The 71523-nt window shown below is 42.8% G+C and overlaps 3 protein-coding genes, 2 long non-coding RNA genes and 1 gene segment (V, D, J or C); 3 read left to right on the forward strand and 3 right to left on the reverse strand.

Annotated features, from left to right (window-relative positions):
- Window positions 1–15049: 15049 nt before the first annotated feature.
- Window positions 15050–17087, reverse strand: LOC133136179 (uncharacterized). Its single transcript, XR_009709476.1, has 3 exons — window positions 16956–17087; window positions 16450–16588; window positions 15050–15497 (listed from the first exon to the last, which is right to left on the reverse strand). It is a non-coding gene; the product is annotated as an uncharacterized LOC133136179 (long non-coding RNA).
- A 9442-nt stretch (window positions 17088–26529) lies between these two features.
- Window positions 26530–30247, reverse strand: LOC133137725 (Ig kappa chain V-V region T1-like). The segment is given in 4 exon segments: window positions 26530–26596; window positions 28521–28668; window positions 29448–29798; window positions 30131–30247. Coding segments are annotated over 4 exon segments (606 nt in total).
- Window positions 30248–30297: 50 nt separating this feature from the next.
- LOC133136140 (uncharacterized) lies at window positions 30298–37056 on the forward strand. 5 transcript variants are annotated; one of them, XR_009709469.1, is made up of 6 exons: window positions 30298–30614; window positions 32817–33161; window positions 33900–34187; window positions 34995–35027; window positions 36094–36350; window positions 36767–37056. XR_009709469.1 is itself a non-coding variant. In XM_061253392.1 (6 exons), exons 1-6 carry the CDS (start codon window positions 30586–30588, stop codon window positions 36180–36182), a joined length of 831 nt encoding a protein of 276 aa, XP_061109376.1. In that variant the 5' UTR covers window positions 30300–30585; the 3' UTR covers window positions 36183–37056. The 5 variants fall into 5 exon arrangements, 4 of the variants coding, with proteins under 4 accessions (XP_061109374.1, XP_061109376.1, XP_061109378.1 ...); XM_061253392.1 differs by adding an exon at window positions 32074–32120 and having other exon boundaries at window positions 30300–30614; window positions 36094–37056; XM_061253393.1 differs by lacking the exon at window positions 30298–30614 and adding exons at window positions 31111–31214; window positions 32074–32120 and having other exon boundaries at window positions 36094–37056.
- An 8670-nt stretch (window positions 37057–45726) lies between these two features.
- On the reverse strand, window positions 45727–48297 carry LOC133136300 (uncharacterized). The gene is made up of 3 exons (XR_009709503.1): window positions 48204–48297; window positions 47407–47447; window positions 45727–46139 (listed from the first exon to the last, which is right to left on the reverse strand). It is a non-coding gene; the product is annotated as an uncharacterized LOC133136300 (long non-coding RNA).
- A 4360-nt stretch (window positions 48298–52657) lies between these two features.
- On the forward strand, window positions 52658–57461 carry LOC133136141 (uncharacterized). The gene is made up of 6 exons (XM_061253395.1): window positions 52658–52822; window positions 53823–53869; window positions 54610–54951; window positions 55112–55399; window positions 56209–56244; window positions 57160–57461. Exons 1-6 carry the CDS (start codon window positions 52794–52796, stop codon window positions 57255–57257), a joined length of 840 nt encoding a protein of 279 aa, XP_061109379.1. The 5' UTR covers window positions 52658–52793; the 3' UTR covers window positions 57258–57461.
- Window positions 57462–70006: 12545 nt separating this feature from the next.
- The window catches only part of LOC133137992 (uncharacterized), a 3982-nt gene continuing 2465 nt past the window's right edge, over window positions 70007–71523 (forward strand). The window contains exons 1-3 of the mRNA XM_061256436.1: window positions 70007–70043; window positions 71047–71093; window positions 71519–71523. The exon at window positions 71519–71523 is cut by the window's right edge and continues 340 nt beyond it. Coding sequence (XP_061112420.1) covers window positions 70015–70043; window positions 71047–71093; window positions 71519–71523 — 81 coding nt within the window. The 5' untranslated portion in view covers window positions 70007–70014. The remainder of the gene's footprint in view (window positions 70044–71046; window positions 71094–71518) is intronic.

A 71523-nucleotide genomic window follows, 5' to 3' on the forward strand; every position in this document is an offset into this window, starting at 1 on the left:
AATATGAACACAGCAGAGAAAGGAGTTTGGCAGGTGTTGAAGGACGCAGAGGCTGAGAAGGCTAAACTCAAAGACAAGTGTTTCCAGATCTCTTCCCAGCTTCAAAAGCACGCTCTGAAATTAGATTCTACTCACAATGACAGCCCGATGAAAATACCGAAGAAGAACAAAGAAACAGAAGGTGGAAGAGCTGTGGGAGATGCTGGAGAAGAACAAAGAAACAGAGAAGGTGGAAGAACTGTGAGAGATGCTGGAGAAGAACAAAGAAACAGAGAAGGTGGAAGAGCTGCAGAATATAATGGTGAACAAAGAAACAGAGAAGGTGGCAGAGCTGCAGAATATGATGGAGAAGAACAAAGAAACAGAGAAGGTGGAAGAGCTGCAGGAGATGATGGAGAAGAACAAAGAAACAGAGAAGGTGGCAGAGCTGTGGGGGATGCTGGAGAAGAACAAAGAAACAGAGAAGGTGGAAGAGCTGCAGAATATGATGGAGAACAAAGAAACAGAGAAGGTGGAAGAGCTGCAGGAGATGTTGGAGAAAAAAGAAACAGAGAAGGGTCCAGAGCTGTGGGAGACGATGGAGAAGAACAAAGAAACAGAGAAGGTGGCAGAGCTGCAGGAGATGTTGGAGAACAAAGAAACAGAGAAGGTGGCAGGGCTGCAGGAGATGATGGAGAACAAAGAAACAGAGAAGGTGGCAGAGCTGTGGGAGATGCTGGAGCAGAACAAAGAAACAGAGGAGGTGGAAGAGCTGCAGAATATGATGGAGAACAAAGAAACAGAGAAGGTGGAAGAGCTGTGGAATATGCTGGAGAAGAACAAAGAAAGAGAGAAGGTGGAAGAGCTGCAGAATTTGATGGAGAACAAAGAAACAGAGAAGGTGGAAGAGCTGCAGGAGATGTTGGAGAAAAAAGAAACAGAGAAGGTGGCAGAGCTGTGGGAGATGATGGAGAAGAACAAAGAAACAGAGAAGGTGGCAGAGCTGCAGGAGATGATGGAGAAGAACAAAGAAACAGAGAAGGTGGAAGAGCTGCAGGAGATGATGGAGAAGAACAAAGAAACAGAGAAGGTGGCAGAGCTGTGGGAGATGCTGGAGAAGGACAAAGAAACAGAGAAGGTGGAAGAGCTGTGGTAGATGCTGGAGAAGAACAAAGAAACAGAGAAGGTGGAAGAGCTGCAGAATTTGATGGAGAACAAAGAAACAGAGAAGGTGGAAGAGCTGCAGGAGATGTTGGAGAAAAAAGAAACAGAGAAGGTGGCAGAGCTGTGGGAGATGATGGAGAAGAACAAAGAAACAGAGAAGGTGGCAGAGCTGCAGGAGATGATGGAGAAGAACAAAGAAACAGAGAAGATGGAAGAGCTGCAGGAGATGATGGAGAAGAACAAAGAAACAGAGAAGGTGGCAGAGCTGTGGGAGATGCTGGAGAAGGACAAAGAAACAGAGATGGTGGAAGAGCTGTGGTAGATGCTGGAGAAGAACAAAGAAACAGAGAAGGTGGAAGAGCTGCAGAATTTGATGGAGAACAAAGAAACAGAGAAGGTGGCAGAGCTGCAGGAGATGAGGGAGAAGAACAAAGAAACCGAGAAGGTGGAAGACCTGTGGGAGATGCTGGAGAAGTACAAAGAAACAGAGTAGGTGGAAGAGCTGCAGAATATGATGTAGAACAAAGAAACAGAGAAGGTGGCAGAGCTGCAGGAGGTGATGGAGAACAAAGAAACAGAGAAGATGGCAGAGCTGCAGGAGATGATGGAGAAGAACAAAGAAACAGAGAAGGTGGAAGACCTGTGGGAGATGCTGGAGAAGTACAAAGAAACAGAGAAGGTGGAAGAGCTGCAGGAGATGATGGAGAAGAACAAAGAAACAGAGAAGGTGGCAGAGCTGTGGGAGATGCTGGAGAAGTACAAAGAAACAGAGTAGGTGGAAGAGCTGCAGAATATGATGTAGAACAAAGAAACAGAGAAGGTGGCAGAGCTGCAGGAGGTGATGGAGAACAAAGAAACAGAGAAGATGGCAGAGCTGCAGGAGATGATGGAGAAGAACAAAGAAACAGAGAAGGTGGAAGACCTGTGGGAGATGCTGGAGAAGTACAAAGAAACAGAGAAGGTGGAAGAGCTGCAGGAGATGATGGAGAAGAACAAAGAAACAGAGAAGGTGGAAGAGCTGCAGGAGATGATGGAGAAGAACAAAGAAACAGAGAAGGTGGCAGAGCTGTGGGAGATGCTGGAGAAGGACAAAGAAACAGAGATGGTGGAAGAGCTGTGGTAGATGCTGGAGAAGAACAAAGAAACAGAGAAGGTGGAAGAGCTGCAGAATTTGATGGAGAACAAAGAAACAGAGAAGGTGGCAGAGCTGCAGGAGATGAGGGAGAAGAACAAAGAAACCGAGAAGGTGGAAGACCTGTGGGAGATGCTGGAGAAGTACAAAGAAACAGAGTAGGTGGAAGAGCTGCAGAATATGATGTAGAACAAAGAAACAGAGAAGGTGGCAGAGCTGCAGGAGGTGATGGAGAACAAAGAAACAGAGAAGATGGCAGAGCTGCAGGAGATGATGGAGAAGAACAAAGAAACAGAGAAGGTGGAAGACCTGTGGGAGATGCTGGAGAAGTACAAAGAAACAGAGAAGGTGGAAGAGCTGCAGGAGATGATGGAGAAGAACAAAGAAACAGAGAAGGTGGCAGAGCTGTGGGAGATGCTGGAGAAGTACAAAGAAACAGAGTAGGTGGAAGAGCTGCAGAATATGATGTAGAACAAAGAAACAGAGAAGGTGGCAGAGCTGCAGGAGGTGATGGAGAACAAAGAAACAGAGAAGATGGCAGAGCTGCAGGAGATGATGGAGAAGAACAAAGAAACAGAGAAGGTGGAAGACCTGTGGGAGATGCTGGAGAAGAACAAAGAAACAGAGAAGGTGGAAGAGCTGCAGGAGATGATGGAGAAGAACAAAGAAACAGAGAAGGTGGCAGAGCTGTGGGAGATGCTGGAGAAGAACAAAGAAACAGAGAAGGTGGAAGAGCTGTGGGAGATGCTGGAGAAGAACAAAGAAACAGAGAAGGTGGAAGAGCTGCAGAATATGATGTAGAACAAAGAAACAGAGAAGGTGGCAGAGCTGCAGGAGGTGATGGAGAACAAAGAAACAGAGAAGATGGCAGAGCTGCAGGAGATGATGGAGAAGAACAAAGAAACAGAGAAGGTGGAAGACCTGTGGGAGATGCTGGAGAAGTACAAAGAAACAGAGAAGGTGGAAGAGCTGCAGGAGATGATGGAGAAGAACAAAGAAACAGAGAAGGTGGCAGAGCTGTGGGAGATGCTGGAGAAGAACAAAGAAACAGAGAAGGTGGAAGAGCTGTGGGAGATGCTGGAGAAGAACAAAGAAACAGAGAAGGTGGAAGAGCTGCAGAATATGATGGAGAACAAAGAAACAGAGAAGGTGGCAGAGCTGCAGGAGATGATGGAGAAGAACAAAGAAACAGAGAAGGTGGCAGAGCTGTTGGAGACGATGGAGAACAAAGAAACAGAGAAGGTGGCAGGGCTGCAGAAGGTGATGGAGAAGAACAAAGAAAGAGAGAAGGTGGCAGAGCTGTGGGAGACGATGGAGAAGAACAAAGAAAGAGAGAAGGTGGCAGAGCTGCCGGAGATGTTGGAGAACAAAGAAACAGAGAAGGTGGCAGAGCTGCAGGAGGTGATGGAGAAGAACAAAGAAATAGAGAAGGTGGCAGAGCTGGTGTACCTTCCCCAATGGATGTGGAGAAGCGCGAGGCACTTGAGGTGCAAAAGAAAACTGTGAAAGAGCTCATAGAGCTCATGGAGAAAGGTTGTGACCGTGTATCAACCATGAAATTCAGTACTGAAAAGATTGGACGTTTCTGCAACTTGTGTCAGAAACTCTGCCCCTTTCCTCAGTTGGATTCTGGGAGTCTGAGACAGTTATCAAACAATACTTGTTCATCTTGTCAATGCAACGTGATGGATCACAAAGAAAATATTAAAATCATCATCCTAGAAAAAGAAGAAATTGAAACTGCTATAACTCACATCAAATTCAAAGCTGAAAGCATTATAGCCAGAGTTGGGCAGGAGTTGGAGGCTGCAAAGGCTAAGAAGGCTAAGCTCATAGATAAGTGTTTCCAGAGCATTCCCCAGCTTCAAAAGCACGCTCTGAAATTTGATTCTACTCACGTTGACAGCCTGATGAAAATACTGGAGAAGACCAAAGAAGCAGAGAAGGTGGCAGAGCTGCAGGAGATGATGGAGAAGAACAAAGAAACAGAGATGGTGGCAGAGCTCTAGGAGATTCTGGAGAACAAAGAAACAGAGAAGGTGGCAGAGCTGCAGGAGATGATGGAGAACAAAAAAGCAGAGAAGGTGGCAGAGCTGTGGGAGGTGATAGAGAAGAACAAAGAAACAGAGAAGGTGGCAGAGCTGCAGGAGATGATGGAGAAGAACAAAGAAACAGAGAGGGTGGCAGAGCTGTGGGAGACGATGGAGAAGAACAAAGAAAGAGAGAAGGTGGCAGAGCTGCAGGAGATGTTGGAGAAGAACAAAGAAAGAGAGAAGGTGGCAGAGCTGCAGGAGATGTTGGAGAAGAACAAAGAAACAGAGAACGTGGCACAGCTGTGGGAGATGATGGAGAAGAACAAAGAAACAGAGAAGGTGGCAGAGCTGCAGGAGATGATGGAGAAGAACAAAGAAACAGAGAGGGTGGAAGAGCTGCAGGAGATGTTGGAGAACAAAGAAACAAAGAAGGTGGCAGAGCTGTGGGAGATGTTGGAGAAGAACAAAGAAACAGAGAAGGTGGCAGAGCTGCAGGAGAAGTTGGAGAAGTCTGTGTGAAGAGATGAATAAATGTGGGGAAGACACACATTTAGTCACTCATCTGCTTTTCATGTACATGTTGGTCAATACATGATGTTTGAATGAGTTTATTTACCAAGTTGCTACTGTGAAACAGACCAACAGAGAACACCTGCCAAATTAAATCCCCAAATGGGGAATTCAGACAGGATGGTAAATGGTAAATGGAAGGCATTTATATAACACCTTTATCCAAAGCACTGTACAATTGATGCTTCTCCATTCACCCTTTCATACACACACTCACACACTGACACACTGACGGTGATTGGCTGCCATGCAAGGCCCCGACCAGCTCGTCGGGAGCATTTGGGGTTTGGTGTCTTGCTCAGGGACACTTCAACACAGCCCAGGTGGGGAATCGAACCGGCAATCCTCCGAGTGCCAGACGACTGCTCTTACTGCCTGAGCCATGTCATCCCCTAGATTGTAATCCAGAAAGCAACTGTATGCCAAGAGGAGAACAGTCACAGTATGCTTGACTGGTAAAGTGCTCTCAGTTTTATGGTTTTATATTTGATTCGACCAGAACATGAATCCCCACCTGTTACAACTTACAACCACAACCATTTCTCACTGCAATGATTAATATAGGCTATATCAACACTAGGAGGCAACTTTGGTGGAGAATTACTGTATGACATTAAGTTTATATTAATTGCATTTATTCAGCAAACTGCAATTAAGTCAATAAAGGAGCTACACTTTACACATTATTAAACATAATTTATTAATTTACTTATAAATGTTTTCATGTATACGTGTTTCAGTAAAAAATTTTGTACATGAAGGAGAAAAAAGAAAATCATTACAGAGGCTGCATCCTTGTAGTATTCAGCTTTTTTGAAAGTATGATAATGACCAACTGAAGCAAACAGTTTGGTTTCTAGTTCAATGCTAACCTTGCATCACCATGATCCTGACCATTCTACATTGTTCTTGCAATGCCTTGCTGTTCTGAGACCCATAGATTTGTACAGATACTATTCATGTGCGTTTGCTTTATTGGACTGTGTGCTGATGTGTGCTTTATCCTAATGTCATTGTTTCATTGTTTCCCTCACTGATGATCATGCCATACTGATCTATGTCCAACCTGCTTCCTCAAATATAATAAAAATGAGTTGTTTATCCTCACCAGCATATCACTGATCTTTTTTTCTGTTTCTATTTGGGAGGGGAGAACTGTACATCAGCCAAACCCCACACATCCTGAGAGCACACTCCTCCTGCATGGTCCTTACGAAGAGAATAAAAATGTAGAAATATAACACAAATATAACAAAGTACATTACAATTTATCATGAGTTCCAAGCCAGAACTGTTGATTCAGCAATATACGAGTACAGTTTTTTATAAATAAGAACGAAGAAAGAAAATTTAGATATTAAATGTAATATTATTAAATGTAACTTAACATAAAAGAGAAAACTTGGCAATTTATTTTACAATGCCGAAAGGCTTCAAGTCGTCTATGCACTGGATATCATCGAGCTCATGAACTGTTTCACAGATGGAAATGTCTCCTCAGGTTTGAGTAAAAAACTCAAGACATTCATTTGCAAACAGTATAGAAATCTAGCCGTCTAAGTAAAGTCTTACGTGTGTGATGTAAGGCAAAGTGTAAAATACCGAACACAGAATTCAGTAGGGGCCGTTTCCTGTTTTTGTTCCACAACAAAAGTGGAGTGTATATCTTGCCATTTCCTTCTGTGGTTCACGTAATTTAATACATATACAGTATCTATCTTTCAATATCTAGTCTTGCAAATAGGCTTTTGATCACCTTTGGAGTCTGTTATTGACCTTTGTCAACATGAGCTGGCCCTGGAGGTACCCTACGTACCCTCACCCCGAGTTATGGTTCTGACCCGCCTGGACTACTGCAACTCTCTCCCGGCTGGCTTTTAAGCAGGATTACTGCATTAGCTGGACAACGGCACAGAGTAAAATCCTCCCATATTTGGAACATAAACTTACATTTTACATTTACATTTTTTGTCATTTGGCAGACGCTTTTAATCCAAAGCGACTTACAAGTGCATAGGTTCTTCCACAAGTCAAAGCATCACATCCATAACTAGGAAAATACACATGGAACTCAAGGCAAAAAGTAATTGTTTTGGATTTTACTTTGTGTAGTTATCCATCAAACTCAGTCATCCTACTTTGTGCAGTTATCCAGCAAACTCAGTCGTCCTGCTTTGTGGAACAGGCCCCAGAACTCAAAAACACTCATATAGTGAAGGAACTCATTAATACCGAATACAAACAGAAACAGGGCGACTGGCGCCCTCTAGTGATGGAAGAAAGGAACCACAGAACCCTGCAGGTACCTTCCAGGGCCTGGTATCATGGGAGCTCCAGTCCAGCAGGGCTGGTGTGTGTGCAGATTTCTGTTTCCACCAGTTTCCCTGGCCAAACAAGCTATTTGGCTGGAGACACCAACATCAGTTCACTGTTAGATTACAGTAAAACAGTCTTTGACTGTCATTCATGCATTTATCAAGAAATAGCTAAGTAGTGAAGTAGCTAAGACTTCAGATGCTGTAAATGTTCGGGCCAATTACATATCTAAAGGTAAGAATTTGGCATGAAAACCAGGAGCGGATGTGGCCCTCGTTGCCCACCTCTGCCCTGTATGACGATGCAGGATTGCCGAGCTAGCTGAATAACCGCAAGTAAAACCTGGACAACCCCCCAAATCTAAAATAAGGACTGAAGTAAAATTTAAAAAGAGCTGCTCGGGGTTTTTACTTGGTGCAGTTATCCAGCTAGCTCAGCGAAGCCCTCCAGGCCTGGAGTTTGAGATCCCCAGTGGGGGGGTCCCCTGGTGTGAGGAGTGCGATGGTGCTTCATCTCACCCGTGAGGACCTCCACATCCGCCACCGCCCGGTCATTATAACAGCCTATGTTTTGTTATGAGTGTTTAAAGTGGGTTAAAAGTGCATCATAAGGCACTATAAATGCTTCTATAAGACATTATGTTTTTCTTAATAGAAAGAATGTTACTACTGTGGCGGTATTTTATTTTTTCTGCTGTTCCAGTGCATGGGCTGTGTGGCCTGGGTTCAAATCCGGGCTGTGCCGTTCTGCAGGGTGTTGCCATAGTTGGCTCAGACGTCGCCCAGGCACAGAGGATTTCAGACAGTCTGTCATCACTCACCCGCTGGTCATGTCCTAGTAGTGCATCCGGTCTCATTCTAATGCACTCAAGTGCACTGAAATAAATGTGTTTATAAAGCGCACAGCTAAGCCATTCAGGCCAGCAGTGTGAGTATGAAAGCGGGATGTGATGCGTCAGTGCCACAGTGAGCTGAGGGAAAAACCACAATCTCACATGAGGCTGAGGAAGATGACTGACTCGATCTCACATGAGGCTGAGGAAGATGACTGACTCGGTGAGAAATGGTTCAGTCTCACTGCCTCGTGGGGTGGAAGGCTGACCAGGGCCGACACTGATTAGCAAACACCCGAATCGCACTGGTAACTGAAAGCCATGGAGTTCTTGAACACTGACTTTGCAATTTCCTAAGAAATAAATTAATTGAAATGCCAAAAACCCACTCAAAGGCTTAAAGCTCGGGCCAGCCACCCAAGCACTGCCCCTGAGCTCCTGCCTCCCGACTCCAGGGGCCCGGCTTTGTTTATGTCCTTTACAATGCAGGTCAATGTATAAATTACCACTGCTTTTCTCCCAGAGGAGTGAGATTGCTTCTGTTTTTCTGTACAGTTGTCTTCAAGTCTTTTCCTGTGCAAATTTCCCCAAACCTGAATAGATGGGAAATGGACACAGGATATAATTCAATCCAAGATGCTGCTGTCATTGTCAGAGTTGGATGCACTATGTACTAAGTACTCAGCCTGGGGTGCCAATAATTATGAAAACTTGATTTTGGTGAAATCTATTTTTTATTTTATTTGTGTTGGTCCCATTGAAACATTTATAAAGTACTGTATTTTTCATGTTGGCATTTTGAGTTAATGTCAACAATAACAGTACTGTGCAAAAGATTTAGGCAGGTGTGAAAAAATAGAAATGTTAATAGTTTATTTTTATCAATAAGCAAAATGCATGAACAGAAGAAGAATATGAACAGAAGATCTAATCTAAATCATTTGGTGTGACCACCCTTTGCTTTCAAAACAGCATCAATTCTTCTAGGTATACATACACACAGTTTTTGAAGGAACTCGGCAGGTAGGTTGTTCCAAACATGTTGGTGAACTAGCTGCACTTCTTCTGTGGATTTAGGCAGCCTCAAATGCTTCTGTCTCTTTGTGTAAATCCCAGACAGACTCGATGATGTTGAGATCAGGGCTCTGTGGGGGCCATACCATCACTTCCAGGACTCCTTGCCCTTCTTTACGCTGAAGATAGTTCTTAATGACATTGGCTGTATGTTTGGGGTCTTGTCCTGCTGCAGAATACATTTGGGGCCAATCAGATGCCTCCCTGATGGTATTGCATGATGGATAAGTATCTGCCTGTTCTTCTCAGCATTGAGGAGACCATTAATTCTGACCAAATCCCCAACTCCATTTGAAGAAATGCAGCCCCAAACTGGCAAGGAACCTCCACCACGCTTCACTGTTTTCTGCAGACACCCTTTCTTGTACTGCTCTACAGCCCTTCGGCGAACAACCTGCCTTCTGCTACAGCCAAATATTTCACATTTTGCATCAGTCCAGAGAACCTGCTGCCATTTTTCTGCACCACAGTTCCTGTGTTTTCATGCATAGTTGAGTCACTTGTTGAGGCCTTGCTTCCACATCGGAGGTATGGCTTTTTGGCCACAATTCTTCCATGAAGACCACTTCTCACCAGACTTCTCCGCACAGTAGATGGGTGTACCTGGGTCCCACTGATTTCTGCCAATTCTGACTTTGTGCAAGTGTACCTAGAAGAATTGATGCTGGTTTGAAGGCAAAGGGTGGTCACACCAAATATTGATTTGATTTAGAATTTTCTTCTGTTCACTCACTTTGCATTTTGTTAAATGATAAAAATAAACTATTACCATTTCTATTTTTGAAAGCATTCTTACTTTACAGCATTTGTTTACACCTGCCTAAAACCTTTGAAAGTTCTGTATATTGTGAATTGTTTGTGCACTGCTATTCAGAGGTGCCAATACTCCTGGTGTCTGTACCCGTATATATGCTATTCAGAGACTCTCCAAAAGGGGGCAGCATAGAAAAGCACAAAGTACATCTGGCAGAAAACTAAACTATAAACACCGACTGACATAAAGTAATGCGAGTGTGATACACCCTTGTTAGCTCAACTGCAGCGACTTTATCAGGCTATAATTTTTGGGGTTAATTACAAATGCCCTCGAGATCAGGGGCCTGCATCACAAAGCAGGATTACTGAGTTCATTTTTACATTTTACATTTTAATCATTTGGCAGACGCTTTTAATCCAAAGTGACTTACAAGTGCATAGGTTCTTCCACAAGTTAAAGTAACACATCCATAACTAGTAAAATACACATGAAGTGCTGTTCTAAACATACTCATCCATCCATCCATCCATCCATCCATTATCTGAACCCGCTTATCCTGAACAGGGTCGCAGGGGGGCTGGAGCCTATCCCAGCATACTTTGGCAAGACTACACCCTGGACAGGTCGCCAGTCCATCGCAGGGCACACACACCATTCACTCACACACTCATACCTATGGGCAATTTAGACTCTCCAATCAGCCTAACCTGCATGTCTTTGGACTGTGGGAGGAAACCAGAGACCCAGAGGAAACCCACGCAGACACGGGGAGAACATGCAAACTCCTAAACATTGTTGTCATAAGTGCAATTCTATTTTTTATTTAGATTTTTTTGGGTCATACAAGAGGGATAGGGATATCGGATCATAAGGCACTGTGATATAACATAGCCCAATTGGTAGACATTTTAGTTTGTTTTATATATTACTTACACATCTTTCATTGTTGTTTATTTATTGCCTACTGCTATTTTCATTTTTCTGGTATGCCCAGCTCAGCACGCTACCGTTTGATGGAATAGCCTATTCCCCTTTATTCCCCAAAGGGAGGCAATAGGCGTCTAGGAGGGCTACAGTAGCATTTTGCAATAGCTATCTGAAACCTCACCTCCTTTGTCCCGCCCAAGACAGTAACCCCAAGACTGAAAATGAACACTTTCATTGTTTTCTGCTTTTGGTATTCTGGTCACCAGATTTCCCACTGCAATACAGATTGAGAAATCACCTGGTTTTTTTTTTGGTTTTTTTTTCATAAGCATAACCGAAACAAATGAACAACCCTGGGCGCCCGCTGGTGGGCCCTTGAGAGCAGCACGACAATAAGATCAATAATGCGCCTGTCACAAAGGGAAAAAACTGTTCCTCCAGGAGAAATCACACTGAAACATGGAATTCATTTCTGATTTATTCATTTAAATTTTATATGTATTGCGCTTTTTACAAAATACATGACAAAGACACTTTACACTGCATAAGAGAGGGGTAAAAACCAGGCCTGAGCCCCCCAATAAACAAGCAATATTCATGTTGCCAATATTATTGTCCTTATTGGCAAATGCAAATACATTGATTACAATGAAATTACTCTGTTATTCCAAACAAATGTACAGCTTTTGCAAGATTTTTACTTGACATTATTTGTTGTTTTTACCATAGTGGAGTACAGGGGTTCATGTAATTCAGAAATCCAAAGTTAACACAACACACAAAATGTTGTGTCTAGAAAACAACAGAATTCTAAGTCCAATCTCTAATTTGTCAAAAAACAACTTCACGAGGGAAAAGATACCACAGCAGCAAGCTCTTCAGGAAAATCAGACTTTATTAGCACAAGTGCACAAAGCCGGATCAATTCTGCAGAACTGAACCTCGATTGTTAGTTTCATACACATTTTATACACTTCTTTCAATGTAACTCCTCCCAAAACATTCCTAAAAACACCAGGTGGTCTCTGTGGCGCCTCAATGCGCAGGCGCACATTTTTGCTTTGTAAGCTGTTTTTAAAAATAAATGTTCTTATCACATCTTGTTCCGTAAACTCTCCTTGAAAATGACAATCTTCAAAGCAAGACGTCCCGCCCTGCAAGCCGGTCAGGTCACCCTGCCACGAAAAACTATTTTGGCAAAGACAGCCTGCAAAGCAAGACTCCTTATCCTGCAAGCTGTTCAAGACGTCCCCGTCCCACAAACTATTTTGGCAAAGACGATAATAACAAAGCGTCCTTATCACATCTTGTTCCATAAACTATCCTTGAAAATTACAGTTTTCAAAGCAAGGCATCCCGCCCCGCAAGCCGTTCAAGTCGCCCCCGTCCCACAAACTGCTTTTTAACAGAGAGGAATCATAAAAGATGAATTCATGCTGCAATTCTGTACTTTCCAATTTTCCAATTCAGCATATGCATTATTGTATTCAACTCAGGTTACATATGGGTCACTGTGTACTTCTAGCACAAATTAGCAGTTTATCAGTTTGAAAATATACATCCATCCATCCATCCATCCATTATCTGAACCAGCTTATCCTGATCAGGGTCACAGGGGGGGCTGGAGCCTATCCCAGCATACATTGGGCGAAAGGCAGGAATACAACCTGGACAGGTCGCCAGTCCATCACAGGGCACACACACACACACCATTCACTCACACTCATACCTATGGGCAATTTAGACTCTCCAATCAGCCTAACCTGCCTGTCTTTGGACTGTGGGAGGAAACCGGAGTACCCGGAGGAAACCCACACAGACACGGGGAGAACATGCAAACTCTGCACAGAGAGGCCCCGGCCGACGGGGATTGGAACCCAGGACCTCCTTGCTGTGAGGCGGCAGTGCTACCCGCTGCACCATCCGTGCCTGAAAATATACAGGCATACTTAATCATAATTTAATATTTGATTAATGTTTTCTTCTTAGTGAGTGTGGTTTTTCAGCCAGATGCATTCTTTTGCTTTTTCTTCTACAGTTGACACTGTGGTTTCTTGCGTTTCCATAAGCTCATCCGTAATTAATGATATAGGTTCATTGGATTACATATTGATTACATGAGTAATAGGCAGCATACATATTGATTACATGAGTAATAGGCAGCATACATATTGATTACATGAGTAATAGGCAGCATCCATATTGATTACATGAGTAATAGGCAGAATACATATTGATTACATGAGTAATAGGCAGCATACATATTGATTACATGAGTAATAGGCTGCATCCATATTGATTACATGAGTAATAGGCAGCATACATATTGGTATACTTTTGACATGACACACACAGAGTTTTGGAGGAACCAGCTTGCTCAACTCTGACAGTTTGACGGTTTAATCTGATTTTGACTTGTGATTGATTTGTCATAAAATGGAGATAGAACACCTTGTTCTGTGAATTTTTCCGACAAAAATACAAACTTCTATTCATGGACTAGATAGTCGCTTAAATGACAAAACATACCAGTTAGGAAATAAAGACTTATCAAACATAAAACAATAAAAAAGGTTGAGTATTTCACCAGCGATGCATACTGTCATTGTTTCCAGATTACATTACATTACATTACATTACATTATAGGCATTTGACAGACGCTCAAGGGCCCAACGGCTGTGTGGATCTTATTTTTGCTACACCAGGATTAGAACCACCGACATTGCATGTCCCAGTCATTTACCTTAACCACTACACTACAGGCCGCCCCAGATGTCAAATAGTTGCGTTCTGGTTTCCATTGGGATGTCTTCTCTGAACACCTCAGCTGCTCTGTTGAGCCTGAGAGTGACTCCTCAGTCGTTCATATGGAGACGACAGGTTCCACCACTAGAGGCAGACATAAGAAAAACTGGTACACTGAATACACTGAATACACTGAATACACATTTGGTGATTTATTTTTGTAGATTTTCTCTGTTGAGAATTTTTTGTAGATTGTTATGTTCCTGTTATCTGTTATCTGCTTGGTTGTCTGTTAGTTTATCATTGTTTATAATTGTTATTCTTGTAGGGGCAACAGGGGGATTCATTGGTAAATAAACTCTATTGTTCAGGTTTGTTCAAACACAAAAACAGTTTGAACAACATGTACATGACAAGCAGATGAGTGACTAAATGCGCATCTTCCCCACATCTGTTCATCTCCTCACACAGACTTCTCCAGCATCTCCTGCAGCTCTGCAACCTTCTCTGTTTCTTCTTTGTTCTCCAACATCTCCTGCAGCTCTGCCACCTTCTCTGTTTCTTTGTTCTTCAGCATTTCGATCAGCTTGAGAATGTTCTGGTGAGTAGGATCTGAATCAAACTTCAGAGCAAACTCTCTAAGCGTGAGAATGCACTGGTAAGACAGCTCCATGAGTTTGGCATTCTCAGCCTCTGTGTCCTTCAAGTCTTGTTCAAGTTTGGAAATCCTTCCCTCTGCTGCAGATATTTTATCCTCAGCCTTTGTTTTCTCTGCCTCCATTTGTGGCTGATATATTTTGTTTTCTTTTATGTGGACCTCAAAGCTGCATTTTTTAGGACAGACTGTACATTTGCCGTCCTTCATTACAGAACACCTGCTTGGGTTATTTGCCCACCAGCACCCCGGATAGTGGCAGTTCACCTCACATACAGTGCAGCAAGTTGCTTTGCTATCAATCTCGACTCTCTCTTTTTTCATGTCCTCTCTTAGCTTTTCCAGACTTTTCCGTTCCTGGCCAAGTTCCTTGGACATCTCCTCCACATGCTCCGTGATGCTCTCCAATCTCTGGATAGAATCTTCCAGGCTCTGACGTTGCTTCAGGACTTTTCTTATTACCCTCAAGCTTTGAGTTTCCATCAGGTCCAAAGCTTTGAAAAACTCCTTGAAGCTCTTTGTTCCTTTATCCCAGGCTGTTTTATATGTTTGTTCATATTTCTTAGCAGGCTTCTCAACAGGAAGGTTGTTGAATTCAAAGTAAACATGTTCATCATTATCGTCTTTGGGTACAGGTACACCAGACTTAATAACTGCCTTAAGAGCTGAAGGTGGTATCCAGTGTGAGAAGGTGAAGAGAGTCACAATGTTTTTCTCCATGTTCTTCCCAAGGAGGGACAGGACAGTATCAAAGATGTATTTCTGGCTGGACGTTAAGACATTTTCAGATGCGTTCACCACAACGCAAGCTGCATCTATTTGATCCTTATTGTTTAAAATTTTTAAAAACGTGTACAGATTCTGAGTGGTGATTTTATCTTTCTTGTGACCCGTTGAGTCGTGAAATCCTGGTGTATCAATGACTGTGAGGGAAAAAGGAACTTCCTCCAGTCCAAAAATCTCATAAGCAGTAATTTCAATGGTTTTCGATTCAGTTTCGTCTATTTTGTCTACATCTGGAATGATTTCAAACCTGATGTTGTCTTCCCACTTTACACCCAGCATGTAGTTGAGCATCCTATTGATCAGTGTAGACTTCCCTGTTCCTGTTTCTCCCACTATCAGGATTGTTCTGTTCCTTTTTTTAGGGTCCTTTCTCCCAAAGGTGTATCTCCTGACTTGTCCATCTTCATCCAGAACTTGCTTGACTGTGCTCACTAGGTATTTTTCTATGGGTTCTGTTGCTTTATGTTCACTGGCATTAATTATATCTAACCAGTTAGATGAATATTCTTTTTTTGTCGTAGAGTACCTAAGGGTTCAAAGACATTTAAAAATAATAATTTTGTTATTCATAGTATACACACAAAACACACACACACACACACACACACACACACACGTGTGAGCCATGTGGGGCGACATGGCTCAGGTAGAAAGAGTAATTGTCTGGCAGTCGGAGGGTTGCCGGTACCGATCCCCCGCCTGGGCTGTGTCGAAGTGTCCCTGAGCAAGACACCTAACCCCCAAATGCTCCTGACGAGCTGGTCGGGGCCTTGAATGGCAGCCAATCGCTGTCGGTGTGTGAGTGTGTGTATGAATGGGTGAATGGAGAAGCATCAATTGTACAGTGCTGTGGATAAAGGCGCTATATAAATGTCTGCCATTTACACACACACACACACACAGCAGCTTCAATTAATATTCTTTGTGAATCCAAAATTGACAGGTATTCTATGTACATAATATATAATACTATAAAAAAAACTGTATGATTTATTTTAGCCTATGCATAGGCTATATTCATGACTTTTGTGTGAATCATCCAGTGACGACAATTTTTCCTGAAAAGGCATTGATTGGTAGTTTTGCACGACACAATTTGATGCGTCTCCAGTTCATAACAAATGAGAATGTGAAATTGATTAGAGTAAAAATTCAATAGCCTAGTTTTATTGTAAATGTACGTAATGATGTAGCGCAAATGAATGTAAACAAAGATTGGTAGAACAGGGATCTAACTGTAGTCTATATGCTATTTTAAAGTTTCCTTTCAATGAATGGGCTACAGCAATTAGGAATGTGTTATACGGACTGTAATAACTATATTTTAATGTGTGCGGGCCCAGTCGCGTGTTGATGGTTGTTTTTTGTGCACATGATAACAGGTCGGGTGGGTGTGGATTGGCTCTTATAATGGGTTGGGCGGGTGCACGTACAAAGAAAACCTGACCCTCACATCACTAGCAGGTAGATTTATTTACCTTGCGTGAGATTCTGTAGAGTCTGCCATTTTTGAGTTCCCAGGTACCAGTCCTCTTGTAAACACAGAAATAAAACAATCACAGAATGTTTCCCAACCAGGAAACACGCATGCATGTGAATGAGAAGATCCGTCTGCATCTGAATAAAAGAAAGATCAAGAAATATTCACTCATGTTGCAAAGAAAATGAATGTCTTTGAAATGCCTTTGAAATTGAAATGTCTCTTGAATACATGTGTGCTAAACATAGGCTCAGTCCTTAAGCAGGCACGTGCAGAGGGGGTAGCTCTGGGGCACCTGCCCCTCTTGCCCCAAGTGTCCAATGTGCCCCTTTGTTCTCATAAAAAGATACATATTTGCAGTGTTTACTATGAAAGTTAAATTCACTGACACTGCAAAGTTACCAAATAGATCTGGTAAAGTATAATTACATATGAGGACTCACCAGCATAATAATACAGATTGTTTCCAGAATAAAGAGATATATTACAAAGCCACATTCTCACCTGTTTGTCAGAGGATCTGCAGTCCAAAATGGTGCTTCTTCCTGTGCCTCTTTACTTTTATAGTCAGAGACGGACGTCTTTCTGCCCTGGTGTTATGAGTGTTCTAATTGGTCAAAAGCACACACGCTGTCTTCCATTTTAAAGAATAATAAATAAAAAAAATTCTCTCACGCCCAGTGGATAACAGTTGCTAAGAGGAAGAACATATTAAATTAAAAACACTTTTAGAGTCAGAAGAAAAACAACTATGAAAAGATAGGTCAGAAGCGGGTGTGGAGAGTGCCCAGCAGTGCAAAGGCAGCATAGAGACAGAGTATGAGGATCAGATAAGGGTGCCACACGTCTCATCATGATGCAAAACCCACAGTACCAGCTTCAAAAGAACACACAAGTTTTGTTTGTGTTTTTGTCAACCAGGTCGCTAGGAGCCTGGCCTTGGTTTTTAACCTCTAAAACCCCATGATATACTTACACTGACAAATGTATTACATTGTGCTAGTTGAGAAATGTACCATTAAAATTAATAGCTCTCAAAAGTCCACTCGCTTACCATGGTTAAATAATGAAATTCAGTCACTCATGAAAAAACGGGATATCTCCCTTTAAAACAGCTTTATCAAGTAAAATACCCAATGACTTCCATATTCATAAAGGTTTGAGAAATAATGTAACAATGGAAATACGTGAAGCAAATGCCTCTTATTACAACCAGCTCATAGACGAGCCTACAATCTTTATCACCTTCAAATGATTACAATTAATTAGTATTGTTTGATTATACAGTGGGCTCCAGAATTATTGGCACCCCTGACTGGAAATGCACAAAAAATACTTACAAAATTCATTACTGAGATAAACTAGAAATGCTGAACATGTATTTATTTTAATTCGTAATATTCCTTTAATAAGAAATATATTTCACGAAAAGTTCCATAAATAGTTCACCACAAAATATAGCAAAAGACTTGTGGCTGTCATTTTTTCCAGGGGTGTTTGCACAAAGTATTAAACCATAGGTGCCAATAATTGTGGAACCTGCTTTTGGAGAAATGCGTATTTTTTTTTAAATGTAAGACTTTGGTTGATTCCATTTAATCATTAATAAAACACACTGCTTTCCACACTTTGGAAGTTAAGTTAATGTCAATAATGGTATTATTTCTTAGTTTGCAGCATTTCTTTATGCATATTTATCAAGGGTGCCAATAATTCTGTAGCCGACTGTGTATAGATAATGCTAGCTAGCTAGGTAGCGAGTGAGAGACTTTTTTGTTTGTGTCCATTCATCCATTATCTAAACCGCATACTCCTGGTTATGGTCGTGGGAGGGCAGGAGCCTTTCCCAGCATGCTTTGGGCAAGGAATGCACCCAGGACAGGTCGCCAATTCATCACAGGCCCACATACCGTTTTATCACCCATTCATACCTAGGGGCAATTTAGACTCTTCAAATTCGCCTAACCTGCGTGTCTTTGGACTGTGGGAAGAAAACAGAGTATTAGAGTATTATCATTCTGCTGCCATCATGTTATTGAAATCCATTAAATGTAAGCTTAATGGAAAGCTAAAATGAAACTAACAGTACCTTGGGCTGAAGGACATTTTTTTAAACATTATATGGTTCAAAATTTCTTGTGATTTCTCTTGTCACGTTTTATGCTTGTCATGTTTCATGTTTAGTCATTGTCTTAGTTGGTTGTCTATGTTATTGTCAGGTCACGTGTAAGAGAAAACACAGTTTGAGACGCCTCCCCCCCAGCTGGCTGGCTAACTGTGTAATCCTAGCACAATTTAACAGTTAATCAGTTTGAAACTATACAGGGTACATATCATACTTTAATTCAGATATATTGATAAACGTTTAGCATACATCATCGAGCGCTCTAAACATTTCATTAATTGTTCTCTTCTAAGGGAGTAAATGTACGTTTCATTCTTTGCATTCTTTGCTCTCATTTCAACAGCTTTCACTGTGGTTTCTTGCGTTTTCATAAGCTCAGCTATAATTAATGTTTTAGGTCAGATACATTTCTGGCATAAAACATCGAGAGTCCCGGAGAACTCAGCTGTAAAGTCATATCTCGCTCTGTGTCCTTGGATACACAGACCCAGCTGGCTGGCTCACTGTGTAATCCTAGCACAATTTAGCCGTTAATCAGTTTGAAACTATACAGGGTACATATCATACTTTAATATGGATATATTGATACACTTTTAGCATACATCGTCGAGCGCTTTGGAGGAACCAGCCTGCTCACTCAGGTGGAGTCTGATTTTGACTAGTGATTGGTTATCATGCTTTTAGGAGGGAGATCTTTTGTTCTGTGAATTTTCTCCTACACACGTATTATGTTTTCTAGTCTCGCCACGTTTTTATGTTTTATGTCATGTTACGTTTCATGTTTAGTTAGTATTTTCTCGTCTTATCATGTCACGTTATTTAGTTTATTCATTTTCACTGTTTTACAAACTTGTTATGTCACGATTTATGTTCTGTTCATGTTATGTTCTGTTCATTGATTAGCATACACTTTTTCGTGTCTTTCTGCAAACCTTGTGTAGGGAAAAATTAACGGAACAAGAGATCTCCCTCCTTATTATGATTAATTACTTTACAAGTCAAAATCAGACTCTACCGTAATGAGCAAGCTGGTTCCTCCAAAACTCTCGATGATTTATGCTAAACGTTTATCTATATATATATATATATACACTGCCTGTAATCAATATATCACATGTATGCTGCTTGTTATCAAATCAAATGAGCCTAGAACATTTAATTACAGCTGAGCTTATGAAAACGCAAGAAACCACAGTGTACACTGTCGAAATGAGAGCAACGACTGCAGAAAATGCATCAGGCTAAAGAAGTACATTTAATCACTTAGAAGAGAGTATTAATCAAATGTTTAGTGTATCGTATATTTTCAATGATTCATTGTTGTTTAGTATATCGTGTATTTTCAATGATTCACTTCTGTTTGGTATGTCTGTATATTTTCTATGATTTACTGCTGATAAAATTTCTGTTAGAAGTGCATAAGTGACCCATGTGTAATCTGAAGTTGTGTAAAATGATTAATATGGTGTGGAAAGTACCAAAAATGATTAATATGGTGTGGAATGTACCAAAAATGATCTATAGGCTGTAGAAAGTTCCGGAAAGCACCATATATTTAATAACACCGTGTTTCACATGATTCCTATGTTAATGATTCCTTTTTGTTAAAAAAAACAGCTTACAAAGCAAGATTTATGTAATAAAAGCATTTATTTTTTAGAAAGTAAATGTGTTGAGATAAGAGCAGTGCATAAATTGGGTGTGAGTCTGATATTCAAGGCTGAAGTCTGCGGATTTGGACCGGCTTTTGTGCACGTGCCAATACAGTCTGATTTTCTGCCGTGGAATCTCTTCCTTCCTGAAGTTATTTTTCAACAAACTGAAGATTGGACCTTGAAGTCTGCCGTTTCCTAGCAACGACACTTGCATTCATGCTTTTTCACCCTTTCTGTCACTCACGCTGACAAGAGGGTCCGTTAATCCCAACTTTGGTGATGCCTCCTATGCCAGGTCCTATGCCAGCCCCGATGGCAGAAATTAGAGCACCAGTGGGCCCTCAGGAGAGACTTCTATCCCAATCCCCGACCCCTACTCCCCTCACTCCCCTGAACCGCCCGAGTCAGACACTGATTACACACCCACAGTGCCCTTGGCTCCTCCCCCGAACCCCGACCCCTACTCCCCTCACTCCCCTGAAGCACTCGAGTCGGATATGGACTACACACCTACAGTACCCCTGACTCCTCCCCCAATCTCTCCCCCCTACCTCTCCCCATTCCCCTGAGTCTGCACCAGAGGCTGCCTACTCACCTACAAGGCCCACGAGCCTGGCCATTACCATGGCCCCTACAACATATGATCATGGTAGCCTGATAGTGCCAGGGCCTGGGCTGAGGAGCTCATTCAGACTGCGGCCTAAGGAGTCACTCGGGGCCATGAGTTTTGACCCCGAAAGGGGGGGAAATGTGAAACCGTGATTCACATGATTCCTATGTTAATGATTCCTTTTTGTTAAAAAAAAACAGCTTACAAAGCAAGATGTATGTAATAAAAGCATTTGTTTTTCAGAAAGTCAATGGGGCGATTCGCCACCATGGTTTCAGGACCGAGAGGTTCTAATCAGTTGAAGCACAGCCAAGTCAGCTGATGTTTTTTGGAGAAATTAAAGGAGGAGTTGAGATAAGAGCAGTGCATAAATTGGGTGTGAGTCTGATATTCAAGGCTGAAGTCCGCTGAAGCGGACAATAAAGTCTGATTTTCTGCTGTGGAATCTCTTCCTTCCTGAAGTTATTTCTCAACAAACTGAAGATTGGACCTTGAAGTCTGCCGTTTCCTAGCAACGACACTTGCATTCATGCTTTTTCTCCCTTTCTGTCACTCACAATACTAACATTCTAACCATGTGTTCATGTTACCTTACGTTTCTTGTGCATGTCATTTACTAATTTACTAACGCTAGGGCAGGATAGGTTTATTACTAACGTTGACTAATTATCTTATTAACTTGTCAATCCTCCACACCTGCTTTCCATTCTCATGCTGCTCTCAAGCTAATTGTCTGCACCTGTCTACACCTGCATATAAGCTCAGTTCCATGTCATGTCTTTGCAAAATTGTTGCCTCCTGTTGGTCAGTGCACGGTTAAGCGGTTTGTCAAACAATTGTCTTCCCGTTACGAGCCAAGCCTGTTCATTGACCAAAGATTATTGACTTCTGTTTTGTTGACCATTGTCTGCCTGTACCATGACTTTGCCTGCTGTCTTTGTGCTTTTGCCCCATGGAGCGGACTTCGGTCTTGACTCTTGAGCCGTCATCGACCACGAGCCTGCCTACAGTCCATCTGTACTATTGCCCTGCTGACCGCTTTCCTACTTACTGGACTTTTTGCATGGTTTACCAATTTCGGGACTGCCTTCTCCCTCGGTACCTTACTTTGGTTTTGGCTGGATTTCACGTGTATGAACTTTGCTTGTTTTTCTACCACACTCACTGGACATTCCCTGAATACAACTGTCTTAAGTATGGATACTTTTTTTACTTTACTTTCTTAAAAATTTAGCCTTATTTGATGTCAATCTCACCATGCTTAAGATGTTTGCTGGTTTGGTAATGCAACAGAAGCACAGAAAAAAAACCCTGAGGAAAACTGTAACCAGTGCCGGCAAATTGCTGGGCTTTAAACTGACCAGCTTAGAAGAGAGTTACAGAACCAGGTCTCAAGAAAGCAGAGAAAATCATCTCTGACCCCAAGCACCATTTACATTTTACATTTTAGTCATTTGGCAGACGCTTTTAATCCAAAGCGACTTACAAGTGCATAGGTTCTACCACAAGTCAAAGCATCACATCCAGAACTAGAAAAATACACCTGGACTGCTGTTCTAAACATATAGTCGTCATCATAAGTGCAATTTATTTTTTTTATTTTTTTTTTTTTTGGGGGGGGGGGGGGGTTAGACAGGGATAGGGGTATCAGAAGGGGGGGGCGGGGTAAATCAGGAGGGGGGACTAAGGTAGAGTTTGAACAGGTGTGTTTTGAGTCTGCGTCGAAATAGGGGGAGGGATTCTGCTGTCCTGACAGTGGTAGGCAAGTCATTCCACCACTGAGGAACCAGAACGGAAAACAGGCGTGGACGTGCAGCTCGACCGCCAGGTGCCCGTAGAGAGGGAATCGTAAGGCGACCAGAGCTGGCAGACCGGAGTGGTCTAGCTGGGGAGTAGGGAGTGATCAGGGATTGTATGTAATGTGGGGCAGTCCCCGTAATGTGGGGCAGTGTACAGCCTCTGTGTACAGCCTTCGACCGGTTACCTTCTGGGCGTAGGTTCCGGCAGCCAGCCTTTTCAAAAAACGGGTCCAAACATTCATTCATACCACAGGTGATTAAATCCCTGAATGGTAAGGTCTAACCCAAATATTTTATATATATTTTTTATATTTATATTTTATTCACTTAGTTTAACTCTGTCTAGCGGGTCCAGCCAGAGCACTGTTCTTATTTTGTTATATATGTCGTACTACCAGCAGCTGCTATAGTGCACCGTGTTTTTTTAATTTTTATTAATTTTGGACTGATCTTCAGATCTGATCTGTTGATGTTATATGTCTGTCTCTATGTGCTGTGCCTGTCTTTATGTAACGCCGCCAACAATGATTTTCTACCGAAAACTAATTTCCCCACAGGGACAATAAAGTACCTACTACATATTGGTGTTTTAGCGGTCCATCAAATTATTAAACTATTCATTTAAGTCACTTCAATTTGGTCATACTAACATAGTGTACATACAAATCAAAGTCTTTGCACATTTTACACATTGTTAATGTTAATGCTACATTTGTTTAAGGACAATATTATGACCATTATAAATAATATATAATAGGATGTATAAATATGAATTGATATTTATATATTTTATATATTTCATATTCCAGTTTGTGGCGGCACGGATGGTGCAGTGGGTAGCACTGCCGCCTCACAGCAAGGAGGTCCTGGGTTCGAATCCCCGTTGGCCGGGGCCTCTCTGTGCGGAGTTTGCATGTTCTCCCCGTGTCTGCGTGGGTTTCCTCCGGGTACTCCGGTTTCCTCCCACAGTCCAAAGACATGCACGTTAGGCTGATTGGAGAGTCTAAATTGCCCGTAGGTATGAGTGTGTGAGTGAATGGTGTGTGTGCCCTGTGATAGACTGGCGACCTGTCCAGGGTGTATTCCTGCCTTTCGCCCAATGTATGCTGGGATAGGCTCCAGCCCCCCTGCGACCCTGATCAGGATAAGCGGGTTCAGATAATGGATGGATGGATGGATATTCCAGTTTGATTCATCCTGTAGGAAGTTTGTTTTTCCTTTTTATTCTATTGTAGCAGTGCCCTCAGGAAACCAGCAGAGTGCGCCATCTGTCCTTTCCTAGCGTTTTGGGTTTCCTTAAATTCTCATTGGACTGGTTTAATGGTTTTTGGTTTCTGCTTGTATGTCTCATTTGCATCGTTCTGTTCACCTATTTGTCTCACGTATTTAAGCCTCTTGCACTTGTGTCTAGGAGCTTTGTGTTTTACCTTGCCTTCTTGTGGTGGTTGTCTGTGTACATGCAGATTGCTGTGCCAAGCCTGTAGTTTCGGTTGTTTATCATTGTTGAGTCCTCAGTAAAATACCCTTTATTCCTGGCCTGTGTTTTACTCTGCACTTGGGTCTGGCCTGGTATTACCCAGTGACACTTGCGCTATCTAGAATTAAACATTTCCAGACCATACACGAATAAGGTTCTAACTGACATTTGACTAATTGGTTTGTTTATGTTCATTTATGTTTGTTTGACAAATCGAAAGGGTTTTGGTATTGTAAATTCAGAGTACTTGTCGGGTGTCTGTCATTTGGATTTCTGAAGAATTGCCCTGCATTTCAATGATGCTGTGTGAGCTTTGGAGCTCGATCTCATATCTCAGTCTCAAAACTACTCGCAGATACAACCTTATAATTCCAAGGTCACAATTTGATACTCTAAAAACCCTCCCCACTGGCCGAAAACACATGGCCATTACTTTATTACGTGAATGGCATTTAGCAGACGCACTTATCCAGAGTGACATACAGTTGATTAGACTGCGTGTTCCAGTCATGCACCTCAAGCACTACGCTACAGGCAACGAAAATGAACCGTTCAAAGGGAGGAGTTGGTAGCCTGGTTCTTAGCAGAGGAGGTTTGTGATGACACTCCACACATTGATGGGGCAGCCTGTAGCCTAGTGATTAAGGTATATGACTAGGACCCAGAAGGTTGGTGGTTCAAGCCCCAGTGTTACCAGCTGTTGGGCCCTTGAGCAAGGCCCTTAACTGCCCCAGAGGGTAATGTCCCTAACAGTCTAATCAACTGTGAGTCACTTTGTGTAAAAACATTAGGTGCTGGCTTCCCCAACAAAATTGCAGTACTGCTCACAAACATACTTTCCACAAATACAATGCATCCATATTCAGCCTATGAAAAATGATGCTTCTCATTCACCCATACATACATACACACCAACAGCAACTGGCTGTTATGCAAGGCACCATTCTGCTTGTCAGGAGCATTTGGGGGTTAGGTGTCTCGCTCAGCGACACATCCAGGGTGGGAATCGAACCGGCAACCCTGAGCCAATGTCGCCCATCTAAAATCTAACATTTAACAAAGTCATCTCTAGTCATCTTGTTACCTCCTAGACTCAACAATTGAGAAATGGGATAGGCATAGCCATGACACAAACCCAATACTAACCATGTAGAAGAACACGCTTCCTGAGGGACTAGTAATGAACCAATGAGTTGGATGAGGTTAGGGTTTTTGAAAGGCAAAAATAGAAAAGCAAAACTGAAACGGAGGAATTATAGGTACCCAACTCTCAGGATTATTATGTAGAGGTATAATTATACATGTATTAGAGGATTGGTTTGGACTGGTTTATCATACAGTATGAATTGGAAAACACTGAGTACTACATTTCACAGAGACAAGTAATGAACTGACAAGGAGTCCTAACTCCAAATAAAGCTTCTAAGATCCATGTGCATTGGCTTTATTTGACTGACATGTTTATCATTTTAATGCTGAGTTTTAGATATAGTCCATTGTCAGATTTATCAAATAGACCCTAGTCTGTATCTTTCTTGTAGCCTTAGCACTTGAAACTGTACTTCCCTCTAGGGTCTTTCAGCGCACTTGTCCCTGGTTATGGGTATGCACTTTCTTGTACGTCGTTCTGGAGCATCTGCCAAATGCCAATAATGTAATGTAATGTGGGCTTTATCCTGAAGCCATTGTTTAATTGTCGCCCTCACTGATAGTCATGCCATACTGATCTAGTGCCTTAAATATTCAACCAGCTTCCTCAAATATACTACAATTTATTTGTTCTCATCAGCATATCTCTGATCTTTGTTTTTTTCTGTTTATATTTGGGAGCGGAGAACTGTACATCAGCACACTCCTGCACAGTCATTGTGAAATGTAGAAAAAACATCAAATATACAACAAAGTAAATTATCATTTATTATGATTTCCAAGCCAAAATATTGATTCAGGAGCAAAAGAGCAGTTTGTATGAATAAGAACAAAGATATAAAAGATAACTGTTTTTTATTTTACAATGCCAAAAAGCTTCAAGCTATTGCAGTCCACGTACTGGATAACATCGAGCTTATAACCGGTTTCACAGAAGAAAATGGCTCCTTAAATTTGAGTAAAAAATTCAAGAAAATTAATTTGCAAACAATATAGAAATCTAGCCATGTAATTAAATCATAAGTGTATTGCATAGGAAAGTGTAAAATATACCTGCACACCCACACCACACATGCACACATACACACCCACACACAAGCACACATACAAACAGACACAAGTTCAGTAAAAATACAGATTGAGTAGGAACGGAAGGACAGTAGTAGAATCAGCCTGACATCATCTGGACGCCTCAGGGGTTCTGATTGGTTGGAGGCTGGAGAGCTACTGAAGCATAGATGATGTCACTAGGAAGGGGCGGGGTCACTCTTTGCTTTGAGTGACGGGGTTTTTTGGGAAGGTGAAGACTGGCATAGTGCAAATTCCCTTCCTGAAAAACAAAAAACAGAGTTTACTGAAGCAGCATATCACAAAAAATAAACAGTCACAACGAGTGGAGATCTCTTGCAAGTTTTATTAAATTAAAAAGTATACACATATACGTACTGTATAGTATAAGCACACAGTGCAGTCCATGAGTATTTGAACAGTGGTACAATGTCTGTTCTTTTGGCAGCACATTGGATTTGAAATGAAACCGTGATTATGAGGTTAAACTGCAGACTGTCACCTTTATTTTGTGGGTATTTGCATCAATATTGGGTGATCCGTGCAGGAATTACATCCCAAAGTTTGATAGTCCCCCCATTTTAGGGGACCAAAAGTCATTTGTTCAGTTGGCTTCTCGGCTGTTTCAGATTAGTCAGGTGGATTAGCTTCCTTATCGCAGGCAATGCTTTCAGTGTCTAGTCTTGGTTCTGGGCCTTTGGTTGCCTTTGAAGTCTGTTATTGGTGTTTGTCAACAGGAGGACCAACGTTGTATCAGTGGCTTAGATACAGGTCAAACCACATGGGCTTACCAAAATAACCTATTTGGAACACGGTCGTCAATTGCACAGTTTTGACATTCGACTGCAATATCTGACCCTACTGATATCTTTCTGACCCTACTGATATCCTTCCCATGGATATACATACATGGAGATGTCCCTGTTCCACTGCAACACTAGCCAGTTGAGCGGTATTCGTGACTGAAGCTTCTGCTATCCGACCCCCTATAATGAACCCTCTTTCAAAGTAGTTTTTTCCTCTTGCCACCTTGATCCAAAATGGAGGTCAACTGGGCCTGCTCTCAGAACTGTGTCACACATGCCTCAGGGAAGCATCCGTGTTCATTGTGTTTCTCCACTTGTTTATTCAGCTTTCTCCACTCGTTTATTCAGCTTTCTCCCTGCTCACTCACCTCCTTAGACATTCTGAAGGTTGCAATTCATTCAATTAACTCATGAATGTAAATAATTATATGAGTATATTCAACTGATTGTCACAATAATAATAATCATCATCATCATAATGTATGTATTACAATTAAAATGCGATCATGATTATGGTTAATATTATTTGTATTGGCAATAATCATCTTCAATAATTGAAAGAATGATTAATGTACAACAAATTACGTAATATATTTATTGATGATATTGCTATTATTATTTGTAGTCATAATCATTTATTGACTTATTGAATATTATTGTGTGTCATTCATATCATTTAATTGTTATTCTTTTTGAATAATCACCGGTTCCTTACCTTCATGCTGTCATCGTGTCTCACACAGTTTCTGCAGGTGGCTGGAATGGTATGGTAAAAAAAAAAGGTAAAAAAAAACAAATAGTAACAAACACTGTTCTTGTCCACATCGTGCTAGACTTGCGTCTCTCAGATGGAAAGGTCCTGACTAACTAAAGATCCAGTGACACTCTTTTCAAAGGTTCGGGGATTCCCTGATGCCCTGGCTAAATTCCCAACCTTGGCTCTTTCAGCCTGCCACCTAACCATCTGATCGGCCCTTTTTGTGCCCCCCTGAGCTAAAGTAATGACTCATTTGATCCAATGACTGATGGTTCATGAGTGGTTCTGGGATTAAATGGTGTAGCTGCAGTTATTTTTATTTTGCTTTTTGCAATGGTGTGACCCAAACAGTGGCAAGTGCCAGACACTTGCAAGTTTCAATTTCCTTGGCCGACACAGTGTCTCATTACAAGGAAATGAGACTCTCTGTCGGACGAAGCTGCACGTCATTTTTTCCATTCAGTTTCGGTTCATCATGAGGAACAGAGAGAGGACTCGGGTGCAGGATCGCCCCTGCATTGCAGCCTGGAGTGCGTGTTGGACAAAGGCATCAAAATAGAGTAGTTTGATCAAGTCGAGGGGCTGATTTTTTGGAAACACTGGGACCCCCTGCTCTAACCCACCTTCTCTGAATATGCTTCATGATGGCCGCCTCACCTCTCCAGTAGCAGAGCCCCCAGACACAGAGCACGGTCACCACGGTTACCACGGCAACCACCAGCGGGATAAACACCAGGGGAGTCCAGCAGACTGGAGACGGTCTCCCTGAGTCTGAATAGAAAAATGATTAAGCAAATTCAGCGACCAATCTGCCTGCCTGGATTATTAAAGTCTGGCAATTGTACTTCGTCCCTGAGTCTATGCATGTTTCCTCTGCCCTGCCCTTATCTTTAAGAAAAAAAACGCAAAACTAGGGCGAGGCCCACCGATGCATTCTCTTTGGTTTGTGACCACACGCTCTCCCACCATGCTGCGTTACTCAGACAAAGGCAGATGTATACCCCGCTTCCTGTGTCATCACTAATTTCCACTGGTTTGCAACTTTTCATGGGTATGTACTATTTATGCATTTCTCTCAGAACCCACAACCGGTGCAACAAAGTAGATCAGCATCACCTCATCTTTGCCTCATTGTGGAACTGTGTGTGTGTGTGTGTGTGTGGAAGCTACAACCCAGTTCCCATCAATTGTCTCATTTTATGTCTGCCCATCTGACAGTATTATTGTGTTACATATTGCATATGTATCCTGTAGGACACCTTTGATGTCATTCTCACTTTGAGGAAGTGTTGGGTGTTATTGTAAAAAAAACAAAAAAAACAACAACAAAAAACATGCCAAATATCATATGACAATAATAATTTAAGTTTTAGCTGTGGGCTACTATGCAGGTGGTATGCTATCAGGGTCAATGTTGGGTGCTGTATGAGGGACTTTTCACCCTGATTTTATCTATTTATTTGATTTTAATAAACGCTGGATTCTGGAGTATTTTTTAATATTACTCAAAGACACACGATAAGCAGCTGAGGCTGTGATGGAACACTGACCTGGTAGAATCAGCCGAGCTCCTTTTCCGAAACGGACTTCATCCCCTTCAAAGTCCATACAGTAGTACAGACCATGGTCCGACTCTGTCACTCCGGAAATTTCCAGGCTGAAAGATTTCCTGCGCTTGTCCTCCTGTGTGCTGAAGTGACCACAGTCACCACTGTGGCATTTGGTTTCTGTTTTATTGTGAATTTGTTTTTTTGTTGTTGTTGTCAGAGCGATCATTTGTTCCGAGTGCTGACGGAACCACACCGTTTTGCGGTTGAATGGTTCACTGCAGGGCAGGGTGACATTCTCTCCAAGCCGAACCAAGATCGACTCGGATGGTGGAGAGAGCTCATCCGCACCACCTGAACAGGTAAAACAAAAGAATTCACCTTTACATTCACTTACCATAACATAATATACTGGCGAGAACAGGCCATTCAGCCTACCACTAAAGTGTACCTACTGCTAAGTTTCCCTAAAACCTAAATAATATCAAGCACCATATCAAGCCTAGTCTTGAAAACCCCCAGTGTTTCTGCCTCCACTACATGACCTGGCAAGCTATTCCACACTATGCTATTCCATGCTCATTCTCATTCTGTACTTCTACATTCTCTCATTCTGTTCAGTCTCCTTTTAATAAGCTTTTAGCTTTTAGCTTTTAATAAAAATTGATCATTTGAAGGCTACTCACACCACGTTAGCAGCGCGAACGTGAAAAACACGTCCCTCATGTTCAGCGCTTCGGAGGGTATTAGAAATGGGGAGGGGGGTTCTGAGGTATATTGTTGTCTGGGATGGGAAGGGTCGAATAGACCGCCGGTCATTTGCAATGAAAGCGGAAATTGTTTGATTACTGGGGGTTGTCGCTTTCGAAGCAATGGACAGCCATTGACACATGCTGCACTCGCCGTGGATGCTGAACCACACGACGATTTATGTTGACGTCAGAAACAGGACTTGCTGATGTTAACGATCGGTTTATCAGTAAGCTATTAAACCGCATTGCCTGGAACTTAACGGAAAAGAAACTTCCATGTTAGATTTCGTTTTCGTTAAGTTTCGTTTCCATGGAATTCGCTTGGTATCCTCAGCTGTTTCACGCGTAGAAAGTCAGTCACTGCAGACACAGACAGATGCCCGGACACAATGCTGCGTCCGCTCAGCGTATGGAGCTGGTAAGTAGGCTACCCTAACTAAAGACTTCGCTTAGGCTAGCCGCATGTCCCAACTTCCTTGCGCATTGCACAGACAAGTAAACGGTTGGGACATTTATTTGATGGGAGAGTAGCCCTATGCATGATTACATGGCTAATAATAACCTAAAATTATTTAAATTATTTTATTTTATTTAATAAATACATTTATAAAAAATAAAAAAATGTAATAATAAAAAATATTATTTATAAATCCACGTCTTAAATATATTATCTTGCTAGCACTATTCTAATGACCTAAATTAATTACCCTTAACAGACCATCGCAAATGCGATACTGGCTTCAGTTCATTTCTGCGAACTGGAGTGTCCCTCTTAGGAAACGAAACTTAACTCATGGGCGGGGGGGGGGGGGGGGGGCGTGGCACATTTCTCAGAGGTTTTACGTTTGGGAACCAATAACGTGACTGTCAGCAACCTGAGCATTGCGTTAATTTAACAGACGCTCTTTATGCAGAGTGTTGGAGATCGTAAGTGCATTCACTCGTACGCGCAACGGGGTCAGTAACACACCAGGCTAACAGAGCAGCGTGTATGTACAACATCATTTAACCACTAAGTGTAAGTTAACTGATGCCATACTTGAATCATAGCGCAAAATTGTAAACCGATAACATCAATGTGTTAGGCTGTATCTCAATGTTGTGAAAAGTAATGCCAACTGCTAAATTTCTTGATGAATGCATTAATGACAGTCAGGCTGTCCTTGTGTCCCTGTTTACTGTGATCTAGAATAGAATAGAACAGCTTTATTGTCATTGCACAGTACAGAGCAACGAAATTACAGTTGACAGTTTCATCCCGTCCAAGAAACATACAGCGGCCATTTCGTGGCCAACATGGGGAGGGAGACAGGAGCAGGAGAACTGTCATTAGATAAGAAAGAAACAATGGGGGGAGATGAGGGAAAAAAATACAACTCCCCAAACTGAGCTCCTTTAGGGGGGCCCAGTGTGGGATTAGGAAAAAAAACCTCGGCACATAAGCAAACAATTAAACATCACAACAAGAAACTGGAGACATGCACATTTTGGTATTGGGAAAGGTCTCAGGGAGGGGAGGTGTCACAGCTCAGACACTAGGGGGAGCGCGCAGCCCCTGGCACAACGCTCAACTCCCCAGCAGACTGCTCTATGACAGGGAAAGACTCGAGGGGGCCGACCAAGGCGTTGAAGCCAAGGGTGTGTGTGCGTGTGTCTTTGTGTATGTGTATGTGTGAGCCTCTGTACTTCGTCAACGCCCAGGCCAATCTAATCTGAGTGATGTAGTGTTTGTGTATAAGGCCAATTAGCTCATTCAGCCAGAGTATCTGGTGGAAACAAAAACCTGCATACTCACCGGCCCCCCAGGACTGGAACCCCCCCCCCCCCCGATCTGAAGCATATTAGGTCTCCCTAATATCTGATACCTGTTGTCCTAGGGCCTCTGTGCAATGCCTGCTCCTCCAATCGCTTATTAACCTTTCAGGTGAGTTGATCTCTATAAATTACTGTCCCAGTAAGGCTAGTTGGAAAGCAGTTTTGTGCTCTTTTTTATACGGGAGTGATAACCACATTCATAGAATGTATTCAAATGATCTGTTACCATGTTTTCATAAAATGTAATGTGTGTTTGACTATGTACTGTCTGTTCCATAATATTTTCAATGACATGTTTTTGCCACAACAGTATCCATTTTGTAAGGCTTAAATCTGAATGCTGACCTGACACCCCAAGCCAATAGCCTCAATGAATGGGACCTATATCACAAAGCAGGATTACTGAGTCTGCTGGATAACTGCGTCAGTGACTGTGTGAGTGACTGACTGACTGACTGTGTTCTGACTGACTGAGTGACTGTGTGTGTGAGAGAGAGTGAGTGAGTGAGTGAGTGAGTGTGAATCTTCCAGTTTACCTGAAACTAAATAATATCTCATTTCCATGGGTAATTTGCCACTTTCTGCCCCCGGCCACATGGTGCACCATGGGAAAAAGACCTGTTCTGGGCTTTACTGCAGCATAGTTATCCAGCTAACTCAGTAATCCTGCCTGGTGAAAACCCCCCCCTGATCTTAGCGCTGCGACAGATCCAGCTAACTCAGTAATCCTGCCTGGTGAAACCCCCCCCCGATTTTAGCCCTGGGACAGGAGACTAAACTCATGTTCTGTCCTGCCCTCTCTCAGCCTCCGACCCCTCCAACATCGACGTGTTCTCCCAGGTGGGGCAGGAGGTCATGCTCCCCTGCCACTGCAGGTCCACCATAGATCCAGCCAAGGCCTCCAAACACCCCTACTTGTGGTGGGAGACCCCCATGGAGAGTGTCTTTGAGCTGGAGGGGCCCCTCCGTTTCGAGGCGCCCAAATACAGGGGGCGGGTAGACGTGAGGCTGCAGGGTTTCGAGGAGGAGGGCAACTGCTCCCTGCTCCTGCAGGCCGTACGCTTCTCAGATGCGGGGCTGTACGAGAGCTTCGTACAGGCAGGAGGCAGGAGGAGGAGGTTCGTCAGGAGCGTGGAGCTCAACGTCAGGGGTAAGGCGAGAGGGGCACACACATGGGAAAGTGGCCGGGCTGGGCGCTGAGAGTTCGTGCTAAGGCGCTGACGCTTTTGCACGGGCCCGGGGTTCCAGGCATGCATTCCTTTTGGATTCAAATGCTCTTCTGTTTCTGTTCTCCGTTGATGCACCTTGCCTGGTGCATTTAAGCATGCCAGTTAGTCAAATGCAGAAAAGTATTTGAATCCAAGACGAATACTATTTGAACCCAGGTGTGCTTTAGCATTCCCAGGGCAGTAACAACCTCAAGGGGGTCAGGCAGTGGCGGTTGGTGCGGAGGCGGTTTTATTTTATTTTGGGCCAGTTCTCTCAGACACGGATTAAGCCTAGTGTGGGAAAATTTTAATTGGCTCACAAAATATTGCTCATATGGCATTAACTGTGTAATTTGTGCAAAGCATTAATATGTGCCCACTTCTACTAATGAAGCTGTCTACCAGCGGAAATGTCCACTGAACTGTAGCAATGTGAGCAAATATGTGTCATAGGGCATGAATACCAGTAACAAAGTATAAGGCATTGTTCTCCGCTTTGGAAGCGCTGGACCCGATGTGCATATTGTATAAAGCTGTTAAACACTTTTTCCACCTAACACCGGTTATTGGCTCTAATAAGACATTTCTGTGTTAAAATTGTCCCTCGAGGGATTACAAGTAAAAGATTTGACACCGCCTCCGCGTTTTTGAATACAGACTCTTTTCTCTGTGCCTCCTAGATCACAAGGACAGCAAAACTCTGGCAGAAGGAGAACGCCTTCATCTGAAGCTCCACACCACCCAGGATGTGACCGTGGTGTTCCGGGGGAAGGACGGCAAGGCGGGCGAAATTTGGCGGAGGTGGGGCGAGGGTGAGGGCAAGGCCGTCGGCGGCAGGCAGGGACGTCTGGTGGAAAGGGAGGGGGCGCTGATCCTTTCGGAGGTGAAGCTGGAAGATTCGGGGACCTACAGGGTGCTGGACCCTCAGGGGCTGGCCGTTAGCACTCTTCTCCTCACCGTGGAGCCAGGTGAGAAAGACACACATCCTGGAGAAAACTTTAACCACCCAAATGAGATGTTAACTTCATTACCTTTAAACTTTAACTTTTGCTGGGGGGTATTTTTGCACAGGCTTGGTTTCGCCGTGTAGATAGTACAGCGGGGTGACAAAGCATCAATTGTACAGCGCTTTGGATGAAGGCGCTATATAAATGCCAACCATTTACCTTTTACGGCACTTTTCACTTATTTTTTTTAAGTCTTACTGTTACACGTTTTATTGTCTTATTGTTTCTGTGGATTGATTGTATTTATTGGTTGTTTTATTATTATTTTATGGATTGTTTTTACTGTTTGTTGACGGTTTTATAAACAGTAGTTCATTTCTTCACTGCTCTCTGTCCTGTTACTGTCTTCACCATTCTCTTATGTCCTAAAAAACGTTTTCCTTTAAAGTGCCTGTACGGTATTCAGGTGGTCCAGTTCTTAAATGTATTAAAGGCATACTCTGCAGGATTTCTACCTTGAGAATATTCTAAAATGACCATGCTTAGGAATATTTATGATGCAGTATGTCCACTCCTTTACCTGTATTTATTATCCTAAATTTGTGTTTGGGACATTTCTGGGCGTGGCACTGTTTTCTGTGCGGGGGAGGGGTGGGGGTGGCTCAGAGTCTGTTACTGGGATCCGGTCTCAGTGGAGTATTCGTAGCGACTGCACTGGCGGAGGTGAAGAAGCGAAAGCTTCACAAGCACTAACGCTGAAGCAGGCAGCAATAGGAGCCTTCCATCTTAATGAGATCTCAAACATCTTGAAATTCATTGTCTTTTCAGAAGCTGAGCCCATGCAGCCGGCTGAGAGAGAAGGTGAGTGCAATTTTGTGAGGGGAAACACTTCTTTGAAAATACTCATTTCAAGTAAACTAACATATCAATGGTTAATTAAAGCCCTGGAAAGTATTCATGGAAATATATAACCAATGTATATCCATACCCAATTTTCATTGGTTGTTTCCCAGAAAACATTCGATGATTTATTTTTCACTAGGTTATTACTGCCCATAATGCATCTGATCTGCATTTTTTTAAACCATTAAGTATGCCATTCTGATGGCATATTAACATAAGAGCATAAACCAGAGTATAATTCATGGCAAGTTATAAATAAATAATTTGTTATTTAGCTGACACTTTTATGCAAAGTGACTTACAGTTGGTTAGACTAAGCAGGGTACAATCATCCCTGGAGCAACATGGAGTTAAGGTCCATGCACAAGGACTCAACAGCTGTCCAGATCTGATCATGGCTACACCGGGGCTTGAACCACCGACCTTTCGGGTCCCAGTCATGCACCTTAGACACTAAGCTACAAGCTGCTCTGTAAGTTAATGTCAACTTGCCATTACATATACTCTGGTTTCTGCACAAATGAAATAAAATAAATACGACTGCCCATATCTTGCATTTATACACAAGCCCTGGAAGGCCTATCTGCCTAGAATGTGCTTGGGTATTGGGCCAATCACAGCCCTTTGATTTGTAACACATTGGCAGTTTAATTCAGGCTCCTAGAGGTAAGATTTGTGTGAAGGAGCAGTTGTAGTGGGAAGTGCTGATGTGGGAAGTTCTGATGTGGTGTTGTAGTGGGAAGTGCTGATGTGGTGTTGTAGTGGGAAGTGCTGATGTGGTGTTGTAGTGGGAAGTGCTGATGTGGTGTTGTAGTGGGAAGTGCTGAGGTGGTGTTGTAGTGGGAAGTGCTGATGTGGTGTTGTAGTGGGAAGTGCTGATGTGGTGTTGTAGTGGGAAGTGCTGATGTGGTGTTGTAGTGGGAAGTGCTGATGTGGTGTTGTGGCTCTTTGTTAGGCTGCAGCGCAACCACCAGCTTCAGCTTGTGAATTTTCTCTCTTTTTTTTTTTCCTTTAGATGCCAGAGATGCTCATTCAAGTGCGGGCAGAGCAAGCAGCACATCGCCCATCATAAGCGCCCTCATGCTCTTCAGCTACTTCTGTCTGAAACTCTGAAACAAAAAATGACTTATTTTTACTATATTCCACTAAAACATTTCAATTTTCTGGGGTGATTTTGGGGTAATCTTGTCCTTCTCTACTGGAGGTGCCTCTTTCATCTGGATGCAAACGCACGTGAGACTGGGTGATCATCGATTTGTTTTAATGTGGCCAAGGCATGGGGTAAGTTTTGTGGAATTTGATACTGATTTCATATGCCTGTCCTCAGAATTATATTAGTGGATGTTCAGTTAATGTTCTTTGTGATTTACTTTGTGTATCGGTATTTTTAGTCGGCTAGGTAAGCAGTGTTTGGATAGTTAAGTTTGGTCACTTTTGCTTTGTTGTTTGTTTGTTTGTTTGTTTATTTGCTCGTAAAAAAAAAGAAATTCAAATAGGCCCTCGTCCTTGGTCCTGGTCTCTGTTGTACAGGTAGCAGTTGAAATTGTACTTCCCTCTAGGTTCTTTCAGCGCACTTATCCCTGGTTATGGATATGCACTTTGCACTTTGTTGTACGTCGCTCTGGATAAGAGCGTCTGCGAAATGCCATTAATGTCATGTAATGTTATGTAAGACTAAGGCTGGGTATTTTTCACAGATAATATTGACTGAAGTTGCAAGTAGTCATGGGAGAACAATGGAAAAAATCACAGCACAAAAACAAAAAAATCCCGACATATTCAGCAAACAATATGAATATGCTGGGACTGGTCCGGGCCCCCGTAAGCACCAGACAAGGGACACCTTCCACCTCACTCTCCAGCACAGATTATACACTGCACCTATTCAGCAGGCAAAATGCAAGTGTATGCAAGTGTTTTTCAGCGTATTTCTTGTTTGTGAATGTATAAATGTATATATAATAAATAAAAAAAATGTGATGATTAACTGAACTTTATTTTGTGTGAAGCAGTACAGGCAGAGGACACACAGGTATAGTACAGGTAGAGGACACACTTTCAGAAGTATCTGGAGTAGGTGGAGTATCTACAGGCCCAGCAATGGGACCTCTCCCCTGGGAGCACGCTTTCGTGGGAGTACAGCTTGCACCATAGCACCTGCACTCAAAGTACAGCGCTGAAACCAGAACACCAACATCAGCACAGAAATCAAAACATCAAGAACATAAGCCGTATTAACAGCCTGTGATATACAGTATGTACACTCGTTGGAAAAGACACTTTTTTTCATAAAGGAATGCCGTTTTAATTAAGTATTACATCAGAAATTCCATCCAATCAACTCATTCCCCTCACCCTTGGGGGGTGAAGAGGGGGGGGAATAAATAAAAAATGTATGCTCGAACGATCAGGTTTCGAAATAACGGCGTGATGGATTTGTGGATTTTATATCCACACCAATATTTGCACCGACACAGACCGTATGTATGGAGTGTCTTTTACTTCTCCCCTAAATCAACATGATATTTGTACACTGACACCTGTGACCCTCATTCTGATTATAGTGTCCATAATCACAATCAAATTTCAGAGAGGGAAAGACTAGAGAGCTAGAGAGGAAAGGAAATGAGAGCTGGAGGGAGGGAGGGGGGGGTAGAAAAGATGGGGAGAAGAACAGAGATGGAGGGAGAAAAGGACCTCCCAGACCCCTTTCCCTCCCCCTATCTCCCAGACCACACCATTTACCCCTCCCAGACCACACCCCTAACTCCTCCCCCTCTCTCCCAGACCACACCTCTTGCTCCTCCCCCTCTCTTCCAGACCACAACTCTTGGCCCCTCCCCTGGCCCCCAGGCCACGCCCCCTCCTCAGAAGTTGGGCTTGTGCTTCTTGACCTCGACCATGAGGTGGTGCAGGTTGATGAGCTCGGAGCGTACTGCCAGGCTGCGGAAGGCAGGCTGAGAGAGCACCTTGTGGAAGCCATGGTAGTACTGGATCAGCTGCGTCAGCGCCCCCTGGGGACAGGGCATGGGAGTGCGGGCGTGGCAGAAGCATCGGTGGTGAAAGGCTTACGTACTTACGGTCAACATATAGAATGAATCACTATTCTATGTGACTGATACAGTGGCTTCAGGAAGTATTCAGGAAGTCGACGTTCTTGCCCCTCAATCTACACTCATTAAGCCAGAATTAAAATCTCTGATGTAATTATTCTGACGCTTAATTCAGTAAGGACAAAGACCACAGTCTACGTCAGGTGACAATCGAACCTTCACAAAATCTCTGCATTTTCAGTCGAATTAACAAACTGCCTGGCAGGCCACAGTCATTACACTGAATAAATAAACTAATTTATGTGACAGATTATATACATACGCACAGCTGCACGAGATGATGCAGAATTAAGCGGAATGAAATTATAAGAGGAGAGAGAAAGTGAGAGGAGAGAGAGGGAGGGAGAGAACGAGGGAGCGAGAGGAAGAGAGGAGAGAGGGAGAGAGGAGAGGAAGAGAGAGAGGAAGAGGGAGTGAGAGAGGGAGAGAGGAAGAGGGAGTGAGAGAGGAAGAGAGAGGGAGAGAGAGGGAGTGAGAGAAAGGGTTAGAGAGAGAGAGAGGGAGCGATACGATGAAAGAGTGTACCTGTATGATGCCGGTGCCATTTTTGAAGTTGGTGAAGGACCTCATGACATCTTGACTGAGAGCCTCAACAGACTGCTTCCACGAGCTGGAGAAACCCTGAACCAGCTGGGTAATCCGAGCTGAGAGAGGGAGGGAGAGGGACAGAGAGAGAGAGAGAGAGAGAGAGAGAGATGGAGAGAGAGAGCAAGAGAGAGATGGAGAGAGAGCAAGAGAAAGAGAGATGAGAGAGAGAGGGAGAGAGAGAGATGGAGAGCGAGAGAGAGAGACGGAGACAGTGAGAGGACCATGGCAATAATAACCCCATCCTCTGCCTCCGCAGTATCCAATGAGATGGACCAGGATAAGCATAACCCCACCCTCTGCCTCTGCAGCAGCCAATGAGATGGACCAGGATAAGCATGACCCCACCCTCTGCAGCAGCCAATGAGATGGACCAGGATAAGCATAACCCCACCCTCTGCCTCCGCAGCAGCCAATGAGAGGGATCAGGGCGATGGTAACCTCTTTACCTTCATCATTCTTCAGTCTGTCCAGCTGCCCTTTCTCCATCAGCGCCTCGCTCTCCTTCACAAACGCAATCATCCCACTGAACGGAGAAGAGAGAATCTCCTCAATGAACTCCTGAGAGGGAGGGAGAGAGAGAGAGAGAGAGAGAGAGAGAGAGAGAGAGAGAGAGAGAGAGAGAGAGAGAGAGAATTTGATTGCATCTTTTTAAAGTTGGAAAGTTGGGACTTAGAGGAGCCCCTCTTAATTTTCCAAAATACATCAAAACATATTGTGGAATGGTCACTTGTCCCAGGTGGTTCCATTACCTCTATGCTGCAAATTCTGTCTGAATCATTACCATCAGATGTGAAATCGATTGCCCTCTTGTAGGCTGACTGACATACTGCGTCAACAAAAGGTAATTTCTAACATCTAAGAATTCCTGTCCGGTCACTAAATTCCAGTTAATATTTGGGTAATTGTAGTCATCCATTATAACCATTACGCTACAGGGGCGGCCTGTAAACGACTGGGACACGCAAGGTCGGTGGTTCTAATCCCTGTGTAGCCACAGCCACCCTGCATTACTCCAGGGGAGGATTGTCTCCTGCTTAGTCTAATCAACTGTACGTCGCTCTGGATAAGAGCGTCTGCCAAATGCCAATCATGTAATGTAATAGTCTCACCTCCCTGACAAGCTTGTTTAAAGAGTACTGTATTTCAATATATAATGAAATAAATAGTCTAGTGTGTGTGTGTCTGTGTAGGTTCTTGTTGCCCACCTGCGTCCTAGCCAGGAGGAGCTGCTGAAACCCCTCCACTTCCTTACTGTCATCTGCTGCTCTTTCCTGTGAGAGAGGGAGAGAGAGAGGGAGGGGTGGAGGGAGGGGGGAGGGAGAGGGAGGGAGGGGGAAAGAGGAGGAGGGAAGGGAGGGAGAGGGAGCAGGAGAGAGTGAGGAAGAGAGAGGGATGTTGTTATCAGGTCCAGTACTGTGCAAAGGTTTTAGGCAGGTGTGGACAAAATGCTGTAAAGTAAGAATGCTTTCAAAAATAGAATTATGTTAATAGTTTATTTTTATCAATTAACAAAATGCAAAGTGAGTGAACAGAAGAAAAATCTAAAACAAATCAATATTTGGTGTGACCACCCTTCGCCTTCAAGCCAGCATAAATTCTTCTAGGTACACTTGCACAAAGTCAGGGATTTTGTAGGTATATAGTCAGCCATGACACGAATATGAAAAATAATAAATTACAAGAATAATGATAATAAACAATGATACCTAACACAGGACAGAACACAGGAACATAACAAAAGTGGGAAGACAACATCAGGTTTGAAATCATTCCAGATGAAGACAAAATAGACAAAACTGAATCGAAAAAACTGCCCGTCCAGAATCCATCAGACCCCTCCAACTCATCCAGACTGCAGCAGCTCGTCTGGTCTTCAACCTTCCCAGACACTCCCATGTCACCCCCCTGCTTACTCCCCTCCACTGGCTGCCTGTCATGGCTCGCATCAAATTCAAAACATTGGTGCTAGCTTTCCATGCAGTTAAGGGGTCAGCTTTGTTTGCATACATTGTTTGCTTGGTTGACTATTTGGTTTTCGACTTTTACCTTCTGCCTTCTTCAACTTTATTTTTGCCTGGCCCTTTTTGTACTTCAGCCTGTGAGCTGCTGACTCAAACATATGCATCAGCCAACATTTTGGTTAGGCTCATGAATCACAGTTTATGGTTTTGTGTCCTGATCTGAATCATTGTGTGGTGTACAAACAGCTGATGCTTCACAAGTGGTGTGTGCAACATGTGCACCCCGTGCTCCTGCGGGTTCTTGTTTCAAAACAAGAATGTGACCTTGGATTGCTTCATTCTTATATTTCAAGTGCTAACTGGACGATTATGAAGGTGAAGATCTACTTATTTTATAATTTATAAAATCTAAAATGTATGCACTGGACATACAGTGGGGCAAAAAAGTATTTAGTCAGCCACCAATTGTGCAAGTTCTCCCACTTAAAAAGATGAGAGGCCTGTAATCATCATAGGTATACCTCAACTATGAGAGACAAAATGAGAAAAGAAAAAAATCCAGAAAATCACATTGTCTGAATTTTAAAGAATTTATTTGCAAATTATGGTGGAAAATAAGTATTTGGTCAATAACAAAAGTTCATCTCAATACTTTGTTATATACCCTTTGTTGGCAATGACAGAGGTCAAACGTTTTCTTCACAAGGTTTTCACACACTGTTGCTGGTATTTTGGCCCATTCCTCCATGCAGATCTCCTCTAGAGCAGTGATGTTTTGGGGCTGTCGCTGGACTTTCAACTCCCCCCAAAGATTTTCTATGGGGTTGAGATCTGGAGACTGGCTAGGCCACTCCAAGACCTTGAAATGCTTCTTACGAAGCCACTCCTTCGTTGCCCGGGCGGTGTGTTTGGGATCATTGTCATGCTGAAAGACCCAGCCACGTTTCATCTTCAATGCCCTTGCTGATGGAAGGAGGTTTTCACTCAAAATCTCACGATACATGGCCCCATTCATTCTTTCCTTTACACGGATGAGTCGTCCTGGTCCCTTTGCAGAAAAACAGCCCCAAAGCATGATGTTTCCACCCCCATGCTTCACAGTAGGTATGGTGTTCTTTGGATGCAACTCAGCATTCTTTCTCCTCCAAACACGACAGGTTGAGTTTTTACCAAAAAGTTCTATTTTGGTTTCATCTGACCATATGACATTCTCCCAATCCTCTTCTGGATCATCCAAATGCTCTCTAGCAAACTTCAGACGAGCCTGGACATGTACTGGCTTAAGCAGAGGGACACGTCTGGCACTGCAGGATTTGAGTCCCTGGCGGCGTAGTGTGTTACTGATGGTAGCCTTTGTTACTTTGGTCCCAGCTCTCTGCAGGTCATTCACTAGGTCCCCCCGTGTGGTTCTGGGATTTTTTCTCACCGTTCTTGTGATCATTTTGACCCCACGGGGTGAGATCTTGCATGGAGCCCCAGATCGAGGGAGATTATCAGTGGTCTTGCATGTCTTCCATTTTCTAATAATTGCTCCCACAGTTGATTTCTTCACACCAAGCTGCTTACCTATTGCAGATTCAGGCTTCCCAGCCTGGTGCAGGTCTACAATTTTGTTTCTGGTGTCCTTTGACAGCTCTTTGGTCTTGGCCATAGTGAAGTTTGGAGTGTGACTATTTGAGGTTGTGGACAGGTGTCTTTTATACTAATAACGAGTTCAAACAGGTGCCATTAATACAGGTAACGAGTGGAGGACAGAGGAGCCTCTTCAAGAAGAAGTTACAGGTCTGTGAGAGCCAGAAATCTTGCTTGTTTGTAGGTGACCAAATACTTATTTTACCGAGGAATTTACCAATTAATTCATTAAAAATCCTACAATGTGATTTCCTGGATTCTTTCCCCCCATTCTGTCTCTCATAGTTGAAGTGTACCTATGATGAAAATTACAGGCCTCTCATCTTTTTAAGTGGGAGAACTTGCACAATTGGTGGCTGACTAAATACTTTTTTGCCCCACTGTACATACACATCTGACATTGTTTGTAGCCAAAGGAATACAGGATCAATTAAACATTCCTGTTTTTGTTTGTCTTAAGTATGGATATTGGTGTGTTAGCGGTCCATCAAATTATTAAACTATTCATTTAAGTCACTTCAATTTGGTCATACAAACGTTGTGTACATACAAATCAAAGTCTTTGCACATTTTACACATTGTTAATGTTGCTACATTTGTTTAAGGACAATATTATTGCCATTATAAATAATACATAATAGGATGTATAAATATGAATTGATATTTATATATTATATATATTTCATGTTCCAGTTTGATTTATCCTGCAGGAAGTTAGTTTTTCCTTTTTATTCTATTGTTGCAGTGCCCTCCAGAAACCAGCAGAGGACGCCATCTGCCCTTTCCAAGCGTTTCGTGTTTCCATAAATTCTCATTGGACTGGTTTAATGGTTTTTGGTTTCTGCTTGTATATCTCATTTGCATCGTTCTGTTCACCTATTTGTCTAACGTATTTAAGCCTCTTGCGCTTGTGTCTAGGAGCTTGTGGTGTTTGTCTGTGTACATGCAGATTGCTGTGCCAAGCCTGTAGTTCCCTCATGTGTTTTGGTTGTTTATTATTGTTGAGTCCTCAGTAAAATACCTTTTATTCCTGGCCTGTGTTTTACTCTGCACTTGGGTCTGGCCTGGTATTACCCAGTGACACTTGTGCTATCAATTCCAGACCAAAGAAGAATAAGGTTCTAACTGACATTTGACTAATTAGTTTGTTTATGCTCATTTATGTTTGTTGGGCAAATCGAAAGGGTTTTGGTATTGTACGTTCAGAGTAATTGTCGGGTGTCTGTCGTTTGGATTTCTGAAGAATTGCCCTGCATTTCAATTGTGCTGTGTTAGCTTTGAAGCTCGATCTCAAAACTACTCATAACGCAGATACAACTATATAATTCCAAGGTCACAATGTGATACTCTTAAAACCCTCCCCACTGGCCGGAAACACATGGCCATTACTTTATTACATTAATGGCATTTAGCAGACGCGCTTATCAAGAGTGACATACAGTTGATTAGACTGCATGTCCCAGTCATGCACCTCAAGCACTACGCTACAGGCAACGAAAATGAACCGTTCAAAGGGAGGAGTTGGTAGCCAGGTTCATAGCAGAGGAGGTTTGTGATGACGCTCCACACACGCAGGAATAAAACATGAATAAAATGCAGGTGGCTACAGGCAGCCAGGCTCCAGCTGAACGCTTCAGTGACGTTTGTGTATCTGGCACATACCGGTGTTTCCTTGTTCCCTTCGGCTATTGACCAGAGTTTCATATTATACTAAAATAGCTAGCTTTAATGGGAATGCCACACCTATTACAGGAAACTACATTCCCATTAAAGCTAGCTATTTTAGTGTAATATGAAGCTCTGGTCAATAGCCAAAGGGAACAAGGAAACTGCCCTGCAGAACAGCATGATTGGTTATGAAAGGCTAAGTGTTTTCATAAATGTAAATGCAGATCATTGACCATTCATACTGCTAGAGTATTGTATGAATTATATCACTGACGGTACATTGACAGGGCAGTCTGTATATGACTAGGACCCAGAAGGTTGGTGGTTCAAGCCCCAGTGTTACCAGCTGTTGGGCCCTTGAGCAAGGCCCTTAACTGCCCTAGAGGGTAACATCCCCTCCATAGTCTAATCAACTGTGAGTCACTTTGTGTAAAGGCAATAGGTGCTGGCTTCCCTGACAAAATTGCAGTACTGCTCACAAACATACTTTCCACAAATACAATGCATCCATATTCCGCCTCTGAAAAATGATGCTTCTCATTCATCCATACATACATACACACCAACAGCAATTGGCTGCCATGCAAGGCACCATCCAGCTCGTCAGGAGCATCTTGCTCAGCGACACATCCGGGGTGGGAATCGAACTGGCAACCCTCCGACTGCTCTGCCGGAGCCAATGTCGCCCATCTAAAATCTAACATTTAACAAAGTCATCTCTAGTCATCTTGTTGCCTCCTAGACTCAACAATTGAGAAATGGGATAGGCATAGCCATGACACAAACCCAATACTAACCATGTAGAATAACGCGCTTCCTGAGGGACTAGCAATGAACCGATGACTTGGATGAGGTATCATTTGTTTTTGAAAGGCAAAAATAGAAAAGCAAAACTGAAACGGAGGAATTATAGGTACCCAACTCTCAGGATTATTATGTAGAAGTATAATTATACATGTATTAGAGGATTGGTTTGGACTGGTTTATCATACAGTATGAATTGGAAAACACTGAGTACTACATTTCACAGAGACAAGTAATGAACTGATAAGAGTTCAACAAGGAGTCCTAACTCCAAATAAAGCTTCTAAGATCCATGTGCATTGGCTTTATTTGACTGACATGCTAATGTATCCTGTTTATCATTTTAATGCTGAGTTTTAGATATAGTCCATTGTCAGATTTATCAAATAGACCCTAGTCTGTATCTTTCTTGTAGCCTTAGCACTTGAAACTGTACTTCCCTCTAGGGTCTTTCAGCGCACTTGTCCCTGGTTATGGGTATGCACTTTCTTGTACGTCGTTCTGGAGCTTCTGCCAAATGCCAATAATGTAATGTAATGTGGGCTTTATCCTGAAGCCATTGTTTAATTGTCGCCCTCACTGATAGTCATGCCATACTGATCTAGTGCCTTAAATGTTCAACCTGCTTCCTCAAATATACTACAATTTATTTGTTCTCATCAGCATATCTCTGATCTTTGTTTTTTTCTGTTTATATTTAGGAGGGGAGAACTGTACATCAGCACACTCCTGCACAGTCGAAAAAACATCAAACATACAACAAAGTAAATTATCATTTATTATGATTTCCAAGCCAAAATATTGATTCAGGAGCAAAATAGCAGTTTGTATGAATAAGAGCAAATATATAAAAGATAACTGTTTTTTATTTTACAATGCCAAAAAGCTTCAAGCTATTGCAGTCCATGTACTGGATAACATCGAGCTTATAACCGGTTTCACAGAAGAAAATGGCTCAATATAGAAATCTAGCCATGTAATTAAATCATAAGTGTATTGCATAGGAAAGTGTAAAATATACCTGCACACCCACACCACACATGCACATGCACACATACACACCCACACACAAGCACACATACAAACACACACAAGTTCAGTAAAAATACAGATTGAGTAGGAACAGAAGGACAGTAGTAGAATCAGCCTGACATCATCTGGACGCCTCAGGGGTTCTGATTGGTTGGAGGCTGGAGAGCTACTGAAGCATAGATGATGTCACTAGGAAGGGGCGGGGTCACTCTTTGCTTTGAGTGACGGGGTTTTTTGGGAAGGTGAAGACTGGCATAGTGCAAATTCCCTGTCTGAAAAACAAAAACAGAGTTTACTGAAGCAGCATATCACAAAAAATAAACAGTCACAAGGAGTGGAGATCTCTTGCAAGTTTTATAAAATTAAAAAGTATACACATATACGTACTGTATAGTATAAGCACACAGTGCAGTCCATGAGTATTTGAACAGTGGTACAATGTCTGTTCTTTTGGCAGCACACTGGATTTGAAATGAAACCGTGATTATGAGGTTAAACTGCAGACTGTCACCTTTATTTTGTGGGTATTTGCATCAATATTGGGTGATCCGTGCAGGAATTACATCCCAAAGTTTGATAGATAGTCCCCCCATTTTAGGGGACCAAAAGTCATTTGTTCAGTTGGCTTCTCGGCTGTTTCAGATTAGTCAGGTGGATTAGCTTCCTTATCGCAGGCAATGCTTTCAGTGTCTAGTCTTGGTTCTGGGCCTTTGGTTGCCTTTGAAGTCTGTTATTGGTGTTTGTCAACAGGAGGACCAACGTTGTATCAGTGGCTTAGATACAGGTCAAACCACATGGGCTTACCAAAATGACCTATTTGGAACACGGTCGTCAATTGCACACTTTTGACATTCGACTGCAATATCTGACCCTACTGATATCTTTCTGACCCTACTGATATCCTTCCCATGGATATACATACATGGAGATGTCCCTGTTCCACTGCAACACTAGCCAGTTGAGTGGTATTCGTGACTGAAGCTTCTGCTATCCGACCCCCTATAATGAACCCTCTTTCAAAGTCACTTGGTTTTTTCCTCTTGCCACCTTGATCCAAAATGGAGGTCAACTGGGCCTGCTCTCAGAACTGTGTCACACATGCCTCAGGGAAGCATCCGTGTTCATTGTGTTTCTCCACTTGTTTATTCAGCTTTCTCCACTCGTTTATTCAGCTTTCTCCCTGCTCACTCACCTCCTTAGACATTCTGAAGGTTGCAATTCATTCAATTAACTCATGAATGTAAATAATTATATGAGTATATTCAACTGATTGTCACAATAATAATAATCATCATCATCATAATGTATGTATTACAATTAAAATGCGATCATGATTATGGTTAATATTATTTGTATTGGCAATAATCATCTTCAATAATTGAAAGAATGATTAATGTACAACAAATTACGTAATATATTTATTGATGATATTGCTATTATTATTTGTAGTCATAATCATTTATTGACTTATTGAATATTATTGTGTGTCATTCATATCATTTAATTGTTATTCTTTTTGAATAATCACCGGTTCCTTACCTTCATGCTGTCATCGTGTCTCGCACAGTTTCTGCAGGTGGCTGGAATGGTATGGTAAAAAAAAAAGGTAAAAAAAAAACAAATAGTAACAAACACTGTTCTTGTCCACATCGTGCTAGACTTGCGTCTCTCAGATGGAAAGTTAAACCGAGGTCCTGACTAACTAAAGATCCAGTGACACTCTTTTCAAAGGTTCGTGGATTCCCTGATGCCCTGGCTAAATTCCCAACCTTGGCTCTTTCAGCCTGCCTCCTAACCATCTGATCGGCCATTTTTGTGCCCCCCTGAGCTAAAGTAATGACTCATTTGATCCAATGACTGATGGTTCATGAGTGGTTCTGGGATTAAATGGTGTAGCTGCAGTTATTTTTATTTTACCGTGCTTTTTACAATGGTGTGACCCAAACAGTGGCAAGTGCCAAACACTTGCAAGTTTCAATTTCCTTGGCCGACACAGTGTCTCATTACAAGGAAATGAGACTCTCTGTCGGACGAAGCTGCACGTCATTTTTTCCATTCAGTTTCGGTTCATCACGAGGAACAGAGAGAGGACTCGGGTGCAGGATCGCCCTTGCATTGCAGCCTGGAGTGCGTGTTGGACAAAGGCATCAAAATAGAGTAGTTTGATCAAGTCGAGGGGCTGATTTTTTGGAAACACTGGGAGCCCTGCTCTAACCCACCTTACATTTTACATTTACATTTTTGTCATTTGGCAGACGCTTTTAATCCAAAGCGACTTACAAGTGCATAGGTTCTACCACACCTTCTCTGAATATGCTTCAAGATGGCCGCCTCACCTCTCCTGTAGCAGAGCCCCCAGACACAGAGCACGGTCACCACGGTCACCACGGCAACCACCAGCGGGATAAACACCAGGGGAGTCCAGCAGACTGGAGACGGTCTCCCTGAGTCTGAATAGAAAAATGATTAAGCAAATCCAGCGACCAATCCAGTTTTTTGGTTGTATTTCTGGTGGGCAAGGAGAGCTTGTACCCAACTCGGGTTTCAGGTGAACTAAATTACTGGAGCAACTCAGTCATGTGCAAGAGTCAACATTTTTGCTACATTGTTTTGATAAACTGATTGTTTTGTGCTCCAATCTGAAACATGTCCCTTTCCAGGGGCGACATGGGGCGACAGTACGAGCAGTCGTCTGGCAGTCGGAGGGTTGCCAGTTCGATCCCCTGCCCAGGCTGTGTCGAAGTGTCCCCGAGCAAGACACCTAACCCCCAAATGCTCCTGACGAGCTGGTCGGTGCCTTGCAGCCAATCACCGTCGGTGTGTGAGTGTGTGTATGAATGGGTGAATGAGAAGCATCAATTGTACAGCGCTTTGGATAAAGGCGCTATATAAATGCCAGCCATTTACTATTTCCTGTTGTTTTGTCCTTTTGTCTGTGTCTCTGCCGTATTCCAGCCCTTTTTCCTCTCTCCTCATCACGTGTCTCCACCCGTCACATGCGTGTCTCCACCCGTCACATACGTGTCTCCTTCCTGTCATGTCTCTCGCCTGTTTCTCGTTGTCTGTTAATCAGTTTTGTATTAAAGCCCACCCGTTTGCTCTTTTCCGTTGCTCGTGTGTCGGTTCTGTTCCCCTGCGTTAGGTTTAAGCTGTCTGTTCTAACCTTGTGCTTAATCTGTTATCTGTTCTGTCGATTTCTTAGATATTCCGTTCGTGAACTCTCCCTGTTATTTTGGAGTCGGTTTCTGGATCACGTTTTTTGTACTTTCACCTGTGTGGACTGATTACCACTGACTTGCCAAACCTTAACGCACCTGATTTCCTTTTTACGCCTGTTTGCCGGTTTCTATCCTCTGCCTGCCTGGATTATTAAAGTCTGGCAATTGTACTTCGTCCCTGAGTCTATGCATGTTTCCTCTGCCCTGCCCTTATCTTTAAGAAAAAAAACGCAAAACAAGGGCGAGGCCCACCGATGCATTCTCTTTGGTTTGTGACCACACGCTCTCCCACCATGCTGCGTTACTCAGACAAAGGCAGATGTATACCCTGCTTCCTGTGTTGTCAATAATCTCCACTGCTTTGCAACTTTTCATGGGTATGTACTATTTATGCATTTCCCTCAGAACCCACAACCGATGCAACAAAGTAGATCAGCATCACCTCATCTTTGCCTCATTGTGGAACTGTGTGTGTGTGTGTGTGTGTGTGTGTGTGGAAGCTACAACCCAGTTCCCATCAATTGTCTCATTTTATGTCTGCCCATCTGACAGTATTATTGTGTTACATATTGCATATGTATCCTGTAGGACACCTTTGATGTCATTCTCACTTTGAGGAAGTGTTGGGTGTTATTGTAAAAAAACAAACAAAAAAAAACAAAAAAAAACATGCCAAATATCATATGACAATAATAATTTAAGTTTTAGCTGTGGGCTACTATGCAGGTGGTATGCTATCAGGGTCAATGTTGGGTGCTGTATGAGGGACTTTTCACCCTGATTTTATCTATTTATTTGATTTTAATAAACGCTGGATTCTGGAGTATTTTTTAATATTACTCAAAGACACACGACAAGCAGCTGAGGCTGTGATGGAACACTGACCTGGTAGAATCAGCCGAGCTCCTTTTCCGAAACGGACTTCATCCCCTTCAAAGTCCATACAGTAGTACAGACCATGGTGCGACTCTGTCACTCCGGAAATTTCCAGGCTGAAAGATTTCCTGCGCTTGTCCTCCTGTGTGCTGAAGTGACCACAGTCACCACTGGGGCATAGGGTTTCTGTTTTATTGTGAATTCGGGTTTTTACTGTTGTTGTCAGAGTGATCATTTGTTCCGAGTGCTGACGGATCCACACCGTTTTGCGGTTGAATGGTTGACTGCAGGGCAGGGTGACATTCTCTCCGAGCCGAACCAAGATCGACTCGGATGGTGGAGAGAGCTCATCCGCACCACCTGAACAGGTAAAACAAAAGAATTCACCTTTACATTCACTTACCATAACATAATATACTGGCGAGAACAGGCCATTCAGCCTACCACTAAAGTGTACCTACTGCTAAGTTTCCCTAAAACCTAAATAATATCAAGCACCTTATCAAGCCTAGTCTTGAAAACCCCCAGTGGTTCTGCCTCCATTACATGTCCTGGCAAGTTATTCCACACAGTGACCACTCTGTATAAAAAAAATTAAATGACCATGTGGAATGTATCCTTTGCGAATTTCCATTCATGCTAAGTCTCATTCTGTACTTCTGCATTCTCTCATTCTGTTAAGTCTCCTTTTAATAAGCTTAAAGAGATTAAGCATCTCAAGTCTTTCCTCATAACTTATCTTTTTTTTTTTCTTTTTAAAGATACTTCTTAAGCCCCTCTCAGCCCCATTGGACAGCACATAGAGACAGGAAGAATGGGGGCGAGAGAGAGGGAAAGACACGCGACAAATTGTCAGACGGTCGGACTCTAACTGCCGACGTCGCGGCTCACAACGAGCATGCGGTCAGCGCTCCGCAGGCTGCGCCACCGAGACACCCCCATAACTTATCTTTTATAAAAAAAATCTATCTGGTTGCCCTTCTCTGAACCTTTTCCAGCGCCTCTATATCTTTCTTATAGTGTGCACACAGTTCTGGAATTACTTAAATATCGTCCGTTAGTTCTTAAGCTCCTTTTCTTAACACAAGCTTGAAAATGACGTACCCAAAATAAAATGCCTACTATTCCTGAACCCTTTTGACTACAGGCATAATCCTGGTGACTTCTGAATGGCATTGCTCTAACTTCCTCAGAAATATTCACTTGAGAATACTCAAGAGGCTAGGGAGATGACAGATTCCTTGGAAGTCCCCCAAAGGAAGTCCTTTATTTAGCTGTAGGCATCGCAAATTTGTTGTAAAACGTCAACCTTTTTGGCCATAAAATCTCAAGAACAGTTTTGGCTGAAGCAAGGTCAATTCCTTTGTTGTTGCTACACTGAAGACAATTGAGTTTGAGGTCAAAAGATGGACATGACAGATTCTGATTTTTAGGTGAACAAAAATATTGTAACGTGACTGACGTGTTACATGTTTCTTGTTGCCCAGATGTGTATAAATAATAAATTGTTATGAATGTCTACTCTTGGTTTTAGCCTTGGGGTTTGCCTGTGAAGACTGCATTGATTTTAGAAAAGATAAACCAACATGAAGACCAGAGAGCTGTCTTTGGGGAGAAAAGCCCCCCCTTCTGGAAAAGTGTGTATAAGAGTCTTACTATGTCTGATGCAAATCAGAAAGCTGGTAAGCTTTCTCACTTTCTGTCATTTCTTTGCAAATAAATACGAAAGTTAATGAGAAGAATAGCTATTGTTGTGTTTTTACTGGATCTGTTTCATCAGACGATGCTCACCTGTGAAATGTTAAAAATTGCATTTTTCCCTAACACTCATCAACATATTCTATTAGACATTGTGAAGTTGTTTTTCTTAAATTTCCATCACTGAAAGCTTTACACGAACAAAAAAGAATTTGTATTAAGTATTCATTAAATTAGTAATTCATTAATTAACAATCCCCACGCATTGCTACATCAGATAAGTCATTTCTGTTGTTCTCCTTGATACCTTATCTTTCAAAATAGCAGGCTAATCTAACTACCATTTACATTATCAGATCATATCCATTCTGATTGAACTGTGTATCGTTCCACTCAGTTCCACTAATATGACATTCAATTCAAATTGTATTTTTTGAAAATCATGTTGAAATTATCTTGAAACGGTTAAGACTATTTGTTGAATTTATCTATTGCATTGTGGGACATAATAATAATAATAATAATAATAATAATAATAATAATAATAATTGTTAGTTTTCTCATCTCTAACAAACTGATAGGGTAAAGTGGATAACTGAATCAATCAACCGACAGTTAATTAATGAAAACAATTATTTATCATATTTATAAAAATTGATCATTTGAAGGCTACTCACACCACGTTAGCAGCGCGAGCGTGAAACACACGTCCCTCATGTTCAGCGCTTCGGACGGTATTAGAATGGGGAGGGGGGTTCTGAGGTATATTGTTGTCTGGGATGGGAAGGGTCGAATAGACCGCCGGTCATTTGCAATGAAAGCGGAAATTGTTTGATAACTGGGGGTTGTCGCTTTCGAAGCAATGGACAGCGATTGACACATGCTACCGCGGATGCTCAACCACACGACGATTTATGTGGACGTCAGAAGCAGGACTTGCGGAGGTTAACGATCGGTTTATCATTAAGCTGTTAATGCCTGGAAACGAAACTTAACGGAAACGAAACTCCGATTAAATCAAATGTTAGGTTTCGTTTTCGTTAAGATTCGTTTCCATGGAATTCGCTTGGTATCCTCAGCTGTTTCACGCGTAGAAAGTCAGTCACTGCAGACACAGACACATGCCCGGACACCATGCCGCGTCCTCTCAGCGTATGGAGCTGGTAAGTAGGCTACCCTAACTAAAGACTTCGCTTAGGCTAGCTGCATGTCCCAACTTCCTTGCCCATTGCACAGACAAGTAAACGGTTGGGACATTTATTTGACGGGAGAGTATCCCTATGCATAATTACATGGCTAATAATAACCTAAAATTACCTAAATTATTTAATTTAATTTAATAAATACATTTATTTTTTAAAAGTATAATAATAAAAAATATTATTTATAAATTTACGTCTTAAATATATTATCTTTCTAGCACTATTCTAATGACCTAAATTAATTACCCTCAACAGACCATCGCAAATGCGATACTGGCTTCAGTTCATTTCTGCGAACTGGAGTGTCCCTCTTAGGAAACAAAACTTAACTCGTAGGGGGGGGGGGGGGGGGGGGGGGCGTGGCACATTTCTCAGAGGTTTTACGTTTGGGAACCAATAACGTGACTGTCAGCAACCTGAGCATTGCGTTAATTTAACAGACGCTCTTTATGCAGAGTGTTGGAGATCGTAAGTGCATTCACTCGTACGCGCAACGGGGTCAGTAACACACCAGGCTAACAGAGCAGCGTGTATGTACAACATCATTTAACCACTAAGTGTAAGTTAACTGATGCCATACTTGAATCATAGCGCAAAATTGTAAACCGATAACATCAATGTGTTAGGCTGTATCTCAATGTTGTGAAAAGCCTCCAGCATATGGGGTTATTCAGGGCTGGCTGTATCAGAATGCAAAGCAGAGGTGGGCAACTAGGGCCGTATCTGTTTCTGGTTTTCATGCCAACTGCCCCTGTATGTCCCTGTATGATATGGTTTTACTGTGATCTAATCTGAGTGATGTAGTGTTTGTGTATGCGGCCAATTAGCTCATTCAGCCAGAGTAACTGGTGGAAACAAAAACCTGCATACTCACCGGCCCCCCAGGACTGGAACCCCCCCCCCCCCCCCCCCGATCTGAAGCATATTAGGTCTCCCTAATATCTGATACCTGTTGTCCTAGGGCCTCTGTGCAATGCCTGCTCCTCCAATCCCTTATTCACCTTTCAGGTGAGTTGATCTCTATAAATTACTGTCCCAGTAAGGCTAGTTGGAAAGCAGTTTTGTGCTCTTTTTTATACGGGAGTGATAACCACATTCATAGAATGTATTCAAATGATCTGTTACCATGTTTTCATAAAATGTAATGTGTGTTTGACTATGTACTGTCTGTTCCATAATATTTTCAATGACATGTTTTTGCCACAACAGTATCCATTTTGTAAGGCTTAAATCTGAATGCTGACCTGACACCCCAAGCCAATAGCCTCAATGAATGGGACCTTGTATCACAAAGCAGGATTACTGAGTCTGCTGGATAACTGTGTCAGTAACTGTATGAGTGACTGACTGACTGAGTGACTGTGTGTGTGAGAGAGAGTGAGAGAGTGAGTGAGTAAGTGTGAATCTTCCAGATTACCTGAAACTAAATAATATCTCATTTCCATGGGTAATTTGCCACTTTCTGCCCCCGGCCACATGGTGCACCAAAAAAAGACCTGTTCTGGGCTTTACTGCAGCATAGTTATCCAGCTAACTCAGTAATCCTGCCTGGTGGAAACCCCCCCCTGATCTTAGCGCTGGGACAGATCCAGCTAACTCAGTAATCCTGCATGGTGAAAACCCCCCCCTGATCTTAGCACTGGGACAGATCCAGCTAACTCAGTAATCCTGCCTGGTGAAACCCCCCCCCCCCGATTTTAGCCCTGGGACAGGAGACTAAACTCATGTTCTGTCCCGCCCTCTCTCAGCCTCCGACCCCTCCAACATCGACGTGTTCTCCCAGGTGGGGCAGGAGGTCACGCTCCCCTGCCACTGCAGGTCCACCATAGATCCAGCCAAGGCCTCCAAGCACCCCTACCTGTGGTGGGAGACCCCCATGGAGAGTGTCTTTGAGCTGGAGGGGCCCCTCCGTTTTGAGGCGCCCAAATACAGGGGGCGGGTAGACGTGGGGCTGCTGGGTTTCGAGGAGGAGGGCAACTGCTCTCTGCTCCTGCGGGCCGTACGCTTCTCAGATGCGGGGCTGTACGAGAGCTTCGTCCGCGTGGGCAGGAGGAGGAGGTTCGTCAGGAGCGTGGAGCTCAACGTCAGGGGTAAGGCGAGAGGGACACACACATGGGAAAGTGGTCGGGCTGGGCGCTGAGAGTTTGGGCTAAGGCGTTTGTGCTATGTTAAAATTGTCCCTCGAGGGATTACAAGTAAAAGATTTGACACCCCCTCCGCGTTTTTGAATACAGACTCTGTGCCTCCTAGATCACAAGGACAGCAAAACTCTGGCAGAAGGAGAACACCTTCATCTGAAGCTCCACACCACCCAGGATGTGACCGTGGTGTTCCAGGGGAAGGACGCCAAGGCGGGCGAAATTTGGCGGAGGTGGGGCGAGGGTGAGGGCAAGGCCGTCGGCGGCAGGCAGGGACGTCTGGTGGAAAGGGAGGGGGCGCTGATCCTTTCGGAGGTGAAGCTGGAAGATTCGGGGACCTACAGGGTGCTGGACCCTCAGGGGCTGGCCGTTAGCACTCTTCTCCTCACCGTGGAGCCAGGTGAGAAAGACACACATCCTGGAGAAAACTTTAACCACCCAAATGAGATGTTAACTTCATTACCTTTAAACTTTAACTTTTGCTGGGGGGTATTTTTGCACAGGCTTGGTTTCGCCGTGTAGATAGTACAGCGGGGTGACAAAGCATCAATTGTACAGCGCTTTGGATGAAGGCGCTATATAAATGCCAACCATTTACCTTTTACAGCACTTTTCACTTTTTTTTTTTAAGTCGTACTGTTACACATTTTATTGTCTTTTATTGTTTCTGTGGATTGATTGTATTTATTGGTTGTTTTATTATTATTTTATGGATTGTTTTTACCGTTTGTTGACGGTTTTATAAACAGTAGTTCATTTCTTCACTGCTCTCTGTCCTGTTACTGTCTTCACCATTCTCTTATGTCCTAAAAAACGTTTTCCTTTAAAGTGCCTGTACGGTATTCAGGTTGTCCAGTTCTTAAATGTATTAAAGGCATACTCTGCAGGATTTCTACCTTGAGAATATTCTAAAATGACCATGCTTAGGAATATTTATGATGCAGTATGTCCACTCCTTTACCTGTATTTATTATCCTAAATTTGTGTTTGGGACATTTCTGGGCGTGGCACTGTTTTCTGTGCGGGGGAGGGGTGGGGGTGGCTCAGAGTCTGTTACTGGGATCCGGTCTCAGTGGAGTATTCGTAGCGACTGCACTGGCGGAGGTGAAGAAGCGAAAGCTTCACAAGCACTAACGCTGAAGCAGGCAGCAATAGGAGCCTTCCATCTTAATGAGATCTCAAACATCTTGAAATTCATTGTCTTTTCAGAAGCTGAGCCCATGCAGCCGGCTGAGAGACATCAAGGTGAGTGCAATTTTGTGAGGGGAAACACTTCTTTGAAAATACTCATTTCAAGTAAACTAACATATCAATGGTTAATTAAAGCCCTGGAAAGTATTCATGGCAATATATAACCAATGTATATCCATACCCAATTTTCATTGGTTGTTTCCCAGAAAACATTCGATGATTTATTTTTCACTAGGTTATTACTGCCCATAATGCATCTGATCTGCATTTTTTTAAACCATTAAGTATGCCATTCTGATGGCATATTAACATAAGAGCATAAACCAGAGTATAATTCATGGCAAGTTATAAATAAATAATTTGTTATTTAGCTGACACTTTTATGCAAAGTGACTTACAGTTGGTTAGACTAAGCAGGGTAACATCCCTGGAGCAACATGGAGTTAAGGTCCATGCACAAGGACTCAACTGTCCTACTCAGCTGTCCAGACCTTATCATGGCTACACCGGGGCTTGAACCACTGACCTTTCGGGTCCCAGTCATGCACCTTAGACACTAAGCTACAAGCTGCTCTGTAAGTTAATGTCAACTTGCCATTACATATACTCTGGTTTCTGCACAAATGAAATAAAATAAATACGACTGCCCATATCTTGCATTTATACACAAGCCCTGGAAGGCCTATCTGCCTAGAATGTGCTTGGGTATTGGGCCAATCACAACCCTTTGATTTGTAACACATTGGCAGTTTAATTCAGGCTCCTAGAGGTAAGATTTGTGTGAAGGAGCAGTTGCAGTGGGAAGTGCTGATGTGGTGTTGCAGTGGGAAGTGCTGATGTGGTGTTGTAGTGGGAAGTGCTGATGTGGTGTTGTAGTGGGAAGTGCTGATGTGGTGTTGTGGCTCTTTGTTAGGCTGCAGCGCAACCACCAGCTTCAGCTTGTGAATTTTCTCTTTTTTTTCCCTTTAGATGCCAGAGATGCTCATTCAAGTGCGGGCAGAGCAAGCGGCACATCGCCCATCATAAGCGCCCTCATGCTCTTCAGCTACTTCTGTCTGAAACTCTGAAACAAAAAATGACTTATTTTTACTATATTCCACTAAAACATTTCAATTTTCTGGGGTGATTTTGGGGTAATCTTGTCCTTCTCTACTGGAGGTGCCTCTTTCATCTGGATGCAAACGCACGTGAGACTGGGTGATCATCGATTTGTTTTAATGTGGCCAAGGCATGGGGTAAGTTTTGTGGAAGTTGATACTGATTTCATATGCCTGTCCTCAGAATTCCTCAGAATTCCAGTATTCCTGCCTTTCGCCCAATGTATGCTGGGATAGGCTCCAGCCCCCCTGCGACCCTGTTCAGGATAAGCGGGTTCAGATAATGGATGGATGGATGGATGGATGTCCTCAGAATTATATTAGTGGATGTTCAGTTAATGTTCTTGTGATTTACTTTGTGTATCGGTATTTTTAGTTGGCTAGGTAAGCAGTGTTTGGATAGTTAAGTTTGGTCACTTTTGCTTTGTTGTTTGTTTGTTTGTTTGTTTGTTTGTTTATTTGCTCGTAAAAAAAATTCAATTCAATGAAATTCAAATAGGCCCTAGTCCTTGGTCCTGGTCTTTGTTGTACAGGTAGCAGTTGAAATTGTAATTCCCTCTAGGGTCTTTCAGCGCACTTATCCCTGGTTATGGATATGCACTTTGCACTTTGTTGTACGTCGCTCTGGATAAGAGCGTCTGCGAAATGCCATTAATGTCATGTAATGTTATGTAAGACTAAGGCTGGGTATTTTTCACAGATAATATTGACTGAAGTTGCAAGTAGTCATGGGAGAACAATGGAAAAAATCACAGCACAAAAATAAAAAAATCCCGACATATTCAGCAAACAATATGAATATGCTGGGACTGGTCCGGGCCCCAGGCGGCACGGATGGTGCAGTGGGTAGCACTGCCGCCTCACAGCAAGGAGGTCCTGGGTTCGAATCCCCGTCGGCCGGGGCCTCTCTGTGCGGAGTTTGCATGTTCTCCCCGTGTCTGCGTGGGTTTCCTCTGGGTACTCCGGTTTCCTCCCACAGTCCAAAGACATGCAGGTTAGGCTGATTGGAGAGTCTAAATTGCCCGTAGGTATGAGTGTGTGAGTGAATGGTGTGTGTGCCCTGCGATGGACTGGCGACCTGTCCAGGGTGTATTCCTGCCTTTCGCCCAATGTATGCTGGGATAGGCTCCAGCCCCCCTGCGACCCTGTTCAGGATAAGCGGGTTCAGATAATGGATGGATGGATGGATGGATGGTCCGGGCCCCCGTAAGCACCAGACAAGGGACACCTTCCATCTCACTCTCCAGCACAGATTATACACTGCACCTATTCAGCAGGCAAAATGCAAGTGTATGCAAGTGTTTTTCAGCGTATGCAAGGCTTTTTCTTGATTGTGAATGTATTCATGTATATATAATAAATAAAAATTAAGTGATGATTAACTGAACTTTATTTTGTGTGAAGCAGTACAGGCAGAGGACACACAGGTACAGTACAGGTAGAGGACACACTTTCAGAAGCAGGTGGAGTATCTACAGGCCCAGCAAACGGGACCTCTCCCCTGGGAGCACACTTTCGTGGGAGTACAGCTTGCACCATAGCACCTGCACTCAAAGTACAGCGCTGAAACCAGAACACCAACATCAGCACAGAAATCAAAACATCAAGAACATAAGCCGTATTAACAGCCTGTGATATACAGTATGTACACTCATTGGAAAAGACATTTTTCATAAAGGAATGCCTCTGTTTTAATTAAGTATTACATCAGAAATTCCATCCAATCAACTCATTCCCCTCACCCTTGGGGGGTGTAGGGGGGGGAATAAATAAAAAATGTATGCTCGAACGATCAGGTTTCAAAATAATGGCGTGATGGATTTGTGGATTTTATATCCACACCAATATTTGCACAGACACAGACCGTATGTATGGAGTGTCTTTTACTTCTCCCCTAAATCAACATGATATTCGTACACTGACACCTGTGACCCTCATTCTGATTATAGTGTCCATAATCACAATCAAATCTCAGAGAGGGAAAGACTAGAGAGCTAGAGAGGACAGGAAATGAGAGCTGGAGGGAGGGGAGAAGAACAGAGATGGAGGGAGAAAAGGACCTTCCAGACCCCTTTCCCTCCCCTTATCTCCCAGACCACACCATTTACCCCTCCCAGACCACTCCCTTTACCCCTCCCAGACCACACCCCGTACCCCTCCCAGACCACACCCCTGTCCCCCCCATCTCCCAGACCACACCCCTTACCCCTCCCAGACCACACCCCTGCCCTCCTCCTATCTCAGAGACCACACCCCTTACCCCTCCCAGACCACACCCCTGCCCTCCCCCTATCTCCCAGACCACACCCCTGCCCTCCCCCTATCTCCCAGACCACAACTCTTGCCCCTCCCCCTCTCTCCCAGACCACACCTCTTGGCCCCTCCCCTGGCCCCCCAGGCCGCGCCCCCTCCTCAGAAGTTGGGCTTGTGCTTCTTGACCTCAACCATGAGGTGGTGCAGGTTGATGAGCTCGGAGCGTACTGCCAGGCTGCGGAAGGCGGGCTGAGAGAGCACCTTGTGGAAGCCGTGGTAGTACTGGATCAGCTGCGTCAGCGCCCCCTGGGGACAGGGCATGGGAGTGCGGGCGCGGCGGAGGCCAGCGTGAGCAGGGGCAGAAGCATCGGTGGCGAAAGGCTTACGCCCTTACGGTCGACATACTGAATGAATCACTATACTATGTGACTGATACAGTGGCTTCAGGAAGTATTCAGGAAGTCGACGTTCTTGCCCATCAATCTACACTCATTAAGCCATAATTGAAATCTCTGATGTAATTATTCAGACGCTTAATTCAGTAAGGACAAAGGCCACAGTCTACGTCAGGCGACAATAGAACCTTCACAAAATTTCCACGTTTTCAGTTGAATTAACAAACTGCCTGGCAGGCCACAGTCATTACACTGAATAAATAAACTCATTTACGTGACAGATTATGTACATACGCACAGCTGCACGAGATGATGCAGAATTAAGCGGAATGAAATTATAAGAGGAGAGAGAAAGTGAGAGGAGAGAGAGGGAGGGAGAGAAAGAGAGGGAGCGAGAGGAAGAGAGAGGGAGTGAGAGGAAGACAGAGAGAGAGGGAGGGAGTGAGAGAGGAGAGGGGGAGCAAGAGGAAGAGAGGGAGTGAGAGAGGGAGAGAGGAAGAGAGAGAGAGAGAGAGAGAGAGAGAGAGAGAGAGAGAGAATTTGATTGCATCTTTTTAAAGTTGGAAAGTTGGGACTTAGAGGAGCCCCTCTTAATTTTACAAAATACATCAAAACATATTGTGGAATGGTCACTTGTCCCAAGTCGTTCCATTACCTCCATTACTGCAAATTCTGTCTGAATCATTACCACCAGATGTGAAATCGATTGCCCACTTGTAGGCTGACTGACATACTGCGTCAACAAAAGGTAATTTCTAACATCTAAAAATTCCTGTCCGGTCACTAAATTCCAGTTAATATTTGGGTAATTGAAGTCATCCATTATAACCACTACGCTACAGAGGCGGCCTGTAAACGACTGGGACATGCAAGGTCGGTGGTTCTAATCCCCGTGTAGCCACAGTGAGACCTGCACAGCCTTGAGCAAGGGCCCTTAACCCTGCATTGCTCCAGGGGAGAATTGTCTCCTGCTTAGTCTAATCAACTCTGGATAAGAGCGTCTGCCAAATACCAATCATGTAATGTAATAGTCTCACCTCCCAGACAAGCTTGTTTAAAGAGCACTGTATTTCAATATATAATGAAATAAATAGTCTAGTGTGTGTGTGTGTCTGTGTAGGTTCTTGTTGCCCACCTGCGTCCTAGCCAGGAGGAGCTGCTGAAACCCCTCCACTTCCTTACTGTCATCTGCTGCTGTTTCCTGAGAGAGAGGGAGGGGTGGAGGGAGGGGGGAGGGAGAGGGAGGGAGGGAGGGAGGGGGAAAGAGGAGGAGGGAAGGGAGGGAGATGGAGCAGGAGAGAGTGAGGAAGAGAGAGGGATGTTGTTATCAGGTCCAGTACTGTGCAAAGGTTTTCGGCAGGTGTGGACAAAATGCTGTAAAGTAAGAATGCTTTCAAAAATAGAATTATGTTAATAGTTTATTTTTATCAATTAACAAAATGCAATGAGTGAACAGAAGAAAAATCTAAAACAAATCAATATTTGGTGTGACCACCCTTCGCCTTCAAGCCAGCATATATTCTTCTAGGTACACTTGCACAAAGTCAGGGATTTTGTACGTATATAGTTAGCCATGACACGAATATGAAAAATAATAAATTACAAGAATAATGATAATAAACAATGATACCTAACACAGGACAGAACACAGGAACATAACAAAAGTGGGAAGACAACATCAGGTTTGAAATCATTCCAGATGAAGACAAAATAGACAAAACTGAATCGAAAAAACTGCCCGTCCAGAATCCATCAGACCCCTCCAACTCATCCAGACTGCAGCAGCTCGTCTGGTCTTCAACCTTCCCAAACACTCCCATGTCACCCCCCTGCTTACTCCCCTCCACTGGCTGCCTGTCATGGCTCGCATCAAATTCAAAACATTGGTGCTAGCTTTCCATGCAGTTAAGGGGTCAGCCTCAGCTTACCTCCAAAAGATCATCAGAGGTTTTTTTTGTTTGCATACATTGTTTGCTTGGTTGACTATTTGGTTTTCGACTTTTACCTTCTGCCTTCCTTGACTTTGTTTTTGCCTGGCCCTTTTTGTACTTCAGCCTGTGAGCTGCTGACTCAAACATACGCATCAGCCAACATTAGGCTCATGAATCACAGTTTATGGTTTTGTGTCCTGATCTGAATCATTGTGTGGTGTACAAACAGCTGATGCTTCACAAGTGGTGTGTGCAACATGTGCACCCCGTGCTCCTGCGGGTTCTTGTTTCAAAACAAGAATGTGACCTTGGATTGCTTCATTCTTATATTTCAAGTGCTAACTGGACGATTATGAAGGTGAAGATCTGCTTATTTTATCATTTATAAAATCAAAAATGTATGCACTGGACATACATACACATATGACATTGTTTACAGGATTACAGGACAGAATACAGGATCTCAATTAAAAACATTCCCGTTTTTTGTTGTTGTAAGTATGGATATTGGTGTGTTAGCGGTCCATCAAATTATTAAACTATTCATTTAAGTCACTTCAATTTGGTCATACAAACGTTGTGTACATACAAATCAAAGTCTTTGCACATTTTATACATTGTTAATGTTGCTACATTTGTTTAAGGACAATATTATTGCCACTATGAATAATATATAATAGGATGTATAAATATGAATTGATATTTATATATTATATATATTTCATGTTCCAGTTTGATTTATCCTGTAGGAAGATTGTTTTTCCTTTTTATTCTATTGGTGCAGTGCCCTCCAGAAACCAGCAGAGGGCACCATCTGCCCTTTCCAAGCGTTTCGTGTTTCCATAAATTCTCATTGGACTGGTTTAATGGTTTTTGGTTTCTGCTTGTATATCTCATTTGCATCGTTCTGTTCACCTATTTTTCTAACGTATTTAAGCCTCTTGCGCTTGTGTCTAGGAGCTTGTGGTGTTTGTCTGTGTACATGCAGATTGCTGTGCCAAGCCTGTAGTTCCCTCAAGTGTTTTGGTTGTTTATCATTGTTGAGTCCTCAGTAAAATACCTTTTATTCCTGGCCTGTTTTACTCTGCACTTGGGTCTGGCCTGGTATTACCCAGTGACACTTGCGCTATCTAGAATTAAACATTTCCAGACCATACACGAATAAGGTTCTAATTGACATTTGACTAATTGGTTTGTTTATGTTCATTTATGTTTGTTGGGCAAATCGAAGCTCAATCTCAAAACTACTCATAACGCAGATACAACCTTATAATTCCAAGGTCACAATGTGATACTCTAAAAACCCTCCCCACTGGCCGAAAACACATGGCCATTACTTTATTACATTAATGGCATTTAGCAGATGCGCTTATCCAGAGTGACATACAGTTGATTAGACTGCGTGTCCCAGTCATGCACCTCAAGCACTACGCTACAGGCAACGAAAATGAACCGTTCAAAGGGAGGAGTTGGTAGCCAGGTTCGTACCAGAGGAGGTTTGTGATGACACTCCACACATGCAGGAATAAAACATGAATAAAATGAAGGTGGGCACAAGCAGCCATGCTCCAGTTGAACGCTTCAGTGACGTTTGTGTATCCAGTTTCCTTGTTCCCTTCGGCTATTGACCAGAGTTTCATATTATACTAAAATAGCTAGCTTTAATGGGAATGCCACACCTATTACAGGAAACTACATTCCCATTAAAGCTAGCCATTTTAGTGTAATATGAAGCTCTGGTCAATAGCCAAAGGGAACAAGGAAACTGCCCTGCAGAACAGCATGATTGGTTATGAAAGGCTAAGTGTTTTCATAAATGTAAATGCAGATCATTGACCATTCATACTGCTAGAGTATTGTATGAATTATATCCAGTGTTACCAGCTGTTGGGCCCTTGAGCTAGGCCCTTAACTGCCCTAGAGGGTAACATCCCCTCCATAGTCTAATCAACTGTGAGTCACTTTGTGTAAAGGCAATAGGTGCTGGCTTCCCTGACAAAATTGCAGTACTGCTCACAAACATACTTTCCACAAATACATATCCATATTCTGCCTGCTTCTCATTCATCCATACATACATACACACCAACAGCAATTGGCTGCCATGCAAGGCACCATCCAGCTCGTCAGGAGCATCTTGCTCAGCGACACATCCGGGGTGGGAATCGAACTGGCAACCCTCCGACTGCTCTGCCTGAGCCAATGTCGCCCATCTAAAATCTAACATTTAACAAAGTCATCTCTAGTCATCTTGTTGCCTCCTAGACTCAACAATTGAGAAATGGGATAGGCATAGCCATGACACAAACCCAATACTAACCATGTAGAATAACGCGCTTCCTGAGGGACTAGCAATGAACCGATGACTTGGATGAGGTATCATTTGTTTTTGAAAGGCAAAAATAGAAAAGCAAAACTGAAACGGAGGAATTATAGGTACCCAACTCTCAGGATTATTATGTACAAGTATAATTATACATGTATTAGAGGATTGGTTTGGACTGGTTTATCATACAGTATGAATTGGAAAACACTGAGTACTACATTTCACAGAGACAAGTAATGAACTGATAAGAGTTCAACAAGGAGTCCTAACTCCAAATAAAGCTTCTAAGATCCATGTGCATTTGCTTTATTTGACTGACATGCTAATGTATCCTGTTTATCATTTTAATGCTGAGTTTTAGATATAGTCCATTGTCAGATTTATCAAATAGACCCTAGTCTGTATCTTTCTTGTAGCCTTAGCACTTGAAACTGTACTTCCCTCTAGGGTCTTTCAGCGCACTTGTCCCTGGTTATGGGTATGCACTTTGTTGTACGTTGTTCTGGAGCATCTGCCAAATGCCAATAATGTAATGTAATGTGTGCTTTATCATAAAGCCATTGTTTAATTGTCGCCCTCACTGATAGTCATGCCATACTGATCTAGTGCCTTAAATGTTCAACCTGCTTCCTCAAATATACTACAATTTGTTATTTGTTCTCATCAGCATATCTCTGATCTTTGTTTTTTTCTGTTCATATTTTGGAGGGGAGAACTGTACATCAGCACACTCCTGCACAGTCCTTATGAAATGTAGAAAAAACACCAAAGTAACAAAGTAAATTATCATTTATTATGATTTCCAAGCCAAAATATTCAGATATTCAGGAGCAAAAGAGCAGTTTGTATGAATAAGAACAAAGATATAAAAGATAACCGTTTTTATTTTACAATGCCAAAAAGCTTCAAGCTATTGCAGTCCATGTACTGGATAACATCAAGCTTATAACCGGTTTCACAAAAGAAAATGCCTCCTTAAATTTGAGTAAAAAATTCAAGAAAATTCATTTGCAAACAATATAGAAATCTAGCCATGTAATTAAAACATAAGTGTATTGCATAGGAAAGTGTAAAATATACTTGCACACGCACACACCCACACACAAGCACACATACAAACACACACAAGTTCAGTAAAAATACAGATTGAGTAGGAATGGAAGGACAGTAGTAGAATTAGCCTGACATCATCTGGACGCCTCAGGGGTTCTGATTGGTTGGAGGCTGGAGAGCTACTAAGGCATAGATGATTTCAGTATGAAGGGGCGAGGTCTCTCTTTGCTTTGAGTGACAGGGTTTTTTGGGAAGGTGAAGACTGGCATAGTGCAAATTCCCTGTCTGAAAAACAAAAACAGAGTTTACTGAAGCAGCATATCACAAAAAATAAACAGTCACAAGGAGTGGAGATCTCTTGCAAGTTTTATAAAATTAAAAAGTATACACATATACGTACTGTATAGTATAAGCACACAGTGCAGTCCATGAGTATTTGAACAGTGGTACAATGTCTGTTCTTTTGGCAGCACACTGGATTTGAAATGAAACTGTGATTATGAGGTTAAACTGCAGACTGTCACCTTTATTTTGTGGGTATTTGCATCAATATTGGGTGATCCGTGCAGGAATTACATCCCAAAGTTTGATAGATAGTCCCCCCATTTTAGGGGACCAAAAGTCATTTGTTCAGTTGGCTTCTCGGCTGTTTCAGATTAGTCAGGTGGATTAGCTTCCTTATCGCAGGCAATGCTTTCAGTGTCTAGTCTTGGTTCTGGGCCTTTGGTTGCCTTTGAAGTCTGTTATTGGTGTTTGTCAACAGGAGGACCAACGTTGTATCAGTGGCTTAGATACAGGCCAAACCACATGGGCTTACCAAAATAACCTATTTGGAACACGGTCGTCAATTGCACACTTTTGACATTCGACTGCAATATCTGACCCTACTGATATCTTTCTGACCCTACTGATATCCTTCCCATGGATATACATACATGGAGATGTCCCTGTTCCACTGCAACACTAGCCAGTTGAGCGGTATTCGTGACTGAAGCTTCTGCTATCCGACCCCCTATAATGAACCCTCTTTCAAAGTAGTTTTTTCCTCTTGCCACCTTGATCCAAAATGGAGGTCAACTGGGCCTGCTCTCAGAACTGTGTCACACATGCCTCAGGGAAGCATCCGTGTTCATTGTGTTTCTCCACTTGTTTATTCAGCTTTCTCCACTCGTTTATTCAGCTTTCTCCCTGCTCACTCACCTCCTTAGACATTCTGAAGGTTGCAATTCATTCAATTAACTCATGAATGTAAATAATTATATGAGTATATTCAACTGATTGTCACAATAATAATAATCATCATCATCATAATGTATGTATTACAATTAAAATGCGATCATGATTATGGTTAATATTATTTGTATTGGCAATAATCATCTTCAATAATTGAAAGAATGATTAATGTACAACAAATTACGTAATATATTTATTGATGATATTGCTATTATTATTTGTAGTCATAATCATTTATTGACTTATTGAATATTATTGTGTGTCATTCATATCATTTAATTGTTATTCTTTTTGAATAATCACCGGTTCCTTACCTTCATGCTGTCATCGTGTCTCGCACAGTTTCTGCAGGTGGCTGGAATGGTATGGTAAAAAAAAAAGGTAAAAAAAAAACAAATAGTAACAAACACTGTTCTTGTCCACATCGTGCTAGACTTGCGTCTCTCAGATGGAAAGTTAAACCGAGGTCCTGAATAACTAAAGATCCAGTGACACTCTTTTCAAAGGTTCGGTGATTCCCTGATGCCCTGGCTAAATTCCCAACCTTGGCTCTTTCAGCCTGCCACCTAACCATCTGATCGGCCCTTTTTGTGCCCCCCTGAGCTAAAGTAATGACTCATTTGATCCAATGACTGATGGTTCATGAGTGGTTCTGGGATTAAATGGTGTAGCTGCAGTTATTTTTATTTTGCTTTTTGCAATGGTGTGACCCAAACAGTGGCAAGTGCCAGACACTTGCAAGTTTCTATTTCCTTGGCCGACACAGTGTCTCATTACAAGGAAATGAGACTCTCTGTCGGACGAAGCTGCACGTCATTTTTTCCATTCAGTTTCGGTTCATCATGAGGAACAGAGAGAGGACTCGGGTGCAGGATCGCCCCTGCATTGCAGCCTAGAGTGCGTGTTGGACAAAGGCATCAAAATAGAGCAGTTTGATCAAGTCGAGGGGCTGATTTTTTGGAAACACTGGGACCCCCTGCTCTAACCCACCTTCTCTGAATATGCTTCAAGATGGCCGCCTCACCTCTCCTGTAGCAGAGCCCCCAGACACAGAACACGGTCACCACGGTCACCACGGCAACCACCAGCGGGATAAACACCAGGGGAGTCCAGCAGACTGGAGACGGTCTCCCTGAGTCTGAATAGAAAAATGATTAAGCAAATTCAGCGACCAATCTGCCTGCCTGGATTATTAAAGTCTGGCAATTGTACTTCGTCCCTGAGTCTATGCATGTTTCCTCTGCCCTGCCCTTATCTTTAAGAAAAAAAACGCAAAACTAGGGCGAGGCCCACCGATGCATTCTCTTTGGTTTGTGACCACACGCTCTCCCACCATGCTGCGTTACTCAGACAAAGGCAGATGTATACCCCGCTTCCTGTGTCATCACTAATTTCCACTGGTTTGCAACTTTTCATGGGTATGTACTATTTATGCATTTCTCTCAGAACCCACAACCGATGCAACAAAGTAGATCAGCATCCCCTCATCTTTGCCTCATTGTGGAACTGTGTGTGTGTGTGTGTGTGTGTGTGTGTGGAAGCTACAACCCAGTTCCCATCAATTGTCTCATTTTATGTCTGCCCATCTGACAGTATTATTGTGTTACATATTGCATATGTATCCTGTAGGACACCTTTGATGTCATTCTCACTTTGAGGAAGTGTTGGGTGTTATTGTAAAAAAAAACAAAAAAAACAACAACAAAAAACATGCCAAATATCATATGACAATAATAATTTAAGTTTTAGCTGTGGGCTACTATGCAGGTGGTATGCTATCAGGGTCAATTTTGGGTGCTGTATGAGGGACTTTTCACCCTGATTTTATCTATTTATTTGATTTTAATAAACGCTGGATTCTGGAGTATTTTTTAATATTACTCAAAGACACACGATAAGCAGCTGAGGCTGTGATGGAACACTGACCTGGTAGAATCAGCCGAACTCCTTTTCCGAAACGGACTTCATCCCCTTCAAAGTCCATACAGTAGTACAGACCATGGTCCGACTCTGTCACTCCGGAAATTTCCAGGCTGAAAGATTTCCTGCGCTTGTCCTCCTGTGTGCTGAAGTGACCACAGTCACCACTGGTGCATTTGGTTTCTGTTTTATTGTGAATTCGGGTTTTTACTGTTGTTGTCAGAGCGATCATTTGTTCCGAGTGCTGATGGAACCACACCATTTTGCGGTTGAATGGTTCACTGCAGGGCAGGGTGACATTCTCTCCGAGCCGAACCAAGATCGACTCGGATGGTGGAGAGAGCTCATCTGCACCACCTGAACAGGTAAAACAAAATAACTTTCGCAGATTTACCTTTACAGTAACTTAACATAACATAATATACTGGCGAGCACAGGCCATTCAGCCTACCACTAAAGTGTACCTACTGCTAAGTTTCCCTAAAACCTAAATAATATCAAGCACCATATCAAGCCTAGTCTTGAAAACCCCCAGTGTTTCTGCCTCCACTACATGTCCTGGCAAGCTATTCCACACTATGCTATTCCATGCTCATTCTCATTCTGTACTTCTACATTCTCTCATTCTGTTCAGTCTCCTTTTAATAAGCTTAAAGAGATTAAGCATCTCAAGTCTTTCCTCATAACTTATCTTTTATTTTAAAAATCAATCTGGTTGCCCTTCTCTGAACCTTTTCCAGCGCCTCTATATCTTTCTTATCTTTCTTAGCACACAGTTCTGGAATTACTTAAATATCGTCCGTTAGTTCTTAAGCTCCTTTTCTTAACACAAGCTTGAAAATGACTTACCCAAAATAAAATGCCTACTATTCCTGAACCCTTTTGACTACAGGCATAATCCTGGTGTCTCCTGAATGGCATTGTTCTAACTTCCTCAGAAATATTCACTCGAGAAAACTCAAGAGGCTAGGGAGATGACAGATTCCTTGGAAGTTCCCCAAAGGAAGTCCTTTATTAATAATAATAATAATAATAATAATAGGCTAATAATTGTTAGTTTTCTCATCTCTAACAAACTGATAGGGTCAAGTGGATAACTCAATCAATCAACCGACAGTTAATTAATGAAAACAATTATTTATAATATTAATTTTAAAAATTATAATTTGAAGGCTACTCACACCACGTTAGCAGCGCGAGCGTGAAAAACACGTCCCTCATGTTCAGCGCTTCGGAGGGTATTAGAAATGGGGAGGGGGGTTCTGAGGTATATTGTTGTCTGGGATGGGAAGGGTCGAATAGACCGCCGGTCATTTGCAATGAAAGCGGAAATTGTTTGATAACTGGGGGTTGTCGCTTTCGAAGCTATTGACATATGCTGCACTCGCCGCGGATGCTCAACCACAGGACGATTTATGTGGACGTCAGAAACAGGACTTGCTGATGTTAACGATCGGTTTATCAGTAAGCTATTAAACCGCATTGCCTGGAAACGAAACTTAACGGAAAAGAAACGTCCATGCTAGGTTTCGTTTCCATGGAATTCGCTTGGTATCCTCAGCTGTTTCACGCGTAGAAAATCAGTGACTGCAGACACAGACACATGCCTGGACACCATGCCGCGTCCTCTCAGCGTATGGAGCTGGTAAGTAGGCTACCCGAACTAAAGACTTCGCTTAGGCTAGCCGCATGTCCCAACTTCCTTGCCCATTGCACAGACCAGTAAACGGTTGGGACATTATCCCTAGAGTATCCCTATGCATAATTACATCGCTAATAATAACCTAAAATTACCTAAATTATTTAATTTAATTTAATAAATGTTTTAAATAATTATAATAAATAAAAATGTTTTATTTATTTTATTAATAATAAAAAATATTATTCATACATTTACGTCTTAAATATATTATCTTTCTAGCACTATTCTAATGACCTAAATTAATTACCCTCAACAGACCATCGCAAATGCGATACTGGCTTCACTTCATTTCTGCGAACTGGAGTGTCCCTCTTAGGAAACAAAACTTAACTCATGGGGGGGGGGGGGGGGGCACATTTCTCAGAGGTTTTACGTTTGGGAACCAATAACGTGACTGTCAGCAACCTGAGCATTGCGTTAATTTAACAGACGCTCTTTATGCAGAGTGTTGGAGATCGTAAGTGCATTCACTCGTACGCGCAACGGGGTCAGTAACACACCAGGCTAACAGAGCAGCGTGTATGTACAACATCATTTAACCACTAAGTGTAAGTTAACTGATGCCATACTTGAATCATAGCGCAAAATTGTAAACCGATAACATCAATGTGTTAGGCTGTATCTCAATGTTGTGAAAAGCCTCCAGCATATGGGGTTATTCAGGGCTGGCTGTATCAGAATGCAAAGCAGAGGTGGGCAACTAGGGCCGTATCTGTTTCTGGTTTTCATGCCAACTGCCCCTGTATGTCCCTGTATGATATGGTTTTACTGTGATCTAATCTGAGTGATGTAGTGTTTGTGTATGCGGCCAATTAGCTCATTCAGCCAGAGTAACTGGTGGAAACAAAAACCTGCCTACTCACCGGCCCCCCAGGACTGGAACCCCCCCCCCCCCCCGATCTGAAGCATATTAGGTCTCCCTAATATCTGATACCTGTTGTCCTAGGGCCTCTGTGCAATGCCTGCTCCTCCAATCCCTTATTCACCTTTCAGGTGAGTTGATCTCTATAAATTACTGTCCCAGTAAGGCTAGTTGGAAAGCAGTTTTGTGCTCTTTTTTATACGGGAGTGATAACCACATTCATAGAATGTATTCAAATGATCTGTTACCATGTTTGCATAAAATTTAATGTGTGTTTGACAATGTACTGTCTGTTCCATAATATTTCCAATGACATGTTTTTGCCACAACAGTATCCATTTTGTAAGGCTTAAATCTGAATGCTGACCTGACACCCCACACCCCACGCCACATGGTGCACCATGGGAAAAAGACCTGTTCTGGGCTTTACTGCAGCATAGTTATCCAGCTAACTCAGTAATCCTGCCTGGTGAAACCCCCGCCCCCCCCCCCCCCCCCCCCGATTTTAGCCCTGGGACAGGAGACTAAACTCATGTTCTGTCCCGCCCTCTCTCAGCCTCC

This window comes from Conger conger, chromosome 9 (assembly GCF_963514075.1).
Source record: "Conger conger chromosome 9, fConCon1.1, whole genome shotgun sequence".
Classification (NCBI taxonomy): Eukaryota; Metazoa; Chordata; class Actinopteri; order Anguilliformes; family Congridae; genus Conger; species Conger conger.

Excerpts from the sequence above, each read along its gene's own strand:
- LOC133136141 (XM_061253395.1), top strand. The coding sequence starts at position 52,794 with ATGCCGCGTCCTCTCAGCGTATGGAGCTG. Across the intron at positions 52,823-53,822 it reads CCTCTCAGCGTATGGAGCTG|GGCCTCTGTGCAATGCCTGC; the intron begins GTAAGTAGGCTA and ends CTGTTGTCCTAG. Across the intron at positions 55,400-56,208 it reads TCTCCTCACCGTGGAGCCAG|AAGCTGAGCCCATGCAGCCG; the intron begins GTGAGAAAGACA and ends TTGTCTTTTCAG.
- LOC133136140 (XM_061253390.1), top strand. The coding sequence starts at position 30,473 with ATGTTAGATTTCGTTTTCGTTAAGTTTCGTTTCCATGGAATTCGCTTG. Across the intron at positions 34,188-34,994 it reads TCTCCTCACCGTGGAGCCAG|AAGCTGAGCCCATGCAGCCG; the intron begins GTGAGAAAGACA and ends TTGTCTTTTCAG. Across the intron at positions 35,028-36,093 it reads GCAGCCGGCTGAGAGAGAAG|ATGCTCATTCAAGTGCGGGC; the intron begins GTGAGTGCAATT and ends TAGATGCCAGAG.